At 48.5% G+C, this 69835-nt stretch overlaps 13 protein-coding genes across 13 annotated transcripts; 7 read left to right on the forward strand and 6 right to left on the reverse strand.

Moving 5' to 3' along the window:
• Positions 1 to 13964: 13964 nt before the first annotated feature.
• Positions 13965 to 14144, forward strand: N7473_004376 (uncharacterized protein; the record flags this gene model as incomplete). Its single annotated transcript, XM_057150316.1, has 1 exon — positions 13965 to 14144. The coding sequence occupies one exon, from the start codon at positions 13965 to 13967 to the stop codon at positions 14142 to 14144; it is 180 nt and encodes a 59-aa protein (XP_057010426.1).
• Positions 14145 to 19702: 5558 nt separating this feature from the next.
• On the forward strand, positions 19703 to 20368 carry N7473_004377 (uncharacterized protein; the record flags this gene model as incomplete). Its single annotated transcript, XM_057150317.1, has 1 exon — positions 19703 to 20368. One exon carries the CDS (start codon positions 19703 to 19705, stop codon positions 20366 to 20368), a length of 666 nt encoding a protein of 221 aa, XP_057010427.1.
• Positions 20369 to 21747: 1379 nt separating this feature from the next.
• Positions 21748 to 22299, reverse strand: N7473_004378 (uncharacterized protein; the record flags this gene model as incomplete). The annotated part of the gene is made up of 1 exon (XM_057150318.1): positions 21748 to 22299. The coding sequence occupies one exon, from the start codon at positions 22297 to 22299 to the stop codon at positions 21748 to 21750; it is 552 nt and encodes a 183-aa protein (XP_057010428.1).
• Positions 22300 to 24201: 1902 nt separating this feature from the next.
• Positions 24202 to 25203, reverse strand: N7473_004379 (uncharacterized protein; the record flags this gene model as incomplete). The annotated part of the gene is made up of 1 exon (XM_057150319.1): positions 24202 to 25203. One exon carries the CDS (start codon positions 25201 to 25203, stop codon positions 24202 to 24204), a length of 1002 nt encoding a protein of 333 aa, XP_057010429.1.
• A 1073-nt stretch (positions 25204 to 26276) lies between these two features.
• Positions 26277 to 27264, reverse strand: N7473_004380 (uncharacterized protein; the record flags this gene model as incomplete). Its single annotated transcript, XM_057150320.1, has 2 exons — positions 26277 to 27066; positions 27116 to 27264. The coding sequence occupies 2 exons, from the start codon at positions 27262 to 27264 to the stop codon at positions 26277 to 26279; spliced, it is 939 nt and encodes a 312-aa protein (XP_057010430.1).
• An 80-nt stretch (positions 27265 to 27344) lies between these two features.
• N7473_004381 (uncharacterized protein) lies at positions 27345 to 27755 on the forward strand (the record flags this gene model as incomplete). Its single annotated transcript, XM_057150321.1, has 2 exons — positions 27345 to 27615; positions 27685 to 27755. The coding sequence occupies 2 exons, from the start codon at positions 27345 to 27347 to the stop codon at positions 27753 to 27755; spliced, it is 342 nt and encodes a 113-aa protein (XP_057010431.1).
• A 1525-nt stretch (positions 27756 to 29280) lies between these two features.
• On the reverse strand, positions 29281 to 29487 carry N7473_004382 (Zinc finger C2H2; the record flags this gene model as incomplete). Its single annotated transcript, XM_057150322.1, has 1 exon — positions 29281 to 29487. The coding sequence occupies one exon, from the start codon at positions 29485 to 29487 to the stop codon at positions 29281 to 29283; it is 207 nt and encodes a 68-aa protein (XP_057010432.1).
• Positions 29488 to 32340: 2853 nt separating this feature from the next.
• On the reverse strand, positions 32341 to 33480 carry N7473_004383 (uncharacterized protein; the record flags this gene model as incomplete). The annotated part of the gene is made up of 1 exon (XM_057150323.1): positions 32341 to 33480. The coding sequence occupies one exon, from the start codon at positions 33478 to 33480 to the stop codon at positions 32341 to 32343; it is 1140 nt and encodes a 379-aa protein (XP_057010433.1).
• Positions 33481 to 42493: 9013 nt separating this feature from the next.
• On the reverse strand, positions 42494 to 43345 carry N7473_004384 (phosphotransferase family protein; the record flags this gene model as incomplete). The annotated part of the gene is made up of 1 exon (XM_057150324.1): positions 42494 to 43345. One exon carries the CDS (start codon positions 43343 to 43345, stop codon positions 42494 to 42496), a length of 852 nt encoding a protein of 283 aa, XP_057010434.1.
• A 1363-nt stretch (positions 43346 to 44708) lies between these two features.
• N7473_004385 (uncharacterized protein) lies at positions 44709 to 47073 on the forward strand (the record flags this gene model as incomplete). The annotated part of the gene is made up of 4 exons (XM_057150325.1): positions 44709 to 44715; positions 44768 to 44968; positions 45047 to 45728; positions 45795 to 47073. 4 exons carry the CDS (start codon positions 44709 to 44711, stop codon positions 47071 to 47073), a joined length of 2169 nt encoding a protein of 722 aa, XP_057010435.1.
• Positions 47074 to 62069: 14996 nt separating this feature from the next.
• On the forward strand, positions 62070 to 63086 carry N7473_004386 (uncharacterized protein; the record flags this gene model as incomplete). The annotated part of the gene is made up of 2 exons (XM_057150326.1): positions 62070 to 62083; positions 62369 to 63086. The coding sequence occupies 2 exons, from the start codon at positions 62070 to 62072 to the stop codon at positions 63084 to 63086; spliced, it is 732 nt and encodes a 243-aa protein (XP_057010436.1).
• An 823-nt stretch (positions 63087 to 63909) lies between these two features.
• On the forward strand, positions 63910 to 64989 carry N7473_004387 (uncharacterized protein; the record flags this gene model as incomplete). The annotated part of the gene is made up of 1 exon (XM_057150327.1): positions 63910 to 64989. The coding sequence occupies one exon, from the start codon at positions 63910 to 63912 to the stop codon at positions 64987 to 64989; it is 1080 nt and encodes a 359-aa protein (XP_057010437.1).
• An 875-nt stretch (positions 64990 to 65864) lies between these two features.
• Positions 65865 to 66356, forward strand: N7473_004388 (uncharacterized protein; the record flags this gene model as incomplete). The annotated part of the gene is made up of 1 exon (XM_057150328.1): positions 65865 to 66356. The coding sequence occupies one exon, from the start codon at positions 65865 to 65867 to the stop codon at positions 66354 to 66356; it is 492 nt and encodes a 163-aa protein (XP_057010438.1).
• Positions 66357 to 69835: the final 3479 nt, after the last annotated feature.

A 69835-nucleotide genomic window follows, 5' to 3' on the forward strand; every position in this document is an offset into this window, starting at 1 on the left:
ATTCTGTTGCCTCGATTTGAGCAGAACCAGGTGCCGAACCACCCGAATTCTAAACGCTTTACCCCTCTTTTCAACCATGCTATAGAAGTCTCGTTCCAGTAGCTCGTTCTTATCAAGGATCTTCTCGATGGATTGCGCCTGAACGCTTTCTCGATCAAAGACAATGATTCCGACTGTGTTTTGACCGCTTGGTGTTGTTACCCGATTCGTGTAACTACTCGTATTGATGCGGGCTCAGTCGACCCCGAGTATTCGAACCAGATGCCATACTTGATCCTGGTGGTGCAAGTGGAAGCCAGTGCATATCCTGCGTAGCGGCCGCATTCGATGAGGCCGTTCGGATGCGACTGTTTGCTGGAGCAAGGACTAACGGAGGTACCGGCCGGTGGCATTCTTATCCTCGTCTTCACTATTTCGGAGATCAACAAAGGAAATCGAACGCAGTCGCGGTCTTTGCCAAGTCGCTAGTGGCTCACCGCAGTCTGAGATTCGCAGAGCTGGCTCCCACAGCGGCTAGCGATCGCGACAAGGAAGAAGTAGGGGAAGCCCGTCGATCTGCTTCCGATGCGCTCACACTTCTTCCACTTGTCATTGACAGTTTTGAAGGCGTGCTATTCGTGTTTGACCCCAGTTCTGATTTCGTGGGTTCTATGACGGGGCTTCGAGTGGTGTTGTCAACCAGCCATCGCAGCTGCTTGGTGGTGATCTGCACACTATTGTCCCCATGGCGCGGGATCCTCCTTTTGCGAATGGTGCGAGAAACGATTAACGGTTCGAAGTTCATTGAAAATGTGTTGTTGCGTTGGAGTGGGTGGGAGCGCTCAGGAACTCACATTGGGATCCGCCATCGGTCCGCCGTACGTACGCCGTTGGGGCAACTCGGAAGATAACAAATTAGACCAACTGCTACGTCTCTGATTCGACGACGACGGCATTTTTTGGTTGTTTCCCTATTTCGGTCGGTCAGCTGACTGCAGTGTGGTTTCAGATCATGGGGCTTTGAGTGGCTTTAAACAATTCACAACCCGGGGCGAGCTCTATCCCGGTCCCGTTCTTGGAGCACATTCCCGGTCGCAGGGTTCACAATTGGCAGAACGGGTAGTGCGATGGTTACTAATACTACCAGTGCCGCCAGCCAGAAAATAGCGTGTAAGCTTCAGCTTTGGGATACGATCATTCACGACGGCGCTCGAAAGCTTGCGATGTCCTTCTGAGGCACAACCTATGATTTCTGCCAGTCATTAACTGATTGGTAGCCATCGGGAATTGGGAGTTCCACATACCATGCACTTATGTATTCAGGCCATACGCACACAATTCTAGGCCGTACAAAGAGTTTTCGAGATTAGTGTCAGGCAAGGCAAGGGGAACGAGGCACATACCCGTAACATAGTCCCGTTTTTGCACTGTTGAAAATGAAGGCAGGTCTTGATAACGAAGGGGCCAACTCGATTGGGCAGCCGTGACATTTCCAATGAACTGGATTTTTGTTAAGGAGCCCGAGTTTCTTCTCGTTGGCTTTCTTAGCTCAAACAGGACAATGCGAGATGATAACCGGATGGTCAGTAAAGAGAAGGAGCGTATCTTCGCGCGGGAGTGTCAAAGGTACTGACTGACTTATCCGTCAATGAGGAGCTCTGTCTGTGTCAGCATAATGGAAGAGTCTAGGGGTGATTGATAGTGGAAGAAGAACTCACCGTCTGCCGCTGATATTGTCTGGCACTGTCAAGTCCGAACGACTAGAGCAAAGGACCGCGGGAGTAGAGGGTATTTATAGACATCTCGACTTGTCCTGCCCTCACATGGTTGTTAGCACCGGTTGACTTCTACTAGCAGTGGTAACCGTTATCATAATTGTGAGTGTAGCTGTCCAAATCTGCGGCCTGTTGAAAATCATGTTTACGTTCAATGTCCGTTAATTTGAGTGGCATTTAGAATGCTAACTTGAGACTGTCACCAGAGAAGTCAAGCCCATGTAGTGTAGAAATAGCCGTGATGAGTTTATGGACATGGCATCGTTTAAAAAACCGTTGATTGACGAACAAATTTTCAGCGGGATTCTAGGTCAAGACCTTGAAATTGCCTCTACGGTTGGACGATGATCAATGAAATGATCGGAGCTTCAGGGTTTACCCGATTCTTTCTGTTCACAGTTCCAAGTTGACTCAACAATCACATTTTCGAGCACCGAGAAATAATCCCTAATTCGATTACTTGAACCTATAGGCATGGACACTTCGGCCTGCCAGCACAAACAAAGGCCCTCGCTTTACTGTCGACCCAACGCTGAACTCATCACCGACGCCAGAATAAGCCAAGTATAGCTAACACAAGGCTGCGGACCTATTTTAGAAAATCTGTCCGTCCGCATTCCAGTACGTAAATAGATATCAGTAATGCGTATAGCCGTTGAAGCTGGTGAACAACAGTGACGAAGTATTTCCAGTTAATGCATTGGTGTGGTCAAAATGGAACCAACTAATACCGTAATGCCATCCAAGCGGCCTACCAAACGTCCCAGGAATTTTCTTCTCGCCAGGCATTTCTCAAACTTTATTTGCACTTTTCAACGTTCATTTCAACGACTGTGGAAGGTGATTCACCCTAAACATCTTCACTATATGAGGGGGCTCCCCGCCTAGATCGACACACGCCATGGTTCCAAGTGGGGCGCTGGCGAGATTGGCCGCAAACTCTAAAAAGCATGCTTCAACGGCTGTTGAATCACCTCAACGGGCGGCAAAAACAAAGTGTTTCCTACAGATTTACAGTGCAGTCCACCACCTCTCCCATAGATTTTGCATACCTGGCAGCTACGAGCATCCGTAGGCGAAAATGCATAAAAGGACGCTCCACAGCCGGTCTAGGAAATTCAGGACTTCCATCCTCATCCTCCGAGACAGTCACGGTCATCTTGTCTGACTGCAGACTTGACTTATAATTAGTCTTGGCTTTCGCTGGCATGAGCCCATTGAAGTAAGAAATGCGCTCTCTCGCAGGAAGGGCTCTGCATTATCAAGTGAACTCCGCAGGGACATCTGCGAAACCAAGAGTCTCCGCAGGGACATCTGCGAAATCAAGAGTCTCCGCAGGGACATCTGCGAAACCAAGAGTCTCCGCAGGGACATCTGCGAAACCAAGAGACTCCGCAGTGACAACTGCGTAACCAAGAGACTCCGCAGGGACAGCTGCGTTACCAAGAGACTCCGCAGTGACAACTGCGTTACCAAGAGACTCCGCAGTGACAACTGCGATACCAAGAGACTCCGCAGTGACAACTGCGTTACCAAGAGACTCCGCAGGGGGGCGCTGCGTCACGAATTGAACTCCGCAGGAGACCGCTGCGTCAACAAGTTCTCCCTCACAGCCTTGAGCCCTGTGATTGTATAATTTTGAGCTTCCATGCAGCCTTGAGCCCTGCGTTATCAATTTTGTGCTCGTTTAGGTGACCCGCGGCGCCGCGGTGCTCGTCCTGATCCTCTGACCACATGCAGGCACCTCTTCGCGGTGTCAGAGACTAGTATTCGAGGGAGTTACTCGAAGAAGCCAAGACCTGCTCCAAAGAATCCATACAGATTTAGAATCTTCTCAAGAGCTTTGTGTGTTATATGGTTCTGCTTGCTCGTAGAGTTCCCTATTCGTATTCCTTGTTTGCGTAAAGGATTTTGTAGCCTTCAATCACCCGTTCTCTTCCATAGGATGCCATGTAGAAAGTATATTAGATTATTATTCTCTTCCATAGGATGCCATGTAGAAAGTATATTAGATTATTAGGGCAATGATTATCCGGTGCATGATAGCGTGGGCCAATCTGGGTGATGTCTGCAACTCGAGTACAGAGGATTTCGAAAACAGATTACCCCCAGACACACAGGCTTTCTTTCCCAGCGCGCCACTAAGATTGCGCTAAGCTAATTCTGGCTAGATGGAGCCCCTTCCCTGAGATTTGACGCCGTATCATTGGCTGTGGGAGAATCTGGAACCCGGGCGATCCGGGCTAGGTGCCAAAGTGGGTCTCTAGGAGAGTATACGTGTGTCTCTGGGTGGTAAACTGTTTTCGAAATCCACTGTAGTCTCCATTGGTGTGGAGGCTTGTCCAGAGACCGACTAGCGGTGGCGGCAGGAGTTGTTTGTCTGTGGTGGGTTGCGAATTGCGGGCATCGAGGATGGATGACGCATGTTGAGGGTCAGGATCGAAGGAAAACCAGCGTCCGGTGAGAACACAAATTCGGATGATGCCAACGTCTTTTGACTGACTGGTTGACCAGAAGTACTTTACGCATTTTGCTCTCTCCTCGGAACCAGAGGGGGTTCCGCTTCCCGCACAGCATATGATTCTTCAGTCAATCCAGCGGCATCTCGGATATCATGCATTTTTGTATCTCCACCGGTATTTCCTCCCAGAATCTCTGCAAAATGGGTGGACATGATGAGTGCACTATTGTACTGTAATGGAAAACTTAAAACAAAACAGTTGCGCCTGGGAAGGGAATATAGCTATGAGGGTCACCGCTAGCGATTGAGACTCCATTCTTGCGATAGAATCTGTCGAATATACGATGGGCTAGTCTCGCCAGCCGTCTACTAGTCACAATGCTGCTGTTGCATATTCAAATGAGCCCGAGATTTTTTGAATGAGAATCTAGTATAACCACGATGGCGATTTAATTAGTGATACTCTCAACTGTTTACGTATAAGCAGTTTCTGTTGCTTGCTTAGAGTGACTTCTTGGGGTAAGCATCTGTTCACAGATTGAAATACCTGCAAAGGACAAGCAGGATGCGACAGTGCTACTTATATGAGATACGCTAATTTGAACCGATTTTATGGCCTATGTGGCCCCAGGAGCTCCGACGCGGCTTTTGGACCTCAACCTATCCCCTAACACTTGTTTCCTAGAATCACGACGGGCGTTCCTGTAGGTGGTTCTTTTGAACCTGGGAATTATAAGCTCCTGGGAGCCTCCCATTTGCCTCTAGAGATCTAAGAATTACATGCTAGCCTGAATCAGAAAGCTAGGCTGATGCCTCAGACTGAGCAAGAGATATAAAGCGACTATTCCTTCAACCGATACGTTTTGCGGTCTATTTGAGTACCATTTGGAATCTTGATGTTTGTACATGGTACGATTTTAATATTCAAACAAGTGACGCAAATTCTCGAATGCAAGAGTTCGAAGATGCTGCTGCAGCTCCCTCCAGAAATCCTTCTCTACCTTGCAGGCTTCTTGCATTCATCGCGAGATCTGCTTGTGATGGCTCGTGTGAACAGACTTTCAAGAGACATATTCCTCCCGTGTCTCTACGCCTTCAACGTTCGCCTTCAGGAAAGCTCCGCCTTGATCTGGGCCGCTCGAAACAACAAAATCATTCTGACAAATCGTGTGCTAAACGAATATCGAGGAAATGCCAACACGACCGATTATAGATTGCGCACACCTATTTTTCACGCTATTCAAGTCGGAAGCGAGGAAGTCGGAAGCGAGGAAATGATTCGAACTCTTTTGGAAAGCGCGGCAGACATCAACTGGCAAGATGACCAGCAGCAGACCCCCCTACTGTACGCTCTGCAGCGGGGACGCCTGTCCATGGCGCGCATTTTATTGCGACATTTCCATCCATCAGTGGATTGTACGGATTTGAAGGACCGAAATGCCATCTGGTATGCTGTCGCCAATTGCGATGAGGATTTGGTGCGACTTCTCCTGGAACTGCAAAGCGACATATGGATGATGGACTGCCGACGGACCACCCCTCTCAACCTGGCCATTTCCAAACGGAATTTGCCCATCACCCAAATGCTGCTTCATCATGCAGAAGCTTATCCTTCACAACCTCGACTGGTGGACGTGAATGCCGGAGATCACCCGCTTTGCTTAGCCGTCGACGCTGGTCTGAAAGAAATTGCTCAAACTCTGATTATCTATGGTGCAGATCTCCATGTCACGGACAGATACGGCCAGCCCTTGTTGCGCCAAGCCGCCAGCAACGGGCATGATGACGTCATCCGACTGTTACTGAGCCATGGAATCGATGTCAATACCACCGATCCAGGGGCCACACAGCACTGCATTTCGCTGCATTTTATGGGCACAAGTCAACCACAAAGCTACTTTTGAGCACGCCTGGAATTGACATTGATGCATGTGACGGCGAAGGAGCTACAGCTCTCTGCGCGGCCGCTCGTGGGAACCACCGATCCGTCGCATTGCACATCTTGGCCGAGGAACCAGCCAACGTCAACGCACGCTGCCTAGGCCAAAAGACTGCTCTTCATTTTGCGGTTGAAAATAGAAACGTTCTCCTCGCTTGTGTGCTGGTAGATTTGGATTCACTGGACCCAAACATCTGCGATGACCAGGGGTGGACAGCCCTCAGCTACGCGGCGGGTCAGGGCGACCTGCGGATGTTGGAGCTCTTACTTACTAGGACCGATCTGGATTTGAATGTATCACAAGCATCTCCCATTTATCTTGCTGCCGAAAGGGGACATTTGGAAGTGGTCCGCCGACTTGTCTCCCTTGAAGCGGTTGAGATCAATCAGACTGTCTGGCACAAGTCTCCTCTATTTATTGCGATCGAAAACGGCTACCGTGGTATTGCAAAACTACTTCTTGCACAAGGGACCCGACTGGACGTTAATGCAAAGACCTTTCTTGGGGACACCGCACTATCCAAGGCTGCCTCGTATGGGAATCTGGATGTCGTGGAGCTCCTGCTCAAAGACGATCGACTAGATATCATGGCAATCAATCGATTTGGCGAGTCAGTCCTGGAGCTGGCAGCCCGTAATGGGAAGGAGCACATCGTCAGGCGTCTTTGCCGCGACCGCCGGGTGAAATATCTTTGCAGCTTCCGGCGTGCCGTCAAAGCAGCATCGAATAACAGGATCCGTTATTTCCTTCAAGAACAGTTGATGAGAGATGACGTAGAATACGATGTCCGTCGGTCGGCTCGACTAGCCAGAGGATCATCTCAGGTCGTGGGATCTCGCACCTCTCCATTACTTCGCCGGTCGGCACGCTTGTCACAGCCACGTTTTGATAGACCCTAGATGGTAGGTTTCGGTCAGCGTGGATTTTGGATAATTTGAACAGGTTGCAGAGGATCTTCTGTAGGTCAATCATGATCCCGTGCAAAATGCTCGTATAGAAAAATCAGAATGCGATTACAGTACTAGGCAATGTTCGTATGAATTAGATATGTAAAAGATCCACGGTGATCCGTTGATGTGTTGATGTGGTGATGTATTGATGTTGATGTTGATGTTGATGTTGATGTTGATGTTGATGTTGATGTTGATGTTGATGTTGATGTTGATGTTGACCCTGCGTTGATAGACGGAAGGTGAGTCGTTCAACGGGCGCCGCCTGGCTAACACGGTTGAGCACATTTTTGGCCGACTTGAGGGAAAGCCTCACCCACCGGCATCGTTTTCAATCAACTTCGTCTTCTCATCATATGTATGGTCCTGAATCTCCAGTTGCCACATGATATTATGACCGGTGAACAACCTACATCTGTTCTCCTTGGAGATATGACCTTCATACGTCATGCAACTACGAGAAACACATTTCCCAACACCCTTACTGGAGCACTAGACCAGATTGCCTTCAGATTGCTGTAGTGTCAAGTTTAAGTGGGGCGCTGGGAAAGTAGGTGCGTGTGTCAAAGAGTAATCTAATTTCAAAGTTCTTTCTCTGTGTGTAACGGATCCTGATATGAATAGTTTCAAGGGCCAGAGCATTCAATATACAACAAAATACACTAAGTAGACCACATAAGTGTTGAGCGACTATCATCATCACACAGGTTAATTGCATGGGGAAGTCAAATGATGCGGGATCAGCCTGAAACAAACGCAATTTAGCACCGAATAAGAACGTGGTCGATGCCCTCATTGTGAACTACCACCTACGCATGCGTGACAGACTCAGAAGGTCATCCTCTATTCCAGACCTTCAATCGTATGATACACCAGCGTGTGTCTCATTGGTACACACACACACACAATTCATTAACGCCCGGCGGCTGAGCCGAAAGGGCAACTAAAACTAATCTATCGATACACGTCCTAATATACATCTGCCGTGTCTCCTTCGAGCCCATACATGGATCCTTGCAGTATATGTCCTCTCAGCTGTAAATATCAAAGGGATCCTTGTGGGTTAGTAAGTTGGTTAGTAGACTGGCTTGAAGGCGCTTCTTCAAGTGTTCAACATCCTATCTTCGGCAGTTGAAGCGCGTCCACCATTTGTGGCACAAGGTGGTAGGTGTAGGTTGGTGAAGAGGGGGGGAGGGTGGAAGGGTTTCGTTGTGTTGGTTGACGTAGTTAGGTGGCGTCGAGTCGGCCTGTTGCGATCGCGAATCGTATTGAGGCTCGCACCGCTTCCAAGTTCGGCATCCATCGCTGATTGTCCGAGGACGATTTCCCGCCTAGGAAGAAGGAGAGATTGCCCCGGTGAGTTTGACTAGTCTGCAGCAATGCTATTCGTTGTGTGGTCCAGTTCCGACATCGAAAGAGGAAGTGTTCCACGGTCTCTCTTGCTTGTCCACATGCACACTGGTCTGAGTCTGCAACGTTGATCCGGCAGAGATAGCTATTGAGTCTGGCCATGCCAGTCCGGAGTTGGGCCAGCACGCTCGCTTCTTTCCACGATAATCGATCATATAGCTGTCGAGTGTGTTTCCCTGGCAGTGCTGCATCTACTCTTTCCACGTGTCTTCCTACGTTCCCCGGCAAGTTATTGCTGGGAGCTGCTTGAGACCGAGCGATCTTCAGTGTGGTCGACTTTATCCTAGGGGCAGATTTTTACAGGGCGGTATCCTTCTGGGTCGCGGTCCTAGCTTGCTCCTTGGCTAGGCCTAGCACTTTATTGTCCGCGCTAGTAGGGATCTAGAGGATATTGATGTGGTTTCCGTTTCTCCGCAGCCTTTTCATCAACTTATACGATTGGCAGACGAACTCCTGGCCCGACTGTTGCCGAGGATTTCTCATCGTGAGGGCCGCTGCTTTGTTACTCGTGAGCAGCGTGATCCTGTAGTCTTTCAGTCCCACTAGTATATTCAATGTGTGTGCTAGTGCTGCTAGCTCCGCGGAGAATAGGTTTTGCTCTAATCTTGGGCCTAGTGTCGTGGAGAAGGTCTTCAGTTTTAGCTTCCGATATCGAGGTGGCTGTTTTTTGATCGCTACCCTAAGACCTACGAGGCCGTTTCGTGCTGAACTACTAACCGCAACTTGCAATAATCCGCCCGGTACGGTGTGCGAGTGCGGCATTACTTCAACATCGCTCTGTATGCGAGTTTCCCACGGTGCTAACACGAACGGATTGATAGTTTCCAGAGTTTCCATCTCAATGTTTTTCAGCGCGTCCGCTACCTAGTACAGTAGCGAACGGTGGTATCTCCTGAACTTCTTCATGCAGGCTGTGCTCCTGCGGAGCGGGTAGGTTTCTAGAAGGGTGTGCATATCCGTCCATATTTTCACGGCCTGTCTCCAAAAACGGTGTTGTGCGGTAGCAATGTAAGCCTCGGCATCCGCTACGCTGGTCGCAACGGTGAGAAATATCCCGACAATTGCTTACGCTCCTACCCTTTAGACTCGATTGATCGGCCCGCTAGCCTTGTGCTTGCAGGCGTACATCCAGACACTAGAAGCATAGTCTACCACTAGGGCCACTGTCGATATGAACAGCTGTCGTGCGGTTGCTGGTGTTAGGCCGCGAAGTCGCCGAAGCTCCATCGCTGCCTCTAGGCCTTTAGATGCCGCCCTCGCGATATGTTCCTTGTACTTAAGTCTTGTGTCGATAAGAACGCCCAGGATCTTGACATGATCTCTAGGTATAACAGTCTGTCCCTTGATAGTGAAAGGCTCCTGGTCTGTTTTGTGAACTTTAGGAGCGAAGTGTATAATGGCTGTTTTGTCTGCCTCAAAAGTCGCTCCACTCCTTTCCTCCCAGTCGAGCGCTTTAGCGATAATTACTTCAATACCTTCCCGATTGCTCTGCGCCGTTAGTCCGGTCACCTACGCGGTAAAATCGTCCACGAACGCGATTGCTCCTCCTTAGCTGTCGATCTGTCGTTAAACGAGGTCTGCGTTGAAGAAGAGGAACAAAATCGGGGATAGCGGCGAGCCCTGCGGCAGCCCAGCCTATGGCAGGCTTTGGACTTCAGACAATTGCCTATTGATTTGGATGGTCGCTGTTCGTTCCGAGCAGAACGCCTCAACCCACCGGAGCAGATCCTCCGGTATACCTCGCGCTTTTATCCTCTAAAGCAATCGTTCTTTGCACACTCCATTATAGGCCCCTTTGACATCGAAGCTGATCAAGCTCAATACCCGTCGGCCGCGCTACGCCGTGTAGATTTGCTCTTGCAGAAACACGAGTGCTTGCTCCGCAGACCGCTGCTTTCGGGCTCCGAAGTGGCTAGTCGGGAGCAAGCCGTACGTCTCCACCGCGTGTGAGATCCGTTCTGCAACTACTGACTCTAATATCTTGCCCAGCGTCGCGAGGAGCGAAATTGGTCTCTATGCTTTAGCAATGTTGTAGTTCTCTTTATTCGGCTTTTTGAGCGGTATGATCTTAGCGTGTCTCCACTGCCTTGGCAACGTGCCTCCTTCTAGCGAGGCTTAGAACAGATCGAGAACCCTGTCCTTGCCTGTGGGCCACGTCATCTTCCAGACTATCACCGGCAGGCCGTCTTCGCCAGGCGCTTTCTAAGACTTCGCCGCTAACAGTTGCCGCTCTACCTCTTCCATTGTGATCGCTAGCATATCTACTAGTGCTCTTTCTGGTCTCGTCCCTTTATCGTCAATAATCTCCGGCAGAGGCGGGAAGAATGTAGTCAGCAATTCTTCTGCTTGCCCCTTGTGATCGGTGGTGGTCGTTCCGTCTGCTTTCAGGAGCTGCGGGACCTTTCCAAACGCTGCGTCGTCTCCTGACTTCAGGTATTTAGCGGCTTTCTATATATTATCGTTGTCTGCGAGGAATTCATTCTAGTGCTTTTTCTTTTGTTACCGGATAGCATCGTGGTATTGCTTCGCTGCGCCTTGGGCTATATCTTCTAGACGGGGTACCTTTCGCCCCGCCCGTCGCTCCGAGCGGGCGTGATTCCTCTAGTATATATATATTTGACGGAGCTATGTCAAGTCGTCCGTCTACCATCGCTTTGCGTATAGTGACGGCCTGGCCTTCGGGGTCAAGGCATGCACCGCTTCCCAGACCGCGGACATGAGTCGATCGGTTTTCTGCTGCACGGTGCCCTCTAGCGGAGTGGCGGCTAGGGTGTTCGCAATCCTAACATTGATCTCTTTCCATAGAGCGTTTTTGAGCAGGAGTCGTTCCGGGTGTTTTGGGGGCGACCATAAGGTATCGAATACTGTCTCAATAGTGCAGTGATCCGACCCGTGCTCTGTCCCAAGTATAGCACACTTAACTATTAAGTCTGTTAGGTTTTCCGAGGCCAGGACGAGGTCGATCGTGGACTCGCAATCCCCATTCTGTCCTACGCTATGCTATGTCTTTGTGCCTCGTTTGAGTAGACTGCTGAGTACAAATTCATTCATAAAGTCGATAATTAGGTCCGCTTCACCTTGTCTTACTCAAGAAACGTCGTCTCCTCCCTAGAGTTGATCATAGCGGTTAAAATCTCCCACGATTATGATCTCCAACGCTATACCTGTGTCCCGCTGTATCTCTGTGATCGCTTTGCGTAGGTAATCGCATATTTCGAGCAATACCGCGGCATCCCCTCCCTCCACGTAGACTAATACTATAAATATCAGGCGCTCAGGGAGGCGGATGACCGCCGCGGTCAGATCCGGCGACTCGATCGACAGTTGCTCCGCTTCTACATCCCTATTAATCCAAAGTATACTTCGGATCGCCCACCTACCTTCCCTCCAGGTAGAGGGAACCATCTTTGTCCATTTGTGATGTCCCATCGGGGTAGTTAAGAGCCGGCCTTGAATCCTCCTCGCTTAGGGTTCTTGAATCGCTAACACCACCGCGTTCTTAGTCTCTTCGTCATTTATTAAGCTCTCGAGAACTGCACCCTGTTTCCTCACGTTCAGTTGAATTACTCGAAGAGTTTTATTCATAATATGATGGATAGAGCTTCCGACAGTTTTTGCTATACGATTCGTGTGGGCCTCCGCACGGAACGCATTTAAAGATCGAGCTGTCACAGTTGCTATGACGATGGCCTTCCGTGGCACATTTTGCACACTTCTGGGCGTTCTTGCATTGGAAAGCCTTATAGCCAATCTCCTGGCAATTGTAGCATTGTGTCGGTCGTGGTCGATATTCAAAGACGCTAGTCACGCCAGATTCCCCCTAGCGTGAAAGAATCCATCGGCCAGGAGCCTCCTTGCATCAGAGCCTTTAGTAAGGTATACGACCATTGATCCATAGGCCTTCGCGCTCTCCTTTTTGCTGAGCCATGCGATCTTAGCAACGGTGGTTTCATTTTCCTCGCTGAGGGCTGCCATGGCTCCCGTCCGGATCTCATCGTTTTCGTCTAGTACTGCAGCCCTGTTGACGCTGTCGACTTTGATCGGGTAAAGCTCGTCACGAAGCACCCGGGCTCCTGCGCCGATCTTCGCTTCCGCCACTTTCTTGACCAGCTGGTGTTCAGCTTCATCGCGGCACGCTATCCTAATTCGGTTTATATTCTTCGGGTCTACTGTGACAGCTCGGCAGCGCCAGTGCGTGTGGTTTTCCATCGTCCGGATCTCTGTCTCAACCGCCGCCCTGATTGGGCCTGCGGAGATCCTCTCGTTATCCGAGTCTGCCATCTTCGAGGTGTCTATGGTGCAATATAACGTGTCGGTGAAGGTAGTAGGCCTCGTGTTCCACGATGAGAGAGTCCGTATGTTACTCGGGTGACTGGTCGGAGGAGTGCGGGCAACATCTGCATAGGAAGGGGAGCCAGTAGGAACGGAAGGGCTGATGGCATCGCGTAGGGATTGAATCTCGCGGAGGACCTCATCGTGGTTAGCTCATCTGAGCTGTGTGGAAGATGGCTGAAGCGTAACCATATTATAACTAAGACCGTTAACATACCACCCGCCCAACAATCTCTTAAACTTTGTTCATCGCGGACAAGAAGTCTGGGACGGGCCGAGTATTTGACAATTAATCGCATCTAAGACAAGATAGCAACACCAAATCGACGCAATCTCGGGCGCCTGGGGTTACATGGAATATTAGCATAGAACATGCTAGGTTCCAGAGCAATGATCATACCGCTTGTCTTGTAAGGGGGGAAGTTGCCCGCGCTGTTCCTTCCTGTCACATCATCATATATGGCAGAGCGCAAAGCGAAGCCGCTTTCCGAATGGTCCAAGGAGAAAGATTTTCCACCCTCTCATACGGCCCCGGCGATACTCGAATAGACGGCACTACGTAAAAAGCTCGATCTTCCTTCAATGCAATCATGGCATAATATGTCGATGTGGGCGACAGACCGGTAAAGTGGCACATTCGGTGTGTCTGGCGAGTGAACTGATGGCGGCAGCCACAGGGCACCACTTCGCTAGGGAGGGCTGTAACAGAGGTTGGCCGGTTGTTCCCTGGATGATTGATGACCACTTACCTGCTTTATCGTGGAGAAGCGCCGTCTCAGCGTTTGCGCAATTGTCATCAGTTTTCTAGGCCTCATACTAAATTCAACCAGTAGATTCACTAGGTACAGGGCGCAACCCAGAAACTACGCTTAATTTTCATGATAACAGCACGCTCCTGCGTTATATACACTTCGCTTTCCCTAAAGAAACCAAAGTCTCGTAAGGATGAGATGAACCTGTTCATTTATTTAGTTAGTATTGGTTTGACAGCATTGAGGGCTTGAAAAATCAAAAATTGGCAGGAGCACCCATTCGTCTGAAGAGGACCGTACCTTTCATTGTCCGCACTGACCTCCACTAAGACGGAAGAGGTTCTCTGATCGCACAACCAGCAATAATGAACCACCGAGCTCAGGAAGAGTGCCAGATTATCCAAGCCATTGAAATCGACGTCTCCGATAAAGAACCGGAAGCCCCTATCCCAGTCCTCCACCTTGCCCCGCAGCCTACCATGACGATCTTCAAGGACCCAGAAAATCTCGAGAAAAGCAACAGGTGTCGAGCCCCAGTATGCTAGTACAGGAAAAGATGATTTGCTTGACATGCAAGTCTTGAGATTTTCGCTCTGGACTTCTAAAGAATTGCTCTGGATAAAGCTTGTGTGGGTTGGCGACTGGTTCATCCATCGGTGAAGCAACTTCAAATCATTCATAAGTTCAGGGTCAAGGCATAGGTTCGGACCACTCCATTCACTTGGCTGTGTCGTGGAATATGACCTCATTGAGCTTTCCATCGGGATTAGAGGTATGCGGAACGTCATGTTCCGACCACCGCTGGGAATAAACCTCGTGTAAAACACCTCTCCTTGCCGTGGAGCTCTTGGGCGGATTGGATGTCGAATGCTGTCAGTAAAATTATACTGAAGTGGGATGGCAGGGTAATATGAGGGTATGAAGGTCCCAGAAGTGTTGGGCCCAGCGCCAAAGGGGAACCCTCTTCCAAAAGCATCCAATGATGGAAGAGAAGCACATTCCTCTTTATCACTGACTGGAAAGCGGCGCGGATCCAAGGTAAACAAATAGATCCCGGGATCCAACTGCCAGAAGGCTCTTTGACTGATGAACATCTCGAAAAAGGTCTCTGGGCTCTCTTGCGAACCCACTGAAGGATCAGCAGTCGCGATTAAGCCCATCCTCTCGAGTTTCTGCATCCGGTCTTTCCCACTAAGAATGCCGTCTCCTTTTACCCTTAGCCTCCACTCTCCTCCTGTATCTGTGGCGAATCCAGGCAGTTCATTTCCATTCGACGTGGGCACATGCCTGTCTGGTGGAGGCTCTTGGAAATACCAGAGAAAAGTGGCAAATAAAATCATAGCCACTTGTCTAGTAACGGCGCTTTCAGGTTTTGCGTCGTTAATTGACGGTGTCGACATTGAAGAAAGGTGTAGCACATCGCTGAGGAGAGTCGGTCTCGTAAAGGACGAGACAGGATCGATTAGTAACTGGCCATCACCGTCAATTGACGTCTTTCCTTTACCCGAGTTCTCGGTATAAAGAGATATCGACCACCTAGGTGGAAAAGAGCCGTGCAAGCTGTGTTCATCGACTATAAATGTAAACCCCCTAAAGGACGGTTTGACGTTGATCTGCTGCCCGTTAGGCAAGGAGTACTTATTGTACTTCATTAGGAATCCAAGGGCGATTTGGATCCAGACAGCTGCACATGCTATGTTTTGGAGTTCCATTAAAAGTGGCAATGGCGACGAAGAGTGTATACGTCAGACGATCAGGTGAAGTGGGGTATATCTAGGCCTTAGCCGATCACCTGCCCACTGAATCCCAATCCACGGCTTGTGCCGGGCCTTGTCAGCATTGCCGAGGTCTGTCATTGACCTGACTGGAATCTATGTTTAACAAACCTGACCCAAGATTTAAAGGGGTATCCGAAATGCTAAACACAAAAGACATGGTAAAAGGAAGGTCTATCATTTCCGCTAATTGCCCTATCTTGCTTGAGTTCCTCCCCAGCTAAAATCTTTGCGAAGCTCAACGAGCGGGAAAGGAGCATGTCTAGCACCGCGTCCACACCACGTCCTCCTGTTCCACGCTGAACATCGCGTTCGATCGACCTACCACAAGTTCTAGACTGATTCGACAGGCACTAGTGGCCTCTAGTTCAAGATGAAAAATATGCTTGGCGCCGATGAAATAGAGAACTTCCTCCCTCTTGGGCAGATCAGAAACCAGAACAGCCATAAATCGAGCCTTGGATAGTCCAGCAGGCAGTAATGAACTCATGGTCCGAGTCGCAATGAGACTGACGATGCTCAAAATCGAGCGAATTGTACCGTAAGGAATTGAAGTAACTAAAAAAGTGGTCAGGGAACTGCAAAAGGTAATCGCTTATCCTAAAGAGCGCGCCCGGTCACTGTCGGTGAACGCACCCACAATACTACCCGGCGCGCAGGTCAGTATCCTATGAGAAGCTGGTATCTATTTTCTCGCAGTTGTTATCCACGTCATGTAATACGTAGTGAGGGTCGGACTTGTCCTCGCTATCTTGCGGACTACTGGTGATATTTTTGTACGCTCGAGAAGAAAGCATCACGAACCTTTGCCGGGCCACGCACTTGTTAAACAACATAACTAGAGCCCAGCGAGAGGGCGAATAATGGCTCCTATTAAATTGAAAGACGCTAAGACAGAAAGTGTCTTTAAAGTTCCGGGGAGTGTAACGTGAGGAAATTGCAAGAAAGTTTTAGGATGAGAACGGCGTCGCGGAGATTAAGATCATTGGTCAAGCAAAGGGAAAAATCGAGGGCTAGTGTCGTACCTTGCTAAGTTTGGCGAGAAAGATACTAATAATAGAATAGGTCGACATATAACGTAATTCCCGCCCGTCCGGATCACCCGCCCGTCCGGATCACCTACACCCATTCGAATATTTCAAAATCGATTATCTCAACCAAAATCTATCAATTTAACTAGATATAGCGATTTTTACATACATTGATCCTGTGACCAATCTCCCTGCACCCACTACACCTAGGCGGAGCCCTAGCTGCTGGCCTAGTTGGCTGACTAGGTAATTCGACCTCTGCATGCGAATCTACCCCATCGTCTTCCTCTGGCTGGTTTAGCTGCTCAGCTAGCTGTATAGCCTCTTCAATGGTTAAACCCTCTGCGCAGGGTATCCTTCTAGTTGACCGATTGCGCTTTTTGACCATCTTCTCATTCGCCATGCGTAGATTCGTGACATCCTCTGCTAGTAAAGCACCGCCGTGTAGCGCTAGAGCGCATCCCTTGATTATCTGGTCTAACATCTCTTTTGATGGGCTCGGAGGGCTATTTGACCGCCGCTTTAGTAGATCTTTTAATATAGAAGCTTGCTTAAATAGCTGAGCGGCTGTTCTAGGCGTTTGTGGTGTAAATTGGCTAGATCTGCTGCTTAGCCGGCTGCTTGGTGGTGTTGGAGTTCGTAGAGAGATATTAAGCTTGTTAAGCACTCTCTTAGTATCTAATAGTACTAGACCACTAGCTGCGAAGCTGTTTTTGATAGTAGGATTGGTTGATTGGAACGCTTCTAGGCGCGCGTTCTGGTAATCCACTAAGAAATCGTGCTTGTCGATATGGTTATATCCTCTGCGCGCAAGATCGCTAACGAAGCGACCGTACGCGCGCTTAACTACTGCAAAACACCCAACATCTAGTGGCTGTAGTAGATGCGATGAATGCGCAGGTATACAAAGTGGTATAATATCGTTTTCGGCACAGATTCGGTCGAATTGGGGCGTAAGGTGGCTACTATGGCCGTCAAGAATTAATAGCTGAAATCGACCTCGTACACGCGAATTCGTGTGTGGGATAAAGTGCTTTTCTAGCTAGCGTAGACTAATCTTATCGGTAGTCTAGTTATTCTTTGAGACCTGGATTCGCTAGTCTTTCGGTAGGTTTTCGTTAAACTATCCTGTAATAGCCACTTTGCCTTTGAAGACTATACATGGCGGTAGTGAATAGCTATCTGCGTAGATTGCTTCGATCGTAGTAACCTATTCGCGATTTCCTGGTTGTAGAAGAGATCTCCGACCGTAGTATTTAGCCCTTGTGACTACTTTCTGCGAAGATATAAGGCCCATTGCGAAGCCTGTCTTATTAAAGTTGTAGATATCCTCTGGTTGTATACCGTTCTCGTTAATCACACTTTGTACGGTCGCGAACTACTGCCGAATCGATTTCGGATCTTCGTTTAGGGCTCTTTGGTAATCGTATCTTCGCGAGAAGCGTGTACGAAGCTTAGGGCGGCGGTTAATGAAGGATGAGGGCTAATTCTTGCCGATAGTAGGTGGTGGTAGGTTACCACGCGTAGCTAGTAGGATATTAGCTATTTCTCCTATAGTTACTGGCCTAGGCGCTGCTCCACGTGAATCTATAGAGATTATCCACTCAGTAAGTGAATCCTCTTCTAATTGGGTTAATTTATGGCCTGTTGGGCGCTTATCCACGCGTGACATTCGACCTTTAGTACGCGCATGAAGAGTAGTGTAGGGTAGCTCATATAGCTTTGCTGTTGCGCGAATTGAATTGATGCGGCCCTCTTTCAAATCAGAAAGGGCTAATAAGATCTTGCCCTCTTGACTTGCAGCTTTCTGCCGGGATTCAGGGCGAATTGGTGTCATGGTAGGTGGTTGAAGTTGGTAGGTAGGTAGGAATACGCGATTTTGGAGGTGGTGATCCGGACGGGCGGGTGATCCGGACGGGCGGGAATTACGTTACTATCACTCAACTTACTAAGCTTTCTGCGTGACTATTTACTTGGCTTTGCTTGTGAGAGAATGTCCTCCCTAAGTCCAGAACAATTAAGCCCTGTCATGAATCATGCCTATGAGAGTCTGATACAAGATACACTAGTACCCTTCATCCGAAGTGTTTATTCTGTGAACAATAAGCATACATACTCAAACTATGATCCAAATACGACTAAGTTTTACTCGAATTTTGACCAGGTATTTTCTCGGACAGCAACTTCCCCCGAGGAAACAAATTGGTGCGGCGAATCCACATTAACGTTAATAATGCAAGTTCTAAATCGAGCCTATAGGTCTCCTGTTGGTGAGCTTAGCGCGGAATGTGTTCAGCAGACCCAGTATCCACGAGGTTTCAGAGTGAAATCGCGGTTCTGGAATTGTTTTAAGAAGAGAAAATCCAGGATGCGAATGAATTTTCTTAAACGTTATGGTTCGTAAAACAGGGCTGTATTGATTGTTTATGAGACATGACTTATTCTATGGCGTTTTTCACTACCCCCTGTCTCTAGTGAGGAGTATGCTTTTTTATCCAAGAGCTTTCTATGTCATGTTCCCAAAGATAGCCCCCGAACGGGACTGTCTGAAATTTTCCCGCCGTCACTCGTCACCCTGTAGCTATTAACACATCGTTGAGGCCTTGCCATACCCACCTCAGTAAACGTGGGTGGGTTGATGGTGCTCCTTGTCTCGATAACCCATTTCATCTAAATTAGGTAGGGAGGGGCCCAATTGGTACGGCATGATGCAGTGGCTTTCATAGTCACTGGAGTTAAGCTTTGAGTGAAGCTGTATCACTTCATAATGTATTTAGTACAAACGAGACGGGTAATCTTTTCAATGAAGATGCATTCCTGGAATTTAATCGTGATCCTTGGAAATATTATTAAATTAACTGGGCTAGCCTGATTTGATTCGTGGCTGGTAGCGAATGAGAGATGTGATGAGAATCAAATTCATGGAGACAAGAAAGTTAACTGGTGACGCGCGCTCCGCAAGCTCCGCACGCCGATGGCCCCTGAAACAAAGTGAAAAGATCGGACATAGCTGTTAAAAATATGAGTATGGAAGTGATATTAGACAATACGGTGAGAAAAGGCCATGAATGTTTGTAGAGTCATTTGATTGGTCACGGGCGTACATGAAGTGCGACAGATGATATGTTCTATTCGGGACAGTTGAGTGAGAGCCCCTTGCGTCGGGCCCACGATATTCCGTGCAGGACATCGCACACAAATATCGCTTGGGTATCCCCTCCCTCGAAAAGGAACATCGCCGTTTCGAGGGAGAGCCGGGCTCCCTCTGCGACGGTTTCTTCCAAGAATTCCTTTGCAATGGTGCGTCATAGCTCGGAGGCCCCCAGTCCTACTCCTGGGGGACAGACCAGCTTGGGCTCCTCGATCTATCCACCAGAATATATATGGAATTCCCTCTCGGATACCCAACGGGACTCGTTCATGTCCACTGTGTCAGCGTCCCTGGCCACGGGCGATGGACCGCGCAAGCGCCCACGTATAGATCTCACTACGGAGGAGGATGCCGACCATGGTAGGGTCCCGTCTCTTGTTTTGCCTATCCTCCCCCGCTTCCCTGGCCTCGACCGTGCTGCAATCATAGCCATCTTCGAGCACACCTTCCGCCCAAAGAAGGACCTTATAAAACTGCGTAGCCCCGAGTTTAAAGTCTCGGCACTGGATGGCGAGTCTTTCGACTTAAAATCTACTTTATCTGGCCTGCAATTCCGTAAGGTGATCTTAATCAAGGATTGGGGAAACGACGCATCCCTCTGGGCCCATTGCTTCAGCAACTACGTCGCTATCTGGTGTGAATTCTTCGCTGCAAAGCACCCGGTATGCATCAGTGGGATGGTCCTCTTCCACCGTCGTATTTGTGACCTTGCTAGGGCATATAAATGGCAGGATTGTATCCTGCAAATGGCCCTAGACCACCACCAGATGGTTGTCGATAAAGGCGACCTTACCGTTTCTCTTAGTGACTAGGAGATTGGGAAAGCCCTCGAAAGCTCCTACCTACGCCCAGATAACGTACTCCTAGCGAAGACGGCACTGACTACTCCAACCACTCGGTCAAAGCGCTCTACCGCTGCCCCAAACTAGTCTTCCGCACGACCCAGCGGGACCCAGACCCAGCCCGGACCCGACCCAGCGTTGGGCTGGGTCTGGGTCCAAAATCCTGACCCAGTGCTGGGTTCTGGGTCACTGCTATCAACCCAGACCCAGCACTAGGTACCCATTGGGGCCCCAATTATAGTATAAACAGTGCAAACACTCATTACACAACTTATGCAATCACCCATAGTATTTTTAAGTATTTATGTTATACTTGCTTCTTAAATTCTGAGAGTTATCATAGTTCTAGCCCTCGGTACTTAGTATAATTAGATGCTTATAGGTAAAACTAAGATAAGAAATCAAAAATATAATACACTTAACTAGCTATCTAATAATACTCGAAGATATCATTATCTTGTTGTTTACGCTTCCCACTCCTTGATAGCCGGAGCTGTATACTAACCTCCGGCAATTGAGGCTTAATCGTTTTATCCTTAGGACCACTAAGCTCCTCTCTCTCTCTATCTAATTCGTCTCTATACTCTTCAGTGTCACTAATTAGGTCTAAGCCTATCTCATGTCCCATAATTCCTATCCAGGGACACGAATACGCGCCTTGAATAGGAGCTCGTTGAAAATCGGGATGAAGCCGGCGAGTGTCAGTTTAGGTTTTCTTACCATTAGTTTTCTGAAGTATCACAGCTCGAAGTACCAAAAATGGCGCTGGTATGTCATAACTAATAGATATTTTGACCCCAAGACTGTCACGGGTTAGACCCGCCCGCTTCTTACTATATGGCCCTGCCATATAGTCGAGATTGCCTTGCCTTTGGCATTATTGTGTCGCGTAAGTCTGAACATACGTGAGCTAGCATTGTGCTCAATTTATATGAAGTTGCCCTTCATAAAGGGCTTCCTACAATGTAACGCGCAGTCCTTGCGCTCTCTCGGTGTTCATAATGTCGAAGTCAGTGACCAGAGAAAGCTTACCCCTTTAACCCCATTACGTGTTGGTGACATAATCGGGTTGACAATAACTACTGTTGTGGGGCTGTCAGTTCTTTTCTGGGCCTGTAGTATTGAGATACAGAAACTTCGACAACAAATCATTCATTAAAATATGACGGAAGGCTGGCCAGAGAGCCTAAACTGACGGAGAAGGATATTTCAGCTGTGACTTCATCTGATCGTGATGCTATTATGGTGTGACCAGTTCATGAGCCGTCCTGTCCCATCTAGCGGCCTTAGGACCAGCGTAATCATATATCAGTCCTCTCATCAAATTCCCTATCTTTGCGTTCGCAAAATCAATCTTCGCAAAGGATAGTTTTGAGATCCTCATCACTAATTTCTAGATCCCAGCCGGGGTAGAACAACCCAATCAATCCAAAAGTTGAATCTTCTTGCGGATTTCCAACTAGTGCGAGTTTTTGAAACCCAAAGAACGGCAGACCGTACCAGAGAGGTTTACCGTTCGTATCGAACCCTCTCCAATTCCCTTCATGAGCAGTCACTTCTCCACCATTCCTATCGTGATAGCTTCTGGAATTGAAGCCATGACAGATAGCACTAGGAACATGCAGAACATTTTCTAGTACCAGGACCCCATTTCGTGACCCTTCGTCACTGCTGGTGCACACTTTCAGCTTCACAGTTCCAACCCCAGCCACGTAGGTGTCTCTAAGGCCAGAGAAGATCGTTCTAGTCCTGATCATCTTCTCAATAGGACGGTAAGTCTTGAATGAGGAACGGTCTTTCGTATAATGGCAGTTTCCAGAAACGACCATCCAGTCCCAACCGCGAGGGTATGGGCGATTCTCTTGCTCTCTCTCCTCGCGCGAAAGTTTTTTTTTACCCATAATGATGATTATGGCGTTAAATTGGCCTCTCAAAGGGTAAAATGCAAATAGTTGGAGAAGCGGAGGTTACAATCAGAACTAGAGAAAAAGGTAGGAGGTTAGCTAGACTGCTTGCTGAGCGAGGGTATCGCCTGACCAAAGAAAACATTCTCCCTTTATATATCTTTGATCGAACCGAAGCTCGCCGCTGTCAACTCAGGAGGACAAAAGCGGAATGAGGGGACATATGGAGAAACGAAATCTACCTGATGTTGTGTTCAATCCAGAATAATACGGAATACACTCACTCTCGTTGCGGGTCTCTCCTATCATGTCACCGTCCGGAAAGGCGCCATAGGAAATCAAACCAAAAAAACTCACTAGTGCCCTCCGAATACGAGCGTAGATGCGGGAGTGGATCGCTCCTATTAGAAATGTGACGATCCGCAATCTCGGGTGGAGCTAAGCTCGTGATCAGAACCCTTTCTACGGAGTAAAATTCAGTCTCTGTGTTAAGAATCAAAGGCCTTGTCGCTCTGTCTCATTCCCGCTTTCCCATTTTCCCATGGGGACAGCTGCTGGTTGACGGCAATGGATGGGGGCGTAATGCCCTAATTCGCTGGTGGCTTGTACTAGTCACTGGTGTTGGTCTTGGTTTTGCTGCAAAGGCAAAGAGCTCTTTGTAGAGCTTCTTCCGAAAATCTAGTTGACTAGGTAGATCACTACTGCTAGCCCCTGCTGCTTTTTAGAGATATATTGAATGCGATAGGCATTAACAATTTCAGCGTCGATAAAGAAGAAAAAAATAGGAAACCATACACGATCAGTCTTTCGATGGATCTCATAAGAAGCCCGATACTGATTTGCAATATCTACACTACCCATATAGTGATTATAGTCATTGATAGCAGTGGGAACCTCAAGCTTTTTGATAACCTCATCACCAAAAGGGGCACGCGCAATAGCTGCATTCGTAGATGTTGGCGATGGCCGCTTTCGGTTAGTAGTGGTAAACATCTCTGGCGAATGGATAGTGGATAGTAGTAATACTATATTATTATCCTGCCACGCGAGACATAAAACCCCCTGAGCTTCAGATGCATATAAGCTACCCCATGGTATAGTTTTGATGTGATCCTTTAGCTCAACAAGCTGGGAAGGCATCCCATTTTGAGCGCGTGTAGTACCACATGCTCCACATGGATACTGCGTAGCTCTGTAAAAAGAGCAACTGAGGTGAAGTAATTATCCATGTAGATAATATAATACAGGGTGCTAGTGTAGGCAGGACAGCCATCGTATTGGTGGGCATCGCATGCAGGGTGGGCATATAGGCCATGACATTAGCAGGATTGCCTATGCGATCGGCTAGCCCAGGAAGCTTCTTGATCATATCTAGTACCATCGATGCCGTAGGGCTAAGGCTAGGGTATTTGAACATCTCTATAATCCCCCATTGACGGCTAGACCATCTAAAGGTCCATATATAGCCATGTTCTGCGAGAGCAAAGATCTTATATCCCTGGTGGATTGGCTTGCTAGGCATCTTGACAGTATGCATTGTAAGCCACCACAGGGAAAGCGCTAGCCCGGGTACCCCTAGGAGAGCCAACCAACCTTACGATAGGCTGCTCTACAGAAGTTTATTCCTGTGGTCTATCCAAGTAAATAGTTCTGTGTACAGTAGAGGTTCCTATCGAGGGCGAATATTATCAGTGACCTATAGGGTAATAGCCTAGGCCATATAGGCTGGGGCGCTATGTAGCAAGGTCCATATAGACCCACATCTAGGGCTAGCCTAGAGTGCCATCTACAGTGGTGTATCATAAGTTTGAAACCCTTTTCTGCCGTGCCATGATGCCAAGACTTTTCTGCCAGTTCAATTCAAGTAAGGAGAGAATATAGAAATATATACATAAACCCCTAATATTTTGTGTACCACCCTTCTGCATCAAGAATAGCCTGCACCCTACGCGGCATAGAGTGTGACAAGTTTTCTAGGATACTAAGATCTAGTAGATCCCACGCTTCCTGCGCCTTGCGTATTAATAACGCGTGCGTCGTGTCGTTATTTGGCATATTTTTTAACTCCGGACATATCTTATATATCTTGTCTTTCAGGAGGGTCCATAGGTTTTCAATAGGATTTAGATCTGGCGATTTTGCAGGCCAGTCCATCACCTGAATCCCCATCTCCGCTAAGGCCTCGCGCACAATATATGCAGTGAGTGTTGATGCGTTATCTTGCTGGAAAATACTATCACGATGTAGCATTAACGTCGGTAAAACACGCGTGTAAAGATCACGAATAACGAAGCGATTCACCCCGCCACGACCTCGTGTAGGATCTCCGAATAGTGGGATTAAACCGGTACGTCGTGTAGACCATGAAAAGGCAGCCCAAAACATCTGCTTAACCTGCTTTCCTGGCGTCGGCAATCCACGTACGTCGCGTTTTTCAATTTGTTTTGACCTCGGTGTAAAGGTATATTCACGACGTTCACCAATCCCACGTTCGACTGTACACTCATCAGACCAAAAAACACGATCCCAATCTTCAGGTGTATAACCAGAGTAAGTTCGTGCCCATTCAAGTCGTGCGGTAGCGTGCCTTGGTGTAAGGCCAGCTATGCCGACTAAAAGACCAACACGAATGGATGGCAGAGAGGCAAGCAGGCTCCCGGCCGTGGTCGCAGCCGAGGTGGTTCCGTAGGCTCCGGCAGCCAGAGACGCAATGACGACATTGTGCTCTCCCACGCGACCCCACGTATAAACGTTCGCGTCGGTTTGGTGTCTAGTGAAGCCGGTTGGAGTTGCATGTTCCTCATCCAGCATCGCTTCTACAGCGGCCCGCTCGATGGGAAGAGTAGCGATCCAGGCGATCGCATAGGAGTCCGGGTTGTTGAGAGCGTTATGGGATGCCATGGTGCGGAGGGAAGCGCACGGGGCTATTAGATGGACACGCAGGAGTTGAGTTACACGCAGACAGAAGAGGCGGCGTGACAGCGGTATAACTAATTATTATTGCTTATCACTATTAGTCAAAGGATACAATCTCGTCAGTTGCTAACAGGACCCAGCGCTATCACCTAATTAGTGTGCCCTCCAGATGCTTATTGCATTCCACTGCGCAAGGACGAAGGTAAGCTGAAAAGGATATGTGTGGTGTGGTACAGATGCACGTTGGGGGCCGTGGCGCTGTGGGCGCTTACAAAGTCTCTAAGTTATGGTAGTGTCATTCATACTAACCTTTGGTGGACTGGGACAGTATTCCGATGCCTTTGTTCAGCGCTCTTGGATCCAAAACTCGACATATATTTGTCAGTAAAACGGATCTTGTTGCCTAACAGCGTTGAAACATTCGAGGAAGAGCGCTTACCTCAACCCGACTTCCACGCTCCTTCCCACCCTTAAGACAAGGCTGTGGAGTGCTGTTTCAAGTTTGCAGTTCATTTTCCGAATCACAATTGAAAGCATGGTGGCGAAGAATCAAGTGACAGGGCTCTATTTCGCAGGAGGGTTCCCGGACATTCCATCAAGATGTTCTAGAGGACTCTATCAAGGAACGGTACCAATAGTTCTAGTTGCCGGGTCCGATTCTTCTTCTTCTTCTTCTCCTCCTTCTCCTCCTCCAGGTAATTGTCAATTGCATGTGGCCTGGTACAATTGAATCAATTCTGGTATAGCCATAGCCCTCCACAAAAATTACAGCCAGACCCAGGTGCATGTATGCATAAGCAAATCAAATCTATGGTACTAGAGCAACAAGATTGACAGGAAAAATGGGACAGCAAGCTAGACACACAAGAAGCTGCAAAAAGATGCGTAAACAGAGCGCCAGCCAAAACTACAAGATCAAGGCAAAGGAAAACAAAACTTCAAGAAGGGTCAGGCCACACCCAGTCACAGGCCAAGAAAGACACGCCCGGCGACACTGTGTCTGTCATGTTAATTATGAAGCGAACGACAAGATAGTTCCCTGTCCCAAACCTTACAAATCAATGGCTGTCTACATCTTTCTTCTTGCCTTTTACCTGGTTCTTTGATCCGGCATCGGGGACAGCGCTATTGAAAAGAGATTGAATGCTTGCATCCGCCATATTGCCCAATGCTTGAAGTGAATTATCACCTGACTTGATGCGTTTGGCGGATATGAGATCGTCGAGAGTAGTGACAATGGCTTGTCGGCTATTATCACCTGTGGTGACATCTTCAAAGTAGTGAGTTCGTAGTCGATTTGCTTCTTCTTCTTCGATCCGCTTGCACAAATTGAGCAGTCTTTCTGTGCCGCTCAATTCTTCTCTGAAACTTTGCTCCTCGTATTCTCGCTCGTTGTTCAAGTAAGGCAGGTAGCGCTGTTGTCCTTGAACAATTCGATCAACTCCATATAGATGCTGCAACAGGCGTAACTTCCAGCTCGTGATTTCCTTGCTGGTAGAATTGAGTCCCTCCGCATTGATCAACCACGAATAATGATGTTTGCGGTAGGATGATGCTTTATCAAAGAGCCCCGAGGAATTGGCCACTTCACCCACTAAAGTTGGCCGCGACTGGTCGACCAGAGAGAGAAATTGTTCACAGATTTCGAGACTCTTCTGTGTGCTACTCTTCTCGTCCTCCATTAATTGGAGCTCAACTGTGTCGAGACCAGCTATCACGGGGCCTTGAGCGCACGCGATTTGTAGTTTCTCTTGAATATCTTGCAAGTGATTTTCCAGGTCACATCTCGTATTTTCAATTAGATTTTTATATTCCTCCAAAACAGCTCTTGTAGTCTTTGTGGTGCGTCTGTTGAAAATATGTTAGACCAGCGAAGAGAAAGACGACAATAACTTACAGATTCGCATATGCAAGTGCAATAGAAATAGTTGACTTGTAACTAGACAACATGTCCTTGAATTTGGTAATGTCCCCACCCATGTATCTCAACCTTAGCCAATCTCTTTTGCTGTTCTGCTCTTGGGTGGAATGCGATGTGCATTTCATGATCAGAGCATTGAATTCACCACAGGCTTTATTGAATCGCTTAAGGGGCTGCTCAAGCACTGTGAGATCGACTTCAAATCATGGAAAAGCTACACTCTAGCAAAATCAACAAGCCTTTCCGGCTCGGCAATGAGAAGAGTGTGAGACATATCCTGGCTAAGTTCTCTCTGTGGGCCAGTGCTAGACCGAAGAGGAGTCTCCGGTTTACAGAGCAGAAATCGCCGTGCGGCAATGGAAAGCTGCTGAAAATGCGTCAGACCGCCTCTGAGACTGCATTTGTTCTTAGCATCATCTCGAAGAAAGCTCTGCATACCTTCATTAAATTACCAGCCGACATGTCGCTGACTCTAAGTAAGGGTTTCCACAACGCGCCACTAATATACAATGATCACCTGGTAAAGCCATGTCCACAGGTTACAGGCCTTTGGACCGGCTTTGAAGCGGCTGGAAAGGTACTCAAAACACTTAGTCAAGCTCTATTCGGCCCCTAAATATTGTCTGACGCATCGATACAGGAACTCAAAGACAGCTTGCATGACAGCGTCACGGGGCTATATAGTCAACCACTATATAGCCTCAAGCACGGCGGTGCTAGAAAAATTCCCAGTGGTCTTGCTAAAGGTTTGGCTGGCCTTTTTATTAAGCCTTTAGCAAGTTGGTAACAAATGAGTTCCCCCCTCCCCCCCTGCTTTCGTTTGGACGTGACTGACATGCAAATAGGATTGGTTGGGGTGGCTGGGTATCCTCTGAATGGCCTACGCAAAGAGATCAATGCTTCCTTGAGCAAACCCGTGGATGCATATCTTGAGGCATCCCGGTTTGAACAAGGTCGCGAAGAGATGCATCTGTCTTCCACGGAGGAGAGAGTGGAAGTACTTGAAAATTGGATTCTGATCGAAGTGTTGCACGAGACAGATTGTAAACGACGGCAACGGAGTGTAGTGAAGATGCCGGGACTCAGTAACAAAAGCAGAGGTAGGCAATCAAGAGCCTAACGTACAAGGTCAGCGTTTATCACCATCTGTTGCGTTCATTGGTAGTGTTAGGTCTGACCAGAAGAGCAACCGGCGCTCAATTCACTTGGAAACTGCCAATACAGGAAGCGGTAGCTTACCACTTGACAGATGTACTGAATAGTGATCATGTAACCTTTGTTTTGGAGAGTAGCATGGTAGTGCCTTCCATAATGTCAAATTGCGCGTTCTGATATGATGTAGACACTGAACATTCATAGAACCATATTTGCATTCGATAAGGATACAGTAGTATCCAGTGTCAACTCTGAATGTGAGGCTGGGAACTTGAAAGTATTCTTTTTGGGGAGTAGGCCCTCGAACAGACCACTTGTGCCATCCTACCCACCCACAAGTCAACAGCCCTCGCCAGTGTAACAACAATGATCGCCACATCAGCGTACCTTGGGACGTTGCGGGCCGCGTTCACAATGAAAACTCCTCGCTCTTCCTAAGCAATGACCCACCCTCATCCTTCGTGATTCTAGAGCCAAAGTAATAATTCGCAGAGCACAAATGGGTAGACTGTGACAGCGCAAGGTGAGAGATTGGATGACGAAGGCTGGTTATCATTTGCCGCAGCGCATCAGCTACAAGACCGTCAGCAGCGCCGCGGGGCATTTTTCTGGCGGATAGGGAATATTGCTTTGCGCGATGAGGTGTCCAATAAGGCTGAGAATAGGGCCGCTCAAGGTTGTAGGTGGACAGAAGCGTGTCGCGTCATCCGCGTGCCATCAACGACGGTGGCGGTGCCAGGAATCTCCTCTGCCAAACCTTATGTCCGGAACGCGGTGCGATTGGTCACGGTTGTTGATTGCACGGCGGCTTGCTGCTTGAGATAGAGCGGTTTGGGTTGGCATGTCGATCAAGCATGCCTCATTCACGAACCCAGCCGAGTCCTCGGCCGGTGTTCCTCACGCGCTACTGCCGCTCGGCTAGGTAGTCATAGGCGGGGCGGTGCGACGAGCCCGGCGAGGTGAGCTGCATTGTCTCGATCACAGGGTCAATGGGATGCCGGATCCCTCGCGGTGGCATAGTGGGTATCTCGGACGAAGCGTACGGCTAGGTGTACTGGGTCGCTGACGGGTGGGTGCTCTTCCGGCTGCTGCGAGGTATCACTTCGACCAAACCCCAGGTTGCGTCGGACGGAAAACGACGGATGGTCGTCATCGATGAGGATCGATACAGTGTTCGTCCTGTTGTCGGGCATTTCATCTGGGCTCCGATGCTGTCACCAGAGCGCGAGGGCTCGACTAGAAAGGCAGAAGATCCCTGGCCAGTCCATTAGAGATTAAGTTTCCCCGCTAGGCCAGTTGGGGAGGAAGGGGTTGGTTATTACCTGAGGGGCCACGACATTGCCAGCGTGCTGAAGGGCGAGAAGGGGGGATAAGAGAGCCAATGGGGGCTCCCGTCCTACCCAGCCACATCGCCACATTGGGAGAGCGCAGCAAAACACGCTCAAAGCTCGTTTTGTCATCTGCCTCACGACCGGATCGAGCCTGCACTCTACCGTATTCAACCACCCGCCGTGGCACCAAACCCCAAGCAACGGCCTCGAAAATCACAGGGGCACTCGGGGCACTCGGGCAGGTCCTTACTCGCTATTAGAGCCAATCAAAAACAAGAAATCCGCTCTCTTCGCGAAACAGTACGCCTGCTCAATGTACTCGACCTGATTGGGCAGCGCCATCTCGTTGCCTGGAATACTGGTCAAATAGCCCACTCACTTCATCGAACATCACGCTAAACCGGAGTATCGAAGGGTGGGCCTCGACGAGAATGCTGGTCTACGCAGAGCGAATGAGAAGCGACGCCCGAAACGCCCACAGCCAAGTCGCTAGGTGTGTGTGTGTGTGTGTGTGTGTGTGTCAGTATTTTACGGCCGTGGGTTGTGTTTAGACACTGCCTACCAATTCCCTAGTGGGATAAAGGCCGCCAGGGGTTAAGCCCTGGGTGTCAAGAAGCTAGTTACAAAATGTGACTCTTTGGCGCTTTCCCATAGCCGCCGTGGTCAGATGAATGACCTGTGTCGTATACAGGCCTGACGTTGCTGCCAGCTGCAGTGGTCCGCCTACACCCCATGACCGAATCTAACCTGTTGGACACCGAAAGAACTTAAAAAAAGGAAGAGAAGAATAGAAAAGAAAAGGAAAATAAAGAAAAACAAATGAGATATGAAAAGAAGGTTGTTACAGCCGTTGGTTGGTTGGTTGGTTGGTTGGTTGGTTGGTTGGTTGATGTCATTTACCCCGACCCCTCGCTCTAAAGCGATATGCAGGATACAACAACTATATACTCGTGTACGTACATGTAGAGTGTTCTACTTCCTGAAAAACGAACTTAGAGCCTCGTTACGGCCTGCCGTGGCCTAACTGCCGTTCCCATTGTTAGGCTGCCCTCGTGGCGCGCGACTCCAAAACCGCTGTGACGCCTCGGCGAAGTCCAAAACGGCCTTGACCGTCTTCGCCCTTGAGACGGTGTCTGGTTTACCTTTCTTACCTTCGGTTGAGCCTCCCAGCAGGCTCGAGACGCTTCTGAACGCGTCCCCCACTTCCCTTCGTAACTCCCTTCGAATATCCCTTAAGGATGGGCAGTCCACAAGCACATGGGTAACAGTTTCCTGTGCACCGCACACGCAGTGGTCGTCGTCACGGAAGCCAAAACTCTTGGCGTAGGTAGATAACCAATTGTGGCCGGTACGTAGCTGCGTTAACAGGTACGCCCGGTTCCTGGGCAGGCTCCCATATAGCCTCCTCGTGTAGGTTGCTGGTAGAGTGCCGTCGATCTTCCGTAGGTGACTGCCTTTGCTGGACGATCTCCATTCCTGCTCCCACTGACTGAGGATATTGACGCGCAGGCGTGCACTCTCCCTCGAGAGTAGCGGGCGGAAGGAGTGGGTTTTGCCTGGGTACACGGCGTCTTTGGCTAGTCGATCTGCAGCGTCATTTCCAGGGTTATTGCAGTGCCCTGGCACCCATTGGAGACGGAGGGCAATCCCCTCAGCTTGGACCTCTGTGGCAGCTTGTAGGATCGTGTGCACGATTCGCTGGCCCGATTTGTTCCTCGGGTTCTGAGTTGCCTGTAGGGCTGATCTACTGTCGCATAGGATCGTTGCTGTTTTTTGTCTGTTGTCTAAGCTTGCCCGCTGATAGGCGATCTTGACCACCGTGCTGATGGCGTAGAAGATGCCAATGAGCTCCGCTACGTGAACCGACCATCGGTCCATTGGTCCCACCTGGACCTGTTGTGATTCGACAACCTGTAAATTGTCGTCGAGTGCCACTACGGCCGCTCCCAGATGACCCTCGCGTCCAGAAGCATCTGAGTAGACAACAATGTCCGACATAGATCGTACGGTTTCGGCACGTTCAATGGCCGTTTCTCGATCCGATCCAACCTCAATCTCCGCAAAGGGTTCAGCTCGCCACGGGGCCAGCGGGCTTGGGTCAATCGTTTCTAGTTCATCCAATCTTTGCAAGTCCATGGTCTTTAGGGCTTCCGCTAGTGGGAACCTGGCTACCGCTCCGCACGAATTTTCGAACTGTTCGAAATTCGCGAATTTCGACGAATCGAATCGAATTCGAACCTTGGTTTTCGAACTTCGAATCTGTACGCGATTCGATTCGTCAAAATTCGCGAATTTCGAACAGGTTCGCGAACTAATTTCTAGCTTTCTTAGCAGAAGCACGCCTTGGAGAGGAGTTTTTGAGGTGTCCGGCCCCGACAAAAAGACTTTAGCAAATGCATAATATCAACCGCATGTATTCCAAAAGAAACTATAACTGCGTAACTATTCAGACTTCCAACGTGCAGCATCTTTCAGCCTTATTAAGGTCCCAAGAGTCTTGCCTTTCATAGAGAAACGTCGAATTCCCAGTACATCTCTCCCGCCATTGAATAATCTCTCTATATCTACCTCCGCTGCTGGTATAGCAAGGTGATCTTGTGCTGCCTTGGCCATACAAGTAAATTCAAGCCTGTTAGCCTTCCACCAGTCCCGTATAAATTCAGTCTGGCTCTGGCTTGTTTCGAAACCAGTGCTGATTGTAGGAGTATCGAAATACTAGTCGATATCTGACTCAGCGACGTTACACTGCGTTAGCTGAAAGGCCTCCAAAAATCGATATTCGAAGCTCTTGTAATTGGTGCTTAGAGCAGTCGATGCAGGCTGTTCCGGGGTGTGATATGCTTTCTTCAGGAACGCCCTGATTCGGTCGATAATCTTGTCTCTATCTGGTAGCGTTTTGAGCCACTTAGTCTTGATTCGAGGATCCAGAATGCTTGCGATATAGTATATGTCGTTGTCTTTAACACAGTCGTGGTACCTCTCCAGGAGTGAGATTCCGTCGGAAACAGAAATGGTTATTGCTGCCGAGGTTTTCTGCCACTCGCCTCGTCGTTCCTTAATAGCGAGGAGTATAGAACGGAGCTCTTCAAACATACGCGCCGCCATATGAATTGAAGGACTGTCTCGAGAGACGTACTCAGTATATTCGTTGAAGGGAGTCAGGATTTTTTTGATATCTGAGAGTTGTCTCCAGTCGTTATGTGTGAGACGCAAGGCTTCAATATCTGGCTCGTCGTTGACTGTATCTTCGAGCTGCCGGCGACACTCTTCGGCTCTCTCAATCATAACAAAGGTAGAGTTCCATCGAGTGTCAACATCGTAATTAATAGCTTTTGTATAGCTAGGCCGATTATCCCACTTCTGTATTCGCTGGGGAGATCGCGCAATCCAAAGGACAAGTAGTCGAAGCTTTGCAATAGGCGAAGTAGGAGCATTGATAGTCTTCCAGCTTCCCTTAGCAACATCATCAAGAAGACCACAGGCTTCCTTATGCGAACTCGCGCGTAGAGACCTCAGTATAGATTTCATGACCAAATTCAAGATATGAGCAAAGCAGCGGATTTGGGAGTTCTGGGTAAACTTCATCATCCCTTCTCGGATGATAGTCTCAGCCAGGTACTTATCATACCGCTGAGACAGCTTTTGGTAGAGGCACCGGTGTAGGGTGTTATTATTAGATGCGTTGTCGGCTGTAATTGTCATCACTTTATCAGATATATGAAACCTGTCGAGAACCGTCGCGACGATATCAGCAAGCTTCTCTCCAGAGTGGTTGCCTTCGATTTCAACGAACTCAATACAGGCTCGATATTGCTGAAAATCAGGGGACATCCAGTGGGCATTAATTGCTAGCATTAGTAACGAGTTCTGACTTGTCCAACCATCAAGAGATAGCGCGATTGACGAAGCTAAAGACATCAAAATTCGAAGCTCACTGTCAAGAGCATCAAGCCGAAGACCTAATCGGCGGGACACTGTATCCGCACTCGGTAAGGAGTCCTGAAAGCCTGCGGACCTTAACATAGCCTTAAATAAAGGGTGTTCGACACATATAAACGGCTGGCAGGTCGATATAATCCAATTTAGGAGTGCCTCTTCGAAGGGGAGCTTCTTTTCCTTAGAAATCCATGAGCTTAGTGGTCCTTGGCCTTCTGAATAACCGTCCTGAAAGAGCTTGTGTGCTTGCTGCAGATGCTGTTTTAACGCTATAGTTGAAGATCGTAGTTTAGATGCAAATCGAAAGAATCGACAGGTAGATGGCGATACAATGCACAGGTGTTTAAGTTCGAGCCGCTCCTTATTTCCTAATCTCTAAGTGCTAGGTTCAGGTGTTGTACTGTAGTATTTCCATACCCAGCTCCGCTCCTTCGACTTAGTCTCATTATTCTGCTTGATTTCAACCCTCTCAACCTCGCATTCGACCTGAGATATTGATTGCGAAGGGCATATCTCCGTATCAAGGTTCGATAAACTCCTGGAAACATTGCTAGGAGCCGTAGGAGAAGTTGAAATCGGAGGAGTCGGTGACTTAGGGGCGCGTTAGGCCGCTCTCTTCCTTCGAGGGGGTGGGAGTGATATATCCTCTGCGAGGAGGCCATATTTATTAAGCGCCGCATAATCGCGTTTATTCTTCCTAGTATTAGGACAGCCGAATGTCATAGGAAGTGGAGAAGTCATCTTTACATGATATTAGTATATCAAGATTGTGTCTTGATTGATCGCTTACTTTAGAGCACCCAGAAGTGATGGTTTTCAGTAGCGTTTGACCACGATTCGGATGTTGTTCTGGATAAAAGCATGTACGCGTCTCCACGCGTCCTAGTGGAATCTCCGCTAGCCCGATTAGACTGTCCATTTGCTCTACATTGAATAAAATATGCAACTATGGATATCTTCCCTCTATATTAATAGGTTACGTGTATCTCAATGCGATCTATGGGATAATTTAATTTGAAGCAAAACGGACAAGAAATAAGGTTATGGTCTTATTGACTAAATTAGAACTAAAAATTATATATTATTTGTATAGAGGTTATTGCCAAACACTCGCGTCTATTGATACTGCCCTATAACTCTCTTCATTCGAGGTCAAATTGTTTAATTTTTATGTAATAGACAAACCCTAGCTTATCTATTTCTGTATCTGTTGATTATTTAACTAGTTAACTCAATAACAGCCATTTATTACACTTCATGTGGCGTCGATTGATGGCATGGCGTGGAACTGCAGACACTGCCAGTCCTCATTTACCGCCTTCCCAATGAGGCTTTGGTCCTAAAAGTTCGCGAACTTCGAATCGAATTCGAATCGGCCGTGAATTCGAATTCGTACGAATCGATCTGTTGAGATAAGTGTGTTGTCTGATTCTTGTTAATTGACGTATTTACAGAAGAGGGGTAGCCCATCCTTATATATCCGATCGTAATCCCCGCCATAAGCTTCAGCCGCTGTGATATTCAACACTCCCACTCGATGGCAACCGTCACCAAGGGAGCCAATAACCATTCATCACGGTTGCGGCGGGCCCCATTAAAACCTTGAAAACCCCCTTTGAAGGGAAAAGAAGGAAAGGGTACCCTTGCATCTTAGTCTCTGCTCAAGGCCAGTAAGGTGTGGTCATCACTTAATACCAAGTCCTCTCCGAAACCATTCAAATCGTTGTCGTGCAAGAGGCTTAGTGAACCCATCGGCAATTTGCTCGGTAGTTGGAATATACTGCAGTTCTACCGTTCCAGTGTCTTGCACCTCTCCTTGCCACTTGCGTTGGATTTCCATATATTTTGTGCGAGAGTGGTACTGCGGGTTCGAGGACAGGGCGATAGCTCCTTGATTGTCGCCACAAATAATCGTTGCGGCTTTCCCTTGGCTCATGTTCAATTCATTAAGAAGTCTTCTCAACCAGACTGCTTCTTTGGTCGCTTGTGTCTGCCCTAGAAATTCAGCTTCACAGGTTGAGAGGGCAACAACGCTCTAGCGCTTCGATTGCCAACTGATTGCTCCACTCCCGATATTGAAAAGATATCCAGCCGTTGATCGTCTTATATCATGACATCCACCCCAGTCTGCATCCGTGAAGCCCTTTAGCATCTGAAGATGGCCCCTGTATATAAGTCTAAGGCTTTTTGTGCTTTTGAGGTACCGCAGGATACGTCGAGCGAGCTTTATATATTGGGGTCCAGGATTAGCTAGGTATCTGCTCGCTATAGAGACCGCATACGCGATATCCCCCCTAGTCCTAAGCATAATATACATCAGAGATCCGACAATGCGCTGGTATTTAGTCCGCTGATCTGGAGGGCATTTGTATCCTAGACTATTCTCTGGAAGTGGCGAGGTTTCTATCGGTGTGCTAACGGGAGCGCAGTTGCTGATTCCGAACTGACGAGAGACCTTATCGATATACGCTTCTTAGCTTAGGTACAGGACCCTGTTTTGACAGTCTCGCTGGATAGACATCCCGAGATAGTAGCTGCAAGGTCCTAAGTCTGTCATTTGAAAGCGGTTTCTGAGGCTCCGCTTAATCTTCTTTATCTCCGCAATACTCGGCCCCACAAGCAGGAGGTCATCAACGTACACCGCGATGTATATATTGCTCCGGACGAAGATACCCAGATCTGCGTTGATTAGCTCGAAGCTAAGATTGCGTAGGAAGTTTGTAAGAGTCTGGTACCAAATACGAGGAGCTTGCTTTAAGCCATAGAGTGCCTTTCGAAGTTTGCAGACCCTTGATGTGCCGTCGGTTATGTGGTGAGGCTGTTCGACGTAGATCTCGTGATCTATATCCCTGTACAGGAATGCCGTTTTGACATCCATTTGCTCGATCTCTAGACCCAAGGCCGCTCCGATTGCGAATAGGGCTTTGTAGCTCATTGGCTTGACAACCGAGGCAAAGGTTTCGTCATAGTCGATACCCTCTTCTTGTGTAAAGCCTCTCACTACCCATCGGCTTTTGTGACGGATGACTTCTCCATGCGGTCCTCGTTTGAGTTTGAAGACCCATTTTCCGCTGAGAATCCGACGATCTTTTGGAGGATCAACAAGCTCCCACGTTTTGTTCTGGTTGAGCGAGTTCACTTCGTCAAGCATTGCCTTTTCCCATTCGAGCCAGCTTGCATCGTTCTTCACTTAGTGCAGAGTCTTTGGCTCAAAGGGTTCGGTTTCCTCTGCAGCCAACGTCAAGAATGTTGGGATAACCTTCTCTCCAGGTATACTTATTAACGCAAGGTCTTCTTCGCTATCACTAAAAGTATCTAGTGTGACCTGTGGAGCGCGAATTTGGAGTTCAGGGTAGTGTGCTAGTGCTTCTTGTCGCACTTCATAAACTAGGCGGTCAAGCTAGAGTTCTGGATATCGTTGCTATTCTCCTGAAACTAGACCTTGTTAAGCGTCGTCTTGTTGCTGGCCGCCTCCGGGTGGTAAGTCATTCCTCTGGATGATGTCTTGTAAATCATCTGCAAATGATCCAAAGGTATCATCACTCCGTGTAGGCGATAAGGTCCTGTCTCCCTGTACAGCAACAGATGGCTGCGAGTCATCGTCACTCGATTGAAACGACGCTGATATCTGCGAGTCCTCGTTACTTAACTAGGTTAGCACTCGTGAGTTATCGTTACTCGATCGAGGTAGTATATGCGAGATATCGTTCCTCGACTTAGGTAGGGCTCGCTCTAGTGGTGCCGTCGATAATTGGCGCCTAGAGGCGGGCACGGATACTTGCTGTATACCTACCGACGGTTGATTTATTAGTCCCACTATCTTACTCCCCCTGCGGCAGCAGCCGTTGCCTTAGGTGAGCTGTCTCGTCTGGCTCCTATATCTTCTATAGTCTGTGTAGAAGGAGCTGTAAGGACTTCGTGAAATTCAGCGTTCGGGGTCCCAACGATTCTTCCGTCTTCCAGCAGAATACGGTAGTTAATATTTCCCTCATAGCCTAGTAGAATGTATAGCCTAGTCCTTGGCTCTGTGAGCTTCTTCCTCTGCTTAGGTGGGATCAAGTATTCCCCTTTGGATCCGATCACTCTGAGTCGTGATAAGTCAGGTTTGTCGCCGTACCAAGCTTGATACGGAGTTATGTTAAGCTTTGATAACGGCGACCGGTTAGAGAGGAAGGCTACAGTTCGAGCAATTTCTGGCTAGAATTTAGGTGGTAGTCTCGTATGTGCTAGCGTGGGCCCAACCCGATTATAAATTGTCTTATAGGCTCTCTCGGCAACCCTATTCTGCTAGTGCTGGTCAACGCCTGTGACCTCGGCATAGATTGCCCGTGAGAACAGCATAAACTTCATCTCCTCTCCTACTTACTCAGGAATCCGGTCGAGGCGTATTCGTCTACATTTTCGTTCAGGGCGTTCGTTGTGGTCAAGAAAGAACCGTAACGATTCCACAACAAATTCTTGTCGTCGTAGTATAGGGATAATCTCGATCCACCCCGTGAAATCGTCGACGATAGTAAGCTAATAGCGACTTCCATTAAGACCCTCGTCAAATAGTCCTACAGCATCAATATAGAGGAGTTCTATTAAATATTCCTCTCTTCCGCTCCGTCCTGACCGGTTGTGGGGCTTTTCAATCATTCGTCCCTGGAGGTATAGGTTGCATAGCTAACGTGGTTCTATATCTCGGATACCGTTAGCCTGCTTCTTAAGCCGTTGTAGGTTCGCATCGCTTAGGTAAGCTAGCCGGTTATACCACAGAGCCATTTGTGGACTGATATAGTAGGAAGGAAAGGTGAGATTCGTCCATAAATCGAGTGCATAGACCCTATAATACTGGCTGGCAGTGTATAGGTTCTTTCCGTTTGACTTGTTGCGAATACTAGCGTTTTGACTTAAGAATTCGACTTTTGCTCCTCGGTTGAGAAGCTGGAGCACCGATATAAGGTTTGCGTGTGCAGATGGGACGTAGAGGACATTATCAAGCACAAGCTATTTCCTTCTGCCTCGTACATTACACAGAATATTGACTGTTCCCACTCCCGAGGGAGTCGTGGAGGTATCGACGCTTCTCAGTGGTGGTCTATGGTACTTGTCTATCTTTACAAATCTCGAGGCGTTATTGCAGACGTGCTGAGTATATCCACTATCGACGATCCACGCGTCACGGATCGACAAGGTTTTAGTAGCTATTATTGTGGGGATGTGGTCGAACAAGGCGAAGTTGCCTTCAACATCCTTTCCGAATGCTTGATTAACATCTTCTCCGGGGACTTTTGTCGCCATGAAGGTGGGCTTCTTTGGATCCCTTGGGCCACCGACATCATCATCTTCGTTATCCGTGGAGGGCCGCCGCTTCGACGGTTTGCGTGCGCCTGTATGTGAATTGCCTGGCTTTGACTTGTGGCTCTTTCCGTCTTTCTTCTGATCCTTCGGTCTTGGATTCTTGCTGAAGCACTCAGAGTCCACGTGATAGGGTCTGCGGCACAAGGAGCAATATGGGACGTTATCGATCTCGATTCGGTATATCGTTCTGTCGGATGACGGTATGACTTTCTTGTTACCTGGCCCTCGGATTATAGCGAGAGCAGGAAGTGCTTGCGCCTCGGTTGGTTGTTTGCTCAATTGCCCCTTCCTATGTTCTTCCTTAATTGCCTTGTTCTCGATGTAGTCGAACGTGGGCGCCGCTTTCGTGATGTTACTATTAGTATCTCTTTCATTAACAAGATCTATTTGCCGAAATATATAATCACGGAAGCTTTCATACTCGGGACCTAATACGTGTACGAAAAAGAATGTTCGCTCAATCTCGGAGGTCACGTAGTTAGGGTCAAGGAGAAGTTTCTCGGTATAGATCTTCCTGATCTCGGCTCCGAGGGCTTAGGCGCTTCTACATTTCTCTCTTGTGAGGGCCATATACCGTCGCTGGAGGTTAACGTACGTGCCAGTGCCTTCTAGTTTGAAGTTGTCTTTAACTGCCTTTAAGAGTGTCTGGACTCGAGAGATCTCAAATGCGTTGATCCTTTGTGCTGCATTGTGTGTCATCTTTGCCGTGATCATCGCAGAGTAGAACTTTTGGCGATGGGTCTATTGCCGTGCTTCATCGTCTTCTATCGGTGGAGTCGTTCTATCGTCGGCAACGGCGGATATCCGAATAAACTCATTGACCTTCTGATTCCACTTAAACCAGTCACTGGTATTATCCAGTATTGGGATGCTATTGTAGAATACATTTAATCTAAACTGCTCAAATTTTGCGATGTTAGTTATAGCGTAGATGGAGGATCCTTTAAGCTGAGGAATTCTGGACTTAGTCCGTCGTTGACCGGGCTGGAAGTAACCATGGGTCGCGGTCTGAGGGGCTTAGGGAACGCGCTTCTAAACCAAAGAGTTCTAGGCTTGATGCGGCACTAAGCAGGCTCGAGACGATGGAAGGACTTCGGTCAGATAGATCTGGCGTAGGCAAGTGGGATGGAGGAACGTAGTCTTTGTCTGGTACGCTGTCCAACTTCAAGTGGTTTTTATATGACTTAAAGAATTGAGGAAAACGAGAACGGTCGATCGAGAGTCGTGACTGGCTGTCCAAAAAACTTTGACACCTGTTTGGCTGAAGGTTGTACCGTTTTATCCTGTCGATAAGTGCAGGAAGTCGGTCGTCCTCTTTACGCCTTAACGTGGAGTCCTTGTTTCGAGAAGTAACGCGAGAAGCGGCGATTGAATTAGCAACAATCGACGCACGGTATCCCCGTTCCTCAAGCGTTAGACAGGGGCGCGGCAGTACGCAATTAAATTGATTTCTTCATCCGTCCACCGATGGTATTGTGGCTTTGGCCTTGTTATCCTTCTTCTTGCTTTAATGGTGTTGAAAGGAGGGTGATATATATAGCCAGGATCCAACCTGTCCCGCTTGTGATGTTGTCTCAGTTGGATTTCGGTCATCAAATCGTATGGGACGGCGGCGTGATATCCTGTGACAGTCTCTGTGATAGTGTAACAAGTCTCTGTGACAGTGTAACAGGTCTCTGTGACAGTGTAACAAGCCTCTGTGACAGTGTAACAAGTCTCTGTGATGGTGTAACAAGCCTCTGTGACAGTGTAACAAGTCTCTGTGATGGTGTAACAGTGATAGTGATGGTGATCTTGTGATAGTGATACGTATCGGGACTCGGGAGGAGGTCAGTTCTCTTCATTCCCCCAGAGGTTTTGAACTCTGGACTTCGACCGTTTTTCACCATGTTACTGAATCAATATGGTCAGATCCTTGAGTTAATGAAGATTTCACTTCATGGGGAAGCTTAGCTGTAGAATGGCAGTCAAAGGGTTGTCTGTTTTGAATCTCTGCTGCCTAACCGCGCGTCCGAGGGTTACGCCCTCGGGCTCATAACCTGTTGAGATAAGTGTGTTGTCTGATTCTTGTTAATTGACGTATTTACAGAAGAGGGGTAGCCCATCCTTATATATCCGATCGTAATCCCCGCCATAAGCTTCAGCCGCTGTGATATTCAACACGATCTGTTCAATAATAATTCGAATCGAATCGAATCAGGCAAAAGTTCGATTCGATTCGATTCGTGCGGAGCGGTAAACCTGGCGTAGTTTCCGATATTGTTCCTCCGTCTCTGGGCTCGGAGGAGCGCGCTCCAAATGGGATGCTTGCGAGGTAGAGTGTGGAGTCTTGCGATTGTGTGTTGTGCTCGGCGGCGGAGGCGGAGGTGTGTTGGGAGGACGTGCGCTTCTACTTCTAGAGTGGCGGTCGCTACTGTTTTAAACGCTGACAGGATACGGATCAGAGGGGCTCTCTGAACTGTGTTTAGGTGGCGTAGGTGGACTTTATCACGCAGAGGATCATGCCAGACCGTTGACGAATAGTCTACTACTGGTGTGACGCATGCTTGATAGATCTGTCGCATCTGTTCTGGGCAGGTTGTTACAGCCATTCTCGAAATCGCCTTGAGTCCTTGACCAATATATACACTGACACTCTTTTCTGGGCCCACCGCCAAGGCCTTAGCACAGATGTTTTATTGAGTGGTCCGCATTAAATTGAGAGGCATAGTAAAATGCGCCTTGTATTTTACAGTTCCTAGGTATGTAATATTACACTATGCGAACGAAAAGTCCGTGGAATTCCATGGAACCTCATCCTGGACCTATGAAAGCCCTCATTGCGCGAGCGCCACAGCCGCCTTGTTTGCGGAAGATCTAGAGGCTCCGTTCTTAACCCCGCCCCTCACCAAACTCTGGCATTCATGGTAACAAGCCTGCCTCACACCGCATTTTTGTCCTACTGTATACCGTCCGAGTTATGACCCGCTCATTCCATGTCAAGAATCCAATCGTTACATAGTCTATCATGGAAGCCAGCGCCCCTCTATCCCACGACGATTACACGGTCGGATGGATATGCGCCTTGCCAGTGGAGATGGCAGCTGCGAAGCTGATGTTAGACAAAATACACCCCCCTTTACCTCGCCTGCCGATGGATCAAAACACATATATTCTTGGAACATCGGGGAACACAATATTGTAGTTGCTCCATGGCTCCATTCTCATTACATATCGACTCCAAACTTTGACAGAGCTAGGGAAGTCTTTTCCAGTCCACAGACTTGACTCTAAGGATGCAATTCAACTGCATTTACAAAGCAGCAGTCTATCAGCAAGGTATACCATTAGGGAGCTTGAGAGTAATTCAGGTACTGCGACACTTGATACACGTATCTCATATATGCGGCATCACAATAAATAACACAAAGCAGTCGAAAACTAAATCTAACGGAAAAAGAATCGATGACTTTCCCCTTAAATATTCCTCCGAACAACATCTTCTCTTATTCTCTAACACCTCGAAAAAGCGATGCTAGGCTAAAGAAACAAAGATTCTACCAAAGGAGCATCCCGCCTTACACCATCCCATTATTCTTCCAAGGCCATTCTATCCCTCTAAAAACCCCCCAACAATAGCAGCACACCTCCCATAATCTACCCTAGGTAAATGCCACCCCACAAACACCAGATCCGGATCAATGGCATACGACAACAACCGCCAATATAGTGCCCTAACAAGCAACTGGAGTCGTACCTCATCAGTCCCAAAGGCCTCTATCAATTCAGCGCCCTTACCTAACCATGCGAGTCCGTCTGCCACGATGATTGCCTCTGCGTACAGAGCTGGTCGCCAGTAAAGAGTAATGTCAATAATACCCGGTGGAACGTTTGTATCGGCGTCGAAGAGGACGTTCCCTGTGAGATCGCCATGGATAAGCTGGTTTTTGAGATCTGCTAATATTGGCTTTCGTAGTTTCAGAAGCTGGTCGAGGGCAGGCTGTATTATGGATAGGATCTCGGTGTTGACATCTGCTACCTCATCGAGGGTTTTTTCCTCCCACGTCACGGAATCAGCCTCAGTAAATCGATCCAGTCTTTGTTTCAGAAACTCGGGCTTCTCAGTAGAGAGCGTAGCAGTGTCCGCGTGAAAACCGCGGCAGGCTTCCAACATAGCTTCGAGGTTGGGCTCTGATTTTCCGGGAAGGAACGTCCATGCTGTCCAGCCCTTGTAGACGTAGCCTAGTTGAGATGTGATTGGCTCCGGTACGTAGTAGTTGGTGGGCTGAAGGGCTGCTATCGAATGACATAAAGATCCGACATACTCGGCTTCTTGGTCGTCGTCTGAAGGCTTGAGGATGATGTCGCCCGCTTTGAAGCACAAGTTTCTACCACCGGCAACTGGAACTGGCCGAGTTGAAATGCCAAAAGCCTCGAGGACATCTGACGCTGGTTGTGTCATGTTGTTGATGCGTTCGTGTATCTCTGGCAAGTTGTGAGGTGCAAAACCTTTAAAGTCTGTCAACCAAAGGGCGTGGCCGCGTGGGACAGAACAGCAGTCACGTGACCGATGGTTATAAATCGCGAATCTTTTTGCCAGGTCCTGATTACCTGAATGCTCTGAAACGAACGAAGTGAGATAACAGAGCGAGGTAATCTCGTATCTGCTAGTATGCACTCTGGCGAATGAGGATCAGGCGGAACCAACTAAAACGGGATGAATTGATTGATTGTAGATAAAATGAGTGGCAGGCAGAGGTATGTTAAATACACATCTGCAGAGTTGGTCCATAGTTGATATGTGGATGGGACCAATTCCTTCGTGTCTTAGAGGACCCATGGGATACTCGAAAGTGACTTCGGAGCCCCGTAATTTACATACAAAACCCAAAGAAAGGCGGGGGACAAAGGCAACCAATAGGAGGCAGCTGTAATTAACTGCTCCACTTTCCTCGACACAATCACTCCTAACCCCTCCACCACACCCAGGGTCTCCTTCGTTAGGGAGCCCCTTCCCCAACACCGTTCTTTTGAGCAACCATCCCGGCTGCCGCTCTCGCACTCTATGGTTCTCTCTTTCTGTGGATTCAGCATGACTTGGCTTAGCACTCTTAAATAACCTTGACTGTGGCTGGGATCGAAACCACGCTAGACCAAAAAATGCTCCATGGGCCACATTTCTGGTTACTACCGTCATTTATTGCTCTGACAAAAGTTCATTATTCGTAATATGCTACACCTTGCCGTATTTGGTCAAGCACGCTAAGAGCTAAGATCACGGGACTCAGTGGTCGACGTTCTCAAGCTTCTCAAGCCTTAGTTACACTCGTCTAGGGTTAGTAATATTACGAATAATACGAATAAATTACGCATCGAATACGAATAAGGCCTCCAAAAACCATCTCGAGTACGGATATGGATTTCGAAAAATTTTGTGAGTCCGGTTATGCAAAATCTTTATTCGTGTCCGGCCCTATTTCTGGGCAATCTATGAGGGTACTCAACAAGCGGGCATCAATTCACAGACACTACTAGGGCTCAGTGCGTCTTCAGTATCATAGGCGGGCAGAGTTCTCGCGAATACGAGTTGCCCAAGGACCACGTGTTTGTTACTTCAGGTCAGTTCCTGAAACTTCATTCTTCGTATTGAACACGTCGAATGATGTCAAAATTGCCGCAAATCCATTCTGCCTGTCACAGGCACCACAATTACCATCGAGGATACATTTCCGCTCTGTGTACGGATATATAGTACCCAAAGAGGCTCAAAATCCAGACTTTGATCAGCACATAAGCAAGAACTTCCACTTGTCAGCCAAGCAACCATGAGTGGTACGTTGCTTCTAGCTTGATATGCCTACCCAGCTAACACGGCCTATTTCAGCTCTCGCCAAATGGCTTTGCGGATCTGCACCCGTCGAACACAAGGTTCTCCTGATGGGGGATTATGAATGTGGCAAAACCACGTTTCTCGATCGCCTGAAGTTCGAGCAGGTCCGAGAGCACCCGAATCATACCGTCAACGTCAATGTCGAGACGGTGGAGTACCCAAAAGGCTACAATTGGCATATCTGGGAGATAGGAGGTATGGTTTCATTACCCTTTATGATCATTACACGGTCCCTGGGAAAAATTAAGTACGCTGACATCCTGGCCCAAAAAGGTGATCAAAAATCTCGCCAGCTGGCGTGGCACCACCTCTCTCCAGCCACATTGGTCATCTATCTTCATGACTGTGGAAATCCCGCCGATCGAGTGCCAGTATCCTTTTCTCCTTTACTGCAGGACATGGCCAATATCGGGGCAAAGTATATCTGGATTGCCTTCAACAAGCAAGCTGACTGGGGATTTAAGCGAGCCAGAATCAATACTCTTCGCCAAGAATATGAGAAGGAGCTTGAAAACTATGGAGGCAGAATTTCCGGAAAGGTTCTCACTCACAGGCTGGACGCAAAGTCCGCGGAAGGGACATTTATCGTACTAGAAGACATGTTCGCTACAATGAGAGACCCCAGAGACAATTCCCCTCGACTACCAGCACCTGGGCGTCCAAAGAAGGATCTCGCTCTACAGAGGCTCGTTGAAATGGAAATTGCTCAGGACGATATGGATCCCGAGGTCTTTTGGGAATACTTACAAAAAGGTGTTTTTATTAACTGGAGTCATTATCACCTTATAAAAGCTCTCTACATGGTTGTATTGCAATCAGTAGAAGAACAGGCGATCAACCCATTACCATCCGTGGGAAGCAGAGAAACTTGCTTTGATATCGCAAGTACCTTTGACAGGTATATGAACGTCATGAGCAGGACGTCACCTCGATGGTTTGAAAAAACGCGACACAAGTAAGCAAAAAAAAAAAAAACCCCCACTGCTCGACAAGCATTGAAAGAAAAGCTGACTGGCTCCAGAACCATGGTCCTATTCTGGATTCTGCAAACACAATATGCCATTCGAGATTATCGGAAGCAGAAGGGGATGCAAGACTTTCCAGGCTTGAGGGGCTTTTATGGGGTTCTACGCCACTCTCCCACACTCATGGATTCCGAGCTTTGGAAATGGTATTACTGGAGTAGCGAATTCTGGTCCAGCCATGCCACAAAAAACTGGTTACCCCCGACCTCGAAGCCTCTCCCGTGGGTATCATTCATGTCTGATCAGTCAACTGATCTGCCCGCGGTTCAAGAGGACCCAGACCGACTGCTGCGATACGCGTTTGGGATTCTCCAGTACGTCTACAAGAAGGATTTACACAGAATCGGCGTCACAGCGCGGGCACTTCTCGCGCTTGAGAGGAGCACGATGCGCCTACGGAAAAGTTACCCTTCCATATCTCCGTACTCCGAAACACAAGCATATTTCTGGCTTCAGGTTGTGCAGATTGCCCTACAATCTCTATATGTGATCGATCCGCAATCAGAGAAAGAGGGGATGGGCTGCAGAAGTCCAGCCTCTCGTCTTCCGTTTAGCGGCTTCAAGGAGCTGGTTGAAATTGATAGTGAAAGCTGGAACCGGTGCTATTCTCGAAAGGTTTGGTACAGCATGGAAGCCCGTTCGCAATATATTCCCCCCGATATTCGGCCTCTGAACTCATTGATTAAGAAATCTTGGATTTCAAATGATAATCCAATCTTTGTGCAACGAATGAAAGCTTTTCTTACGGAGATCGACTCCCTCGAACCTTCAGTCGAAGAGCTTTCCTTTCGCGCGACGTTAGTTCTGGATTTATCGCAGGAGCTTAATGCAAGAAATCCGGTGATTGAAGGTCATAAACACCTGTTGCTCTTCTTGTATACAAATCTCGTTACCGACATGAAGTCCCAAGATTCAGAGAAAGCGTCCTCGCTCCGGATTCAACGTGCAGTGGAGCTCTTCTCAGAAGTATCAGGTCCTCTGGTTGACGCACTCACCCACAAGCACTTCTGGTTTCAACAATTCTTGGCAGCTCTCGACCTTGCAAGAAGTCGGAAATCAGAAAAGGACGCAAGCTCGGATTTTTCGACGTTTGCGGATTTCATCATGAACAGCCTGGAGCTCGTCAACGAGGACCTCCCGATTCAGTTCTATAACCCGGAGATCTGGCACAGCGAAAAGGCAAGGCAAACGATCATCACCCCGGACAAGAGGGAAATGGCGAATATTCTAGAACTGGGTGCTACGAGTGAGATGAGCGACTGGGTTGAGGTTTGAGTTGTTCTGGAATGCGATGAAAGCACCTGCCATATAGGCTCTAGTCTATTAATTAAAGCAATGCAACCATCTCCGCCTCAAGAAGGCCCTGGGTTCGCAAGTCAAGTTCTACAATTCAAAGCATCAGCCCCAAGAGTACAAATTCCGCGATCTCATCCTTCTTTCTACAAAAACCTCAAGCTCAACCTACCCTCCAAGAAGTTAATCCCACGATTCATTGGGCCTTTCCGGGTCCTTCAACGTATTAGACAGCAAGCCTACCTCCTTGCCCTTCCCGAACAATATTCCCGAATTCACAACGTGTTCTATATCTCTCTACTAGAACCCTAGAATCGAAAGAAAGGCGATACGAATAATATGCCGATATCCGAACTTAAAGGTAATAAGTAGGAAGTTGAAGAGGCTAAGGAAGAAAAATCAATTCACAGAACGATATACTCTCTAGTCAAATAGAAAGAGTAGCCCTCCGAGTATAACTAGTAGATCCCAGAGGAAGATATAGAAAATGCAAAAGGAGTAATTGCGAAATTCAGAAAAGTAAGGACAACAAGAAAAACAAGAAAACTATAGCAACACGATTATGTTAGGGTGTAGTATGATCAGGGGAAGCAACAGGCACTGCGTAATCAAAGTAGAGTTCGATGAACAAGTGAAAGTTGGGTTCTTCGTCCGTGTTATGGAGAGATTGTCTGCGTCAGGACTTGTTTCGGAGACCTGGAGGGCAAACAGGGGGTAATTAGCCTAAGACAGATATGACGGAGAGGAGGGAGTTTGGAGAGTGTGTTATTTCATTTTTTTTTTTACGGTTTTGAGACTCAATCAACTTCGATTTGCGTATCTTGACAGATTAGGAAGAGGAGATGGGTGCTTATTTAGCGAAACCAGCGGAAAAATATGTAATATTTGTAAGGGGCCGGTTACTGGATGAACGGTGCCAAACAAGACAGATTTCATATTCATAGTAAATTTCCTATTTCTCGTGCTTTCTCTTAGTTCTTTTACAGCCTCACTCTGGCTGAGTTGTCTGCATTGTAAAAACGCATTTTCATCTACTTCGTGGTATCTCCTTGGAATCTTATGAGGCCTCCCGCTCATCAGTCTCATCGATCTTCCTAGTCATCCGCGACTGCCTTCCCAGGGGAAGGAGAGAATAAATGTAGGTCCTTAGTTATCTGTTCGTCGGTTTATCATAAAGTGGATGAAAATTTCCACTTGTTTAGGAGTCTACTGACCTATTTAGACATGCCACAACACATTCCACAACAAGGGCATACGTAATGTCTTGTAAACATCTTCCAGTAAATTAAAATCGGGCAAGTGTTGGATTTCGCCAAGTACTTTTGCTTCTTTTAGGCCGGAAGATGCGAGATCTATGGCAAGACCCTCTGCGCATAGGCAATTCGCATCGTAGCTCCTCCGCACGATATTTAATTGGTACGCCTCCTGCACCTTTAGGCACAACCCGCCTACGGGGAGCTTTAGGTATTTTCTCCATTCTGATCACAGAAAGGAATGAATTTGGAAAATTGAAAAATGACAGCCTATGCCCAAGATGCTGCCAAACAAGCCGGAACTGTTTCCTCTTTAATCTGAGCGACTCATAACGCGAGATATATAAAAAGGTCTACAGGCTATGCCACTAGAATTTGGATGGGGCAGAGCAATCAATGGTCCGCTAAGAAAACAAAGTGGAAAGATGAAAAGGTTACAAGGCATGAAAGTCTCGGATTGTGCTAGTTCCCTGGGATGGAAATGTTATCGGTGCGCTGAGATAATGATTGCATGCGACGGGATAAAAAATTGTAAGAGGTGCAACACACCTCTACAGCAGCTATCATGTCGGACAGAGTTGTCGAGGGCTTGTCTTCGTGTATTCCGTGCGGTCAAAGCAGTGGCTCAAGCTAATTTCCAATCTGGGAGGTTGCTATAGACAGTATTAGCGGTTTTTTAGCTATCTAATTTTAGTAAATTGTCAATTCTATGGAGATTTCCTGGAGGAGTTATAACAGGCAAAATAATATGTAGTGAAGAGAAGCAAACACCTATTACTAGCAAATACCAGTATCCGTCGATCCGACTAGTTATAACCCATAACAATATCCTGTAGGTGCTATATCCAAAAGCCCTTTTAATATTTGCGTAGCGTGAATTTGTAGGTGTCTGGGAAAGTTGCCTCCCGCAGGCTTTCAAATTTCCCTTCGGTTGATTTTATCTCCGCTCGGAGATTCAATATGACATCATGGGCATTTTCAAGGATCGCCGCTCGATTCATTCGTTTAGACATTTTGTGCGGTGTCATATCCGTATTATTCTGTGAGCCATGATTAGGAGTTAGGACATCCTCCAATCGTAGAAATTTGAGATCGATACTGTCACGATATCGCTTTTCCGCTGTGTTGTGCGCTCTTCCTCGGCGTGTTGCCACACTAATAGATTCATTCTCCAGCCCAGACGTCGGATTCGGAAGACATTCAGATTGCGAAGAAGTCCTTTCAGCGCCGCTAGAGGGGTTAGAGGGCCGTGCTTGGTAAAATGGCTGTACCATAATATGTGAGTTTCTCGATAGATTGTCCCTTTCGATATTATTGCCATTTATACGGTCATGGCTGAGGTCAATGTTTTCGAAACTGTAAGTGCCAGGTATACAACAGCATTCCTTTTGGTAAGTGTGTGAGGCCGCATTATATTGAAAGTCCTAAGTAGTATTATTAGCTTAATCAGCCACATAATTAGGACAGTATATATACGTACGTAGTCAGAAGGGGAATAAGCGTTCTCATCACCAAGAAAATTTGAATTCGGAGTTTCAAACCAGGCCTCTCGCGAAATGTTTCCCAATGAACTCAAAGGGGCATTATCAGCGCAAATTTGATTCATTGGGGATATTAAATCCTTCGGGCCCCAAGATGAGGAGTCCAGATGAAGTAGGCCTTCAAATCCGGTGGAATAAATTGGCAAAGGCCAACCCGTCACTTGCTTTTCGGCAGGCGTAGCTACAAGATTCATTCTGCGAGATTTCGATAAACTGGGACGGTCGGGATACTTCAAAAAGCTGTTATAAGCCCTGCTGAATGGGAACTACTTATGCAATTTTACGCTGCATCAAATGCAATAGACTAGCTTTTTGCCTGGCAATGATACCTTGGTACGAGTATAGAAGGGTCCCGCACCTTGCCAGGGCCCAATCGGCTATTGGTCGGTAGCATTTGAGTGTGCCAGGAATGAATCGTCGTCTCCGACTCGATTTGGGTGGCGATGCTATGCGAACCTTGGTTCGGTGGATCCTCATTGATAATGCCAATTGGCGAATGATCTACACACTCTAAGTTCATGAGGATATATAGTAAGAAAGGTAGAACAGATGATTGGTAGATAGATGTTCTGAAGGGCCAAGAGCAGCAGTGAAGGTTCGGTGTCATGTCGGTGGGTCCAGGCTCAGTCATTGGAGCTGTTCTTGCGCGAGCCATAGGCCGGGTTTCGCAAGCTAGCTTTATCTATCCGGCGGGCCCTAGCCAATCATCCTAAGGTGCTCCGCAACTACCTCACAAGGAGCTCGTTCGGATCCTGCTCCACCATGAATTGGATCGCTATTCGCGACGGGTCGATTTTCCTTCCAGCTATATCACAGACCACCAAACGATCCAGAAAACACTTCAACCAAATAACATTTCCTGTAACCTGTTTTTAAGATCTTAAAAGACAACTGCCGTGGAGCACTCATTGCGAGCCGGTTCAGTAGGGAGTTCCTAATGTGCGCGTGAAAGATGTAACTTAGCCTGACCATTTAAACCAGAGACTAATGATGTGGCCACCGTCACATCTGCCGCTGTAGGCGGCTCACAGGAGGATTACAATTAGCAGTGTGCGACGTTGAATCGCTATTGATACACTTGCGTTCATATTTCCATGAACTGATGGAGGGAGACGTAAAGAGACCTCCTGCAATACAGCAACTGTATGCTTAGCAGTCAAAGTTGAAACCTGGACCGAATGCAGTATCTGTCTTCATCTTGCCCTAGTACATTCGTTTTTCCTTCAATCAATCAACCTTGTCATCCAAGAGATAGCAATTGCGTCGCTCGTAGAACGCAAGTCCATTCTAACAGGCATCTCGCCACGTGCTTCAAGTACCGGCAAACAGGATCCAGAAATAATGCTTGTCGATTCGGCATGCCTCCAGATTTCGTCCCTACCTCTACCATAGACGAGTTTGGACTGATTCACCTTGCACGAGATAATGCCTGGATTAATCCATGGAACCCGGCCATCGCCAGTTGTGTCCGTTCTAACCAAGATATCTCTTGGATTCCAACTATCTCCAAGTCTTTGTCTCTGATCTACTACATCACAAACTACGCCACAAAGGATGATGTCTCTCCGTGGCAGATAGTAGCTAAGGCAGCTCTGTTGAAGCAATCCATTGAGAAGGCAAAGGTTGCTGAGCCACCAACAGCGACAGACCTACGACTTCGTGAAAAGGGAGTCAATAATTTTGCGCTACGCTGCTTTCATGCTCTGTCTCATGATCGAGAAATCAGTGGTGTACAGGTCGCTAGCAGCCTGCTTCAACTACCAACCCATTACACGATTAGTTACAACTTCGTCCGCGTTAACCTCTGGTGGTTAAGGCGATACATCCGCGCGATCATTCAGCCGGATAACCTTCAAAGTAGTCACTCTTCTGATCCTATAGCAGAAGAACCTTGCACGTACGAAACTGGCGACACCGCCCCCGTAAGCATCTTCGACAATTATAAATGGCGTGGACCCCACCTCGCTCCTCTTGCGTTATTTGAATACTGCATGCTTGTAAAGACCAAGAATACACGAGATGCCATTGCGGACGACATGGACTTCGACCCGGACCACCCTAGATATGCCACCCACGTACAGCGCCTGGCGCGCACCTCATCTCAGGTGGCGACCGTGACTTTCAACGGCCAGCTTACTGAATTCCAGGCCGCGGAGGACGCGGTTCTAGGAGGCCATCCGAAAACAACCGCGGTCAAGAATGACATATCCGAGATATTATTGGGGCTCTTTGTTCCCTGGCATCACTTAACGAACCTCTTCCGACGCTATGCGACAAAACGGGACGCCTGCATTCAAGTATGGGCGGCCGTTGAACCAACCCTCGCATTTCACAACCGAGGATTTGCAAGAAACATCGAACTCCTACGGAAATCCAAGGAAGACTGCCAGGCTGATGCAAAAATGTGGAACTCAGCAAACGGTGCCGCTGAGTCATTTCGCCACGATGTTGATGACTTTGAGCCAAGTTTCGGTTCTGATGAAGAAGAAGGCGATGGATTCTTTCACCTACAGGATGAGAATTTTAATGCGGAAACATTGATCGCAGCCTACCACTCCATCAGCAAAGCATGGCATCGAGAGACTCTACTCACTGGACGGCGCATCCCTCCCTTGCTCCGTGCGATAACCCAAAGTCGAAGCTTAGCTCTACAAAACTTTCAGCCACTCGACATCTTACGCACTCCTGCGTACGCAACATCGGGCCTAAGATTCATCCCACCGTCTACTTTACAGGCATGGGAATTTCGACTGAAAAGCTTCGCCAACCTTGATCAAGAGGAAAGCATTGATCGTCAGCTTGCGACCCCTAGCTCTGCACTCGACAATTTCGACACCGAGATTGAAGATGACATCTTGCAGCCCATGCTGACTGGCTCCGGTATGGTCCCTGCTGTGGATGATCGCCAATCCCGGGTTGGCGATAATCCCACTGGCGACTCTCTTACGTCCCTGGTCAGTGAGGTGATTCCTCTAAATCGGAAACAACGAATGATCGTGGAGAGGGTTCTATCTGAAGCATTGGCCTGGGTAGACCACCCTTATGATTCAGCGCATCGCAAGCAGACTCTCCTTTATGTCGGTGGTGAAGGCGGCACGGGGAAAAGTCGGGTCATCAAGGCAATTGATGCCGGTATGCACCTTATCGGGCGGAGACACGAGGTGATCCTCATGGCCCTAACGGGTGCCGCCGCCGATAACATCGGCGGGAATACGTACCATACATCTTTAGGGATCTCCATCGACCGCTCAAGACGAACTGCAATGAGTTCTCGAGTGAGACGGCTCTGGTCTCGCAAAACTATCATGTTCGTGGACGAAGTGAGCATGATGGATCTAACCATGTTCAGCGTGATTGATATCACTGCAAGATCTCCAGATCCCTCGACAGATCCTCCACTGATCTTTTCGGTGGTCTCCACGTCGTCATCTTTCTAGGTGACTTTTTCCAATTTCCCCCTGTTCGGGGCCCGGCATTATGGAGGGAACCAAGAAGGGGATCGGGCGAGGATGAGAACGGTCGGATCCTCTGGCATCAGTTCAAACAGGTAATCCTCTTGGATGAACAAATGAGCCAGTCAGAAGATGCTCCATTTCATGATCTCCTATCACGAGCGAGGACAGGAACTTTGACAGAAGCCGATCGAACCTTTCTGAACAGCAAAACCATCACGTCCCTGATCAGCCCGAAATTGGAAGATGCCACCACTGTCGTGAAGCTAAACTCTCTGCGTCACCAGGTAAATCGTGTTCGAATAGAGCAATTCGCACGGACCCGATCCCAAAATGTCTTCATATTTCCTGCGCTTCATACGCGGACCAAGTCCACCGGCCCAATCAACCTACGACTTCGTGCAGACGACTTGCTCTAGCAACTGGACCAAGGTACTAAGATCCCTTTCCCCGGGCTCTTTCTGTACACCCCGAATATGCCCGCCGTTGTACTGACCAACATCTGTACTCTGCTTGGCCTGGTTAACGGCACGGCGGGAACTGCTGTAGGAGTCGTGATAGATCCGACTGGTGGGTTGATCTTTCCTAAACAGTTATGAACTCAACCCCCTCTCTGACAACTTGGAACTAGCCGAATTCTTTGAAATCGACGAGCTCTATATCATGTGCACCAAACCGCCTGCCTGCATATTATTCAAACCAGACAGACTGAGACCTACTGTATTTGAAGACCTTGAGCCTTCAGTAATACCAGTTTTTCCATTGGAGCGATCTGCCACCCTGAAGGGCTATTCGGTCCGAAGGAAACAAGTCCCCAAGTGCCCGGCTTTCTGCCTCACCGACTACAAAGTGCAAGGTTCGACACTTACAGCTGCGATCCTCGATCTTAAAGATGACCCTACTATACGAGGACAAGATCGTCATCGGAAGTATTGCTCGATATATGTGCAGCTCTCCCGACTTCGATCCTCCAAAGGACTTCGTCTCCTCTAGAAGCTAGACATGAAAGACCTGCAATTCAAACCCGACCCGCGATTGCTCGCTGAAATGCAAAGACTGCAAGAACTGGAGAAAAACACAACGTTAGACTGGGAAGGGGATATGCGAAATAAAAGTCATAGCTCATTCCAGCCAGATGAGAGAATAGATTGGGTTCGTTCACGTCTGTGTAAAAAATAGCTACATCAATCTGCAGAAAACCCACTGAGTAAATGGCACGTGCCTTTCTCAGCGATCTTACCTATCCCCCGGTACGCAAAACATTTTGTGTGTCTTCCAGTCTGCTTTCTGATGCTCGATCCCGCAGTAAACTACAACCTTGTATCGGGCACATCTCTTTATTCCACCCGACTTACCACACACTTTGCAGTTCCTCGCATCCGAGCGCATTTCATCTGAAAGTTGCCGTCTCAGCCTGCCCATGATCCTGTCCATACCATCCCTCGTCTGTGTTTCGCACTCTGATTTGCCGCAAAGAGAATGGGCCCACACCGAAAGAAAAGGATGCCCAATATCCTGAATAATAGATATAGGCGTTTGCAAGATTTGCTCCGTTGCCGAACCACAAACACCACAATGCGGACTTGATGCTGCCTGACAAGCAACTTCATGCTCTTTGAGGATCGGCAATACTGCGCGCTCAAGCAGAACTGCGTATTCGGAGTCCCTCGGAATGACCGTAGAATCGACGGGAACAAGACTACGAGGAAGGTCGTGAACGTATGTGAGCAGGTGAAACGTATTTTCACAATTGAATTCAACCCGAACTGGGCACAGAGACATGGCTAGATGATAGGCCTCTGAATGAAATCTCTGGTTTGTCTTGTCATCCCGGGATAGGATAAGGGGTGTCAGATTCATTCCCCGCCTAACCACAGATGTCATCACATGCTAAATATATAAGCTTTTCAGTCGCCCTTCCTGCAAGTCCGTGACCAATCAAATGACTCTACAAAACATTCATGTCCCTTTCTCACCGTATTGTCTAATATCACTTCCATGCTCATATTTTACATCTACGTCCACTTTCTTCACTTCGTTTCAGGGCATCGGCGTGCGGAGCTTGCGGAGCGCGCGTCACCAGTTAATGATAGGTTCTATTCAGGACTGTTGCGCGAGAGCCCCGTGCGTCGGGCCCATGATATTCCGTGCTGGACATCGCACACAAATATCGCCTGGCCATCCCCTCCCTCGAAAAGCCCTCCGTCAACAAGGCCTACATCGCCAGTGCTCAGACCGCAGGTGCCCCGTGCGGGCCAAATTATCTCATTCGTCTTTATTTGTGCCAGTGTACTGTAGCAATGGTTGGAATAGAATGCTTTTTGGCCCTGCAGTTACCTTTTCCACTGGGGTCGCGCGTTCGAATCCTCCGCACGTCGTCATTTCTCAACGATATTTAGATTTTTTGTGTTTGATCAGTTCCCACTCACGGATCTGGTCATTCGGTGTTCAATTCAGTCTTCACTTCCGTGTTGTGTTATTTATTGCTTAAACATGACATAAAAACCGGGTCCGCCCAGGTAGAGGGGGCTCGCGTCGCGTCGCCTGGATGCAAGTCGTGTCACCGCGCTTCCGCCGATCCCCTCTAAGTCCGATATTGACAGGCCGTCGGCGAAAAATTACTTCATACCTCCTGCTCTCAGCTGTGTGCTCTTCAAGGCAAATCCAGTTGAATATCAGACAAGTCTGTGTTTATCTCTCTGACCGGCAAGCCATCGGATGTCAGCTGTCCACGGAAACAGGGGTCGTATGCAGAGCTAGTCCGATCAAGGGTAGCCACATAGCGATTGCGGCCCCCCTGTTTTCCATGCGTGGCATAATGAGCTTTGAGGTTATCACGACGCGAGAAGCTGCGCCGACACCCCGGAACCCAGCAAGAATGAGGTTTTCCAGCCAAGTGGCCGGACAGATGACGCCGAAGGCCTTTGAAGTATCGAAAGCAACCTGTACACCCCGCAACGCTGCATTTGAATTGTCGGCGCTCAAACTGCCATGGTATGCTGTTGTGGCTGTGACTCGAGTATCCCTGGTTGCCACAGACGAGGCGTGTGAATTCTTCAAAATCGTGCCATGAGGTCGTCCTCCACTCACTGTCAGGCGTCTCACCAAACAAGTCAACCTCGCCCCTGTTCAGCATGGTTACACCCAATGACTCGGGCAGTGGGGTTTCTCGCAAAGCATTGAACCCCAGGCTTCTGGTCGGTGTCATTTTTGGACCAATTCAAATCCTGAGGCTGAGCTTGCTGTGCAGATGTATAAATGGAAAATTCCACACTAGGCCATATGTTGCCCCGGAAGCCGATCCAATGTAGTGCGATGTGGCTGTGACCAGCTTGGAGAACAGGCCATTGACAGGGGCCTTGCAAAGGGTGGGAAAGGTTCCTTTCTGCATGGCTCGTTTAGTGAAGTGCTTGATTCAATCACTCTATGCAGAGTAGACTATGACTACTTACCCGTGTGGCAGTCTCCATCCTCCGCCGATGGGGGTGCTGTCTTAACCTGTGAATGCATTTGGCTGATGGGAAGATTCCAGAAATCTGGAGACACGAACATTAGTCCTCGAACAGGTTGGGAGATATGAAAGGCAAGTCAGCAATACAAGGTATTGAACATAGCTAGGAAGAGGTAGCAACTAGCGAGTGCTGTACTTTACGGGACGTGCAGATGTTGCAAGTAGATCGGCTTTCCTAACACCTTGAACCGCATACAGAATCTGATTCAACCAGCCTCATTCATGCGTAACTGCGTGAGCGTGAGCGGGGAAGGTGAGCATTTCACCGGGGAATTAGTCCGTTGATTCAGACTATCAACGTTTGACCACCCTAGTCATACGCTTAATTGCGTGTGCGGTCATTGTTTTGGAGCGATTTATATCTTAGTTCCCTGAAAATACATTGAAGAAGATATAACTTCGCATGCAACGTCGCGCAGCATCCGAAGCATCCTCCATGATCAAGCGAGGCCTAACATGGACGCTTCCCATGCCCGACCTGACGAAGACTATCCGGAGGATCACCCTCAAATGACCATCCTCCGATCGGCAAACCTGCCCCCGAGAATCAAGATAGCCCGCAGGTTGCGGTCGATGCACCCTCTGACCCGTCTGCTGTGAGTATGGAAATCACGACCATTGTGATGATTGAGCTGACAACCATTGGACAGCCGGAAGATCCACAGAGACCTGCCTTGATGGATCAGCCATTTGAGCCTGCGATGGAAGCTCTCGCGCGGCTCGAACGTGAGGACCCGAAGCTTGCGTTCCAAGTCACAAGTCTCATCGGACTGTATCGGCGCCTGTGGGAGTCATGCATGGCAAAGCATATAGAGGGAAGCAAGTTGGCCAACGTGAATCACAGTCTACGAGAGACTCACCGACATTTGACCGATGAGAGGAACAAAATGCAGTCGCGTCACGACGATCAAATTGCTCGGTTGCAATTCTTTGACCAGGCACTGGAGTCATCTCGGCTTCGACTGTCTGATATCTTAAGGATTGGGACCGGTACTCCGAAGGGGTCATAGCTCAGAGCACAGTGAACATTAATGGGGAGTGAAAGGAGCACGGCGGCAGTGGAACACTCATTGTCTCATAGGGGATATCTTGAGAAACTCAAGATGATGATAAGACTATAACAGACTCTTCCATTTTGAAGGTTTTACCTTTTCATGATAACGCCGTTCTAGAGACACTGTCAGCTCTGCAGTATCAGTATCGCTTCATTGCGAGGGGTCAGCGTAGATGATATAACCATCGAACGAACCGACTGTATCGGTAAGGATGTATAGAAGCCTCAGCTATTGTTGTTGAAGAAATTGCCGATGGCTCAATTCAATTGCATTAAAATGTGATTAAGATTTCGTCAGCAGCAAAGTGTCTCAGGGGGAAGTGCCTGACCCTAGACAGCGGTAGTGGGAAAAGATTCGCAATTTCACAATTCCGAAGACAGGTCTCCCTTTATGGGTTGAGTTGAAATGGAAAAAACCAATCTTAGGCAATATTGAATAAGATTTTATTGGAGACTAAAGGAATTTGAAAGTAGGAATGGAACAGAAGCCGATTAAGACCTGGGAGGAATATTTCGTAGCCTACATATTGACTTGGTGAGATACTCGGACAGAAGCCAGAAACAAGTGACATTGGCCATAGCAAACGCGAGCGATGTTTCACAGAGGATGAGATCCACACACGTATGGACACAGAAACAAATATCCAGCTCTTCTTGTTTTCGTTTCTTATCGTACCATGGAGACACTAATTCACTCAATCGCCCCGTAGGCGCGTTTCTCGCTCGCCTTCAAAACCTCGACAATCCCATCATTTAAGGCAGCCACAGCCACGGCTTGCCTGCGGCCAAACAGCTCCAGAGCCTGGTCGTTGCAGCACTAACGCAGGGCATCACATTCGGTGGTCAGCCATTCAATTGACATCTGGAGAAGACATTGCCCTTCCTCAAGTCGTATCTTTAATGCGGAATCGACGACATACCATTTCCACAGGCAGAAATACAAGTCAAGAAAGCCGATGATGGGGGCTGCGAGGGAGTTGCGATGACGCAATATGTATTTAAACTCCGTGGTGAGGCTTGATAAAGTAGCGGGAGCCTGAATCATCTTGAATCAGCACTGTCATACAATAGAGGGGAAGGCTATTTAACCTGGTTGCCACCCGCCGAAATGATTTTCTCAGGGGCTAGATCGTGAATTTGCTCCGGCATCTCACCGTCAGCCTTCCGTAGTACGTGTTGTTTTTTTAGGACTGGAAAGTAGGAGAAGACAAAGAACGTTTCGGAGAGCTCATGGTGTTCGTGTTGCTGGATGTAACCTGACTCTCATGAGTGCTTTAAATAGGCAGCGGATCTGTTCCTGATATAATATACATACTCTCACCAGTGCAACGGTGGCCTCCATAACGTTGGCGTTCACAGTTTGGTCAAATTCCAAGTGCTCTCCACGGAAACGATCAAGATCCATCACCGTTGAGACTAGGTCCGTCGAATCCAGTCTTTACAGTAATCCGTTACTGAAGTGAGGTATTTAAATACTGGTAGTTCCGAAGTGCTGTTGGGACCCTGAATGTTCCCCCGCCTTCTACTTACCAAATCCTGATCGGAATAACAAGCTTGATCAATAGGGTTTCCACGATGGCGATTGGGGCGGAATATGAATGCGTAGATAGCCAAATATTGGTGAGCTGGAAATATTGATTGATTTGAGTGGGAAGTATCAATTATGAAGAACAAAAGTCGGTGTATACAGCGGTATCATAATGTCAGTCCAAACCGGGGGTGCCTTGAACGTTATCACGCACCCTGTCAAAGCTTTGACAATTCTGAACGGCGAAAACTTCCAGATCAAGTGACCCTATATAATCTGAGTTATCTCTTATCGACAAATTGAAATTTTTAAGCGCAGCGTATGGAATCCCCTCCTATCATGGTGCAACTTGTGAACGGTTAGAACCTTGCTCGCAAATAATACTAAGCCTCGCTAGGTTCTCCCCGAAACCTATCGCGGCCTCCGCGGTAGTAGATAAAATGTGATCTGTAAGTTTAGCTCCGCTATATGAAATGAATATTTTCAAGATGGAGTGGCACAGTTCCAGTGGAGGAAATAGACCACTGATGATGAGCCGTGCGGTGACGACAATGCATTCCAGATCTTGATTGTCTCCATTCTCACCCACGAGCTTCGTGAATAGACTGGCGGACGTATACTGTATATGATGTTCTGAGGCAAAACCCGATTTGAGTTCTGATATATGCTTGTCGTCGGACAACAGAACGGTTTCGATATAGCGAGCCACATTATTGTAGTCGATTTGAAAACATAATTCACTCTGGTTAGAGTCTAAGAACGTGTAAATGTCAGATCCAATGCATTTTGGGAGCGGAATATCCATACACCACTCGCTTATTATCGTAGTCAAATCATTTTTTGAAAGCAACAGTTGGCTATGGCCAAGTGGCATTTTAAAAGCCGCCAATTCCCAGAATTGATCTTTTCGAGGATTGATTTTGTCCAAAACGGTCCAAAGCCCTTTAGAGAAGGAGACAGTTTGACGGCTTATATGCAAGTTCCAGTTTTTAACCAGTTAAATTGAAAGAGGGGTGGCAAATATTAACGTTGGTGCTGTGGCTTACAGTTGTGGCTTACATAGCGCGTTCAAAACCTAGTAATGTAGTCATAGTAATAATAACCAGCCCATAGTCGCGAAATCTGTAGAAATGGTAATTTACGAAGACAAGGTAAATAACATTGTAAGAGGACATTGAAGCTTGGCTATATTAGTTAAGCGGTTAGAACTGAGAAAGCTAATAGGTTTCGAGTATTAAGAGGCGGCGGCGTTTATACAGATCCGGCCTTGCCTAACAATCTATCGCATATATGATATTGAGACCGGCAGAAACTCGGAAGCGAAAGCGTCGGGTTTGCGGATGGTTTCACAGTGGCTTGAAACCGCATAGGCACACAGCCATAAAGGCTACAAGAGGCCTTCTAAATGTCTGGAAACAAGTCTTTAATACGCCTTAGCACTACGAGATCTATTGGCCGAGAGCGCCGAAATTGCTCAAACATTCCTCTAGAGTCGCCCAACCACGGCAGTCGGGCATCCCTATATAGGTTCTAGACCGTCCAACCCTTTGCGACCAGTCTCTACCAAATAGCCAACGGATCCGCTAACCCCGCAAAATTAGCTTATCAGTCCCAACCTCCTCGAATATAGCGTTTGGACGCTTCATGATTCTCCGAGGTTTTTGATTGATCAGTGTCTTAAAGCGCACAGTCAGTCAATAGGTACTGTGCAAGCAGCCAAGCTGTGCGGTTCGTGCCACTTAATCATAATTATCTCCGGGTGGAATCATTCTAAAAAGCGATAAGTAGAAAAGCGTCCATAGCTAGCGCTATAGTAATATAGTACCATGGGCGGAAATCTGTCAGGTGCAAGATATTCCTTGCCAGCCGGGCGTTGGTATCCAGGCTATTAGACGGTAAGTCATCGTCAATCGGGCGAATCAAACTCTCGGACATCTTTCGGAGTACGAAAGCAAGTCTAATTCCCATCCTCCCATCCAGACATTAGAAAACTAGACTATAGATCAAATATTCGAGGAGAGTGGCTTAAAGCTATCGCTCCCAATTCATAGCAAGTCCACCTTGGACCGCGTTCAGTACGTGGGATTATGAAATTAAGAATGTCACTGTCTCTAGGCTTCCAGTGCCTGTCGCGAAGGCTAATTGTTGCGATGTAGGGAGTACCTATATAAACGCAAACTTCAACTAGGGGCGAGGTATACGAGCGGAGTAGTAAGCAGTCACGTAATTTTGTTTATCCGTTCAAAACTTGCGCCTAACAGGCGAGTAGACTTACGGTAGACCTAGTTGCTGACATCCGATAGCAGGAAACTTACAAGGGATACGACGTGGTCGTCCGATACTTGATTGCGATTCGCCTTTCTGAACTAGTGGCTAAGAGCGGAGTAACCAACGTGCTTTTTCTGATAGCGCGCTATGTCAGCCACGCCAAAGTCAACAGATGGTCATGGGGATATGATATTTTGAATAGCAAGAAGGGAAAAGATTATCGGTCAATAGCCGGGTGGTTGCCTCCCGGGTGAGTTTAGGGTGAGCGCCGCTTTAGCGTCGCGCGACCGACCTAGTGTGGGCCAGGCCCCACGAACGGGTGATCTTCAGGCCCGTGGGCGCCAATCAGCTAATCCATATATAAAAAATACATGTCGTCATTGGTGTAAGGCACAAGCAAGCTAGGCGCCGAAATGTCACTTCCTCGGCCGAAAGATGACTTCTGAGGTTGAAATATAAAATTTGTGGCATAGTACGATTGTTTATCACCGGTTTGCCGACAACGCTCGCGCTTTCTTGACACCGATCTATCTTGCGTTAGTCACATGATTATCCTGGCTTGTTGCCCCCAAAATTATGAAAGAGACTTCAATACTCACTTCATTCTCAAGCCTTCTCACTCAGGAAGGCCCGAATTCTGTCAAATCTTCAGTCTAAGCCCTCATTCCAGGCGTCCCGCCCAGCAGAAGGGACCGCTCCCCCCCGGCTCGCCGTCAGACACCTACCCGGCACCTATCACGCGCCTCGACGCGTCTCGACGCGCCAACCTCATGGCAAGGCGTGATAACCAACCTGTTGGCCCTCTACAGGCCACACTACAGGAGATAACCACCGCTGCTACTGCTAGAGCTCTAGAAGGCCAGAAAATCTTCAGCCCTATAGCAACCTTCCTTGACAACCACCGGCGTCAGAATACTGGCCTCACCCCTGGCCAGCTCGAAGCGCTAGCTGCCCTCAGCAATGACCTGGCTAACGTAGCCCAACAACACTTCAATGCCTACATCAGCGGCGTGCCCTTGACCAATTCCCCCACTACCCCTGCCCCTGCCCTTGCCCCTGCTCCCCTTCCCCCGTCACCTCCCCCCTCCCGTCCCCCTTCCGGTCTTGCCCAGTCCACATACGCGTCTGTTACCCAAAGTCCCCCGGCTAAGAATGCTGCGGCAAGGCAAACCAACGGTACTACGAAGACTGATAAGCTTGCTGCAAAGCTGCCATCTCCCGATAACCGTCTCTTTGTACGCCTCCCGGAGAACCATCTTGCCAAAAGCATGGATGCATTCGCGATATATACTAGCCTACGATCCCATCTAGACACCAATGGAAAGCTTCTCAAAGGCGTCCAATCTATCAAGACTGGATTCGCTCTTCTGCCCAGAAGGAAGCCATAGCCGCCTTCTTCAAAGACTGCCACATTGAGCGGAGCTCCCGTTGGATCTCCTATCGAGTAACCAATATACCCAGGAAGGTTGGCCGACTTACTGGTAGCCAATACTCCATGATCCCCGTAAACCCTGAAATCTTGTCCGCGGAAATCACCGAGATGACTGGCCTTAACCTAGTTTCTATCACAGAGACTGCCATGAGTGCCGCTAACACGAACACTATCTCATCCAGCTGGTTTATTAATTTCTAGGAGGGTAGCAAGGCCAACCTCCCCGTACGTCTCTCCTTATTTGGCATGATCACCAACGCTCAGCCGCTGGTTAGAAAGACAAAGGTTGTACAGTGCAACCGCTGCTGGAAGTGGTATAACGCTAGATCCTGCGCTCGCCAGCCTAGGTGCCGACTTTGTGGCTCCACATAGCACACTGAGGAGGGCTATAGCAACAGATGCAGTACCCAATCTCCCTATACCTGCCCTCCAAGGTGCCTACACTGCCACGGACCCCACCCGGCTGACGACGAACAATGCCTCCTCCGGCCTAGCAAGATCGGTACTCGATGCACAAAGGCCCAACAAGCTGAGATCCGCAAGACTTACTCCCTAGAGCTTGCTAAGGCACGCGTAGAGAGACAGTGCTGCATGCAAGTCCCGGAACCCGCCTAGGACCAAGACACGGTCACGAACAGCCATCCTTCACCATTCCCCTTCCGCACGGCTACCCCGCCGCCTCAGGAGCCCCTAGACTCCCTACCAGTCACGAACAGGGCAGTCCGCTTCGCAAGTCCTAAGCCACAAAACAGCTTCGACGTCCTAATGCACGAACAACTATGAATCACCGAAAACGCCCAAGGAAAGAACGCGTCTCTATACTCCAGCTGAATGTTGGCCGGAACCCAGAAGCCCACGCGATTGCCCTCGCCCAGGCACACTCCAACTATATCGACATTATCCTTTTACAGGAGCCCTACATCTACAAAGACCTCGCTCGAAAGATCACGAAGAGACACCCGTCCTACGAGTGCTTCTCCCCAACCGATTCCTGGGAGGTAAGTGGGATCCCTCGAGTCCTTACCTATGTCTGCCGGAATAGTGGTATCCGAGCCTCCCAGCTCCGTCCCGACACAATAAGCCAGGAGATCCTCTCCGACCTTCTCCCACTCCAGATCTCCTCATGCTTAGGGCAATCTGCCCTGATATTCAACATATACAATGCTCCAGTCGCTGCAATCCGGGGAGGAGAAGCAGCGAGAGCTCTCACTTGCTTGCCCGAGTCCTACTTCACAATGCCTACCCTGCTTGCTGGAGACTTCAACCTACTACACACCAAATGGCAGCCGTCTCTCCATCGCCCTCCTACCGCCTTTGCGGGTGCATTTACAGAATGGCTCGACGAGCGTGGACTACGGTTTACATCTGAGGCTGACATCCCCACACATAATAGAGGCAACGTGCTGGACCTTGCCTTTGTCTCAAGCTCCCCGAGCCTCCTAGGAGCCAGTACTAGGGTTGCACACCACCTAGACGCTACCTCTGATTATCGCCCACTTCTCACGGATATGCCTTGGGAACACGGATCTGTGGAGACCCCGCAAAGACTAAGGTTTGACACACTAGACCACACCCGCTTCCCTACACTTCTCGCTGCCAACTTAGCGAATGTCAGGAGCTCGGCAGAGAGTAAAGAGGAATTAGACTGCCTTGCAAATGAAATCACCGCAGCTATTCATAGCGCATACACAGCCTCTGCAAACAAGTCAATGCCCCGAGGAGGAGGGCAACGTTGGTGGAACACTGGGTACAAGAAGGCACTACAAGACTACCGGGCCGGACTCTGCACACAGAAGGACTTCCGGCGAATAACTCGACCGCCCAAGTACAATACTAGCGTGACAAGATCAACGCGGTAACTAAGGGCAAGGAAGTCTTTGATATGGCCAAATGGCATAAATCAACCGGCTCCTACCGCAGTCCCCTACTAAAGGACCCCTTAAGGCCTGACAGCCCCCTAGCGGTAGCCTTGCAAGAGAAACGAGATATCCTATCCTAGAACTTACTTCAAAACACGGCTGAAGCAGGAGACATCCCGCTGGATACCTCAACGGTCCCATCTCGCTCCCTGCCACTCCCCGAGATAACCATAGCCTAAGTGGAGAAATCAATCCTGCTAGCAGGGAATACGACCCCTGGCGCAGACGAGCTACCCACCTATATATTCAAGGTGGCATAGCCCTTGATTAAAGACAGGATACTTGCGCTCTACTAGGGTTGCCTTCGGTTCGGCTACCACCCGAAATGCTTCTGATATGCAGTGCTGGCTATAATCCAAAAGCCAAACAAGTCCGACTAGTCGAGCCCCAGGTTATATAGGCCAATTGCCCTCCTGTCAGTACTCGGTAAAGGCCTCGAGAGACTAATCGCCCGAAACATAGTATAGATTGCTATCCACTATAAAGTCCTCGCTAGTCAACAGTTCGGGGCCCTGCCCCTGCGTTCAGCAATTAATCTGACTATATGTCTGCTCCACAATGTGGAACAAGCTCTCAACCAAAAGAAAACAGCCTCACTCCTTACCTTCGATGTGAAGGGAGCCTTCGATAGAGTCCTCCCGGGGAGACTAGTCCACAGACTTCGATCACAAGGCTGGCCTGATAAGCTAGTTCGCTGGGTGGCCTCCTTCATTACAGGGCGAGTAGTACAGATCCGCATTGACGGCGAAATAGGACCAATAACAGAGGTACTCTGTGGCCTACCATAAGGTTCGCCAGTGTCCCCTATCCTGTTCATGCTTTATCTAGCCCCTCTATTCCGGCTCGGAAGTGCAAAGGCCAGGTTTGGATACGCAGACGATGCAGCTATCCTAGCAATTTCTCTATCCTTAGAGGCTAACTGCCGAAGCCTGTCAACCTCCCTGCAGGAAGCCCTCGACTGGGGTACTACGGAAGGAATCACCTTCGCGCCTGACAAATATGAACTGATCCACTTCTCGCGCCGTCAGGATAACCAGGATCCTAGCTGCACACTAGACGTCACGGCAGGCCCGATCACAGTCTCTGAGAATACAAACCGCCCTTACCTGCGTTGGTTAGGAGTCCTCTTCGACAAGAAACTCAGCTTTAAGTATTATGTCGGTGAGACAACCTCGAAGGCCTTGATAGTTGCAAATGCCCTCCGCGGCCTTAGGAACACTATACGCGGGATCAAGCCCTACCTTATACGGCAGGCTGTGACAGCCTGTGTACTCCGAAAAGCCTACTTTGGAGCGGAAACCTGGTAGCTAGGTCGCTCGCGCCACTGCCCCCGGGCAGGCTCTATCTCAAACCAAGTCCAGGGACATCTGGACAAGATAGCCAAAGTTATACAAACGGGGGCTAGGGCAATTCTCCCTGTCTACTGTACCACTCCCTTACCTGCTCTGTATCGCGAGTCAGGGCTTCTGCCAGCTGAAGTGGAGCTTGATTATATAGCCGCAGCCGCTACTATCCGTCTTCGTCGCCTAGATCCTCACCACCCCCTACGCAGGAGGGCAGCAAAATAGTGCAATCTAGCTGGAAATCTAGCCGGTTTGCGCGCCGAATACTAGCCCTGCCGGAATCAGAGCAGATAAAGCCGTTGCAATATACCCCCTGGCTCCTAAAGGAGTCACGGGCGGACGCCCAGCTACGAATAAAGGCACCTAGCGGACGATTAAAGAAGCAGGCAGCTGCCGACTTTTAATCCTTTTACTCCTCCCTCACAAGCAACGATATAAAAGTATTCACAGACGGGTCGAAACTGCCTGATGGTATAGTAGGTGCTGGGTTTGCTTTATACCAGACAGGAAGACTCTGTCACCTATTATCCTTCTCCCTCGGTCCAAACAAAGAAGTTTTCGATGCCGAAGCTGAAGCAGCTCTTGCTAGTATCAAAGCAGCCATACAGTCGTACACCGCACGCTTTGCCACTGACCTCTGGGTCTGCCTGGACAACCTGGAAGTAGCTACCCGCCTGCTCTCACCCTTTACGGGGTTATCCAAAGAAGTTTTTGAGACCTTCCGAACCCTAGCCTCGACCTGGCCCGAGCGAGAGAGGTTCTCCTATACAAAGGAGGGCTCTGTACGTATCTGCTGGGTCCCCGGATATACAAAAGTCCCTGGGAATGAAGAAGCCGACTAAGCTGCAAAAAGGGGAGCTGCCTCAGAACCCCCTGTTTCCCCTATTTACTCTTTTGCCGCGCTTAAGCGTCGAACCAAGGCTGCTGTAACCTCGGGCCTGCAAAGGCACTGGCAGGCCGCGGCTCCGAAGTCATACCAGGATCTTTGGATCACCTCCTCCCCCAGGTGCCCGGATGAGCTGCGCCTCCCACGCCATGTTCTCGCGCGGATCCTAGCAGCTCGCACAGGGCACGGTGACTTTGCAGACTACTATGAGCGGTTCAATCATGAAGACGCACATATATATTGCCGGTGTGGAGCCAGGAAGTCTCTAGTTCACTTCTTCTTCTACCGAGTAGCTAAGAGACGCCTACCCCGACCCTCAGGACCTCCCTCAGAGACGATTCCCTTCCTCCTGGGAACCCCAAAAGGCGCAGCCAAACTGGCTGCCTGGCTAGCAGAAACCCGACTCTTTGACGACATCTGTCCAAGTCGGCCCCTGCTTGAGAATGCCTGAAAACAACAACAAGAAAAAAAAGCTGAATAAACGTAGAAGGAAAGATAGAAAGCAGAGAGATGGAGGATTGGCGGATCATGGTGCGGAGACGGATCCATGCAGCTGGCATTGCTATATAACCTGCTATTGCAGACCCTCCTGTTGACCGAGGCAGCTATGTGAATGCGCCAAAGTCTCTTAATTGTACATAGAACTAGCAATAGTTGGAGACGCCCAGGACTCACCCCCTGGCGGCCTTTGCCCCGATCGGGGATAGTGGATATCGTGCTCGTCACGAGCCACGGCCGTTAAATACACACTACTACTACTCCTATTCCCATTAATTAGTTAACGTAATTCCCGCCCGACCTGGTCACCCGCCCGACCTGGTCACTTTCCCCAAGTAGAACAATTCAAAATCGATTATCTCAACCAACGCCAATTAATTTAACTAAATATATCGATTTTTACATACATTAATCCTGTGACTAATCTCCCTGCACCCACTACACCTAGGTGGTGCCCTCTTTGCTGGCATAATTGGCTGACTAGGCAATTCAACCTCTGCATGCGAATCTACCCCATCATCTTCCTCTGGCTGGTCTAGCTGCTCAGCTAGCTGTATAGCCTCTTTAATGGTTAAACCCTCTGCGCAGGGTATCCTCTTAGTTGACCGATTGCGCTTTTTGATCATCTTCTCATTCGCCATGCGTAGATTCTCGTTATCCTCTGCGAGTAATGCAGTGTTGTGAAGCGAAAGATAGTGGCCCTTGATAAGTTGATCTAAGATGGTTTTCGATGGGCTTGGAGGGCTATTTGACCGTCGCTTTAGTAGATCTTTTAGCATTGAAGCTTGTTTGAATAGCTGAGTGACGGTTCTAGGCGTTTTTGGTGTGAATTGGCTAGATCTGCTGCTTGGACGGCTGCTTGGTGGTGTCGGTGTTCGTAGAGAGATATTAAGCTTGTTAAGCACTCTCTCGGCATCTAATGGTACTAGACCACTAGCTGCGAAGCTATTTTTGATAGTGGGATTGGTTGATTGGAAGGCTTCTAGCCGCGCGTGCTGGTAATCCACTAAGAAATCATGCTTGTCGATATGGTTATATCCTCTACGCGCAAGATCGCTAACGAACCGACCGTACGCGCGCTTAACCACAGCAAAACACCTAACATCTAGTGGCTGTAGTAGATGCGATGAATGTGCAGGCATACAAAGTGGTATAATATCGTTTTCTGCATAGATTCGGTCGAATTGGGGCGTAAGGTGGCTACCATGACCGTCAAGAATTAATAGCCGAAACCGACCTCGTACGCGCGAATTCGTGTGTGGGATAAAGTGCTTTTCTAGCCAGCGTAGGCCAATCTCATCAGTAGTCCAGCCATTCTTTGAGACCTCGATTCGCCAGTCTTTCGGTAGGTTTTCGTTAAACCATCCTGCAATAGCCACTTTGCCTTTGAAGACTACACATGGCGGTAGTGAATAGCCATCTGCGCAGATTGCTTCGATCGCGGTAACCCATTCGCGATTTCCTGGCTGAAGAAGAGATCTCCGACCGTAGTATTCCGCACGGGTAACTACCTTCTGCGAAGATATAAGACCCATTGCGAAGCCCGTTTCATCAAAGTTATAGATATCCTCTGATTGTATACCGTTTTCGTCAATAACGCTTTGTACGGTCGTAAACCACTGCCGAATCGATTTAGGATCTTCATTTAGGGCTCTTTGGTAATCGTATCTCCGTGAGAAGCGAGATCGAAGCTCAGGACGGCGGCTAATGAAGGATGAGGGCCAATTCTTGCCCACGGTAGGCGGAGGGTAGCCACCGCGCGCGGCCAGTAGGATATTAGCCATAATCCCCACGGTAGCCGGCCTAGGGGATGCACCACGCGAATCCATCGAGAGTATCCATTCAGTAAGCGAATCCTCTTCTAATTGGGTCAATTTATGGCCTGTAGGGCGAGAATCAACGCGTGAAACCTGGCCATTGGCGCGTACGTGTAGGGTAGAGTAAGGTATTGCATATAGCCTTGCTGCGGCGCGAATAGATTTGACACGGCCCTCTTTTAAATCAGAAAGGGCTAATAAGATCTTGCCCTCTTGACTTGCGGCTTTCTGCCGGGATTCAG

Source organism: Penicillium subrubescens (assembly GCF_028828155.1).
Source record: "Penicillium subrubescens strain IBT 31985 chromosome Unknown utg000003l_segment0_segment0, whole genome shotgun sequence".
Classification (NCBI taxonomy): Eukaryota; Fungi; Ascomycota; class Eurotiomycetes; order Eurotiales; family Aspergillaceae; genus Penicillium; species Penicillium subrubescens.